This window comes from Armigeres subalbatus, unplaced genomic scaffold, assembly GCF_024139115.2.
Source record: "Armigeres subalbatus isolate Guangzhou_Male unplaced genomic scaffold, GZ_Asu_2 Contig141, whole genome shotgun sequence".
In the NCBI taxonomy this organism is placed as follows: Eukaryota; Metazoa; Arthropoda; class Insecta; order Diptera; family Culicidae; genus Armigeres; species Armigeres subalbatus.
The window spans coordinates 245-69,317 of record NW_026942188.1 but is presented as its reverse complement, the minus strand read 5'-3'; the positions used below and the strand labels follow the sequence as shown (position 1 = coordinate 69,317).

The window sequence follows — 69,073 nt, the reverse complement described above, 5'->3', positions numbered from 1 at the left end:
GCAACGAGAACACAAACTAAAACATATACAGGTCTAAGAAGCACTCAACTCCGAAAATAATGCCATTTACATACAACTGGATGTAGGAAAAGAAAATTGGAACACGCTTTCGCTTGATGGTAAAACATTAGAAAAAACGCCCATAAAAAACAGGCAGTTTAGTAACATCGAGAAGCAGGCTGAGAGACAATATGTCTCGACAACATCTAGACTATTGAAAAGTGAATAAAAATGTATTATTGCAAATGAACTTTTAATGTTGTCGTACAATTTGGAAAATTTGAGAAAATTCTTATGAGAAATACATCGCGCGGGGTTCCATTTCCATCACATGCTTTTGATATAAGATAAGATAAAAATAGCTGCATGACAACCAATGTATATTTTTTAAATTTGCGTCAACTTTTGTATGGATGACTAATGAGGGATTAAGTGTTCCCAGATTGAGGCAACTACTTAAAATTCAAAAAACCTCAAATTGTGATATAATGCTGACATTTTGTAGTATAGATCCTTTAGATAAATTATCATTACGTAGTGAGTTATTTTTTGGATTGACAAGTGTATTTATACAGAGTATGTAGGGAGAGCCATTGAAACTGTGCATTTACGAACGAATACTGAATCGTATTCGTTTTTTAATGTTGGATCATCAGATTGCATTATTTTAGTTTTTGCTTGCTACTAACTGAAGATGCATCAAAAAAAATTGAGAAATGTATCTGAAAAATCATCTTTTTATGATGGTCAAGTGTCTGATGGATAAGCGTTCGATCGATCGATTGAATTTTTTGCCAATGCGGAGCAGTTATATCTGGCAATATAATCAGCTTGTGATAGTTTAAAATTTCAAAGTGGAATGAGCTCTGGATGGAAGATGGCTGAATCAGTTTGCTGTGGTACGGTAACCAATAGGTGATGCATCTCGATTACTTTGCAATGATTTTGGGTTTGTTATATAATTAAAAGCTACAGGTCTTGAATAAAAAAAACACTACCTAACGGTATGTAGCCTACAGTGAAAAGCATTTTTTGCAAACGGTAACTATAATGATTTCGTTCGGGCTTGTGATAAAATCATTTAAAAAGCTTCAATTGCGGTGGGTACCGGTGAAGAAATTGTAATGCAGGTATGTGTCACATACATTTCATAACAATATTTTTCAAATAAATTTGATTGCATTTATTAAATTTGAGTATGTGTAACCTAGATGGAAGAGAGCTTCATTGGCGGACTCAAGAATACTTTTTGCAATTGAGTGACATACATGCATTTTGATGAATATGAGCTTCAACTGATATAATATATGGTATGCATATATTTGATGAAAATCCCATGGTGATGATTTTTTTTTTCATTTTTTGATAAGAGAAGAAGGGGAATGTGAGGGTAAGATATAGGTTGCAAAATGAGTAGTTTACCATTAGTGTGTGTTTAGTTGACAGATACCATAACCTCTCGTATAACGGATGACTTCATGGTCATCAGATCAGCCAACAGTAAGCCATGCCTCAACATTCTGTCTCAAACAGCCAACAGGTACGGATGTAAACAAGCCCACACAAAATGGATTCTTCCATATCCAAACTTGTTCACACAGTTAGCACCACGATACGTCCTGACGTCGATAATGTCGGAGAAGTGTCGTCCATCAATCAGAACGTGGTCGATTGGTGTTGGTAGTAGGTGCTGCTAATGGTCATATTCATGGCGACGGCGAAGCCAATTAGTCGTAGGCCATTTTCATTTGTCAGCCGGTGGGCACTGAACTTTCGAATTGTTCGATGCTACTACGAAGTTTAGTTATTCTAGAAGTAATGGTTGTGATCCGAAAAGTTTTGCGAGTAAGACAGTGGGCGGATTTGGTAGCGATAATATTATTGGAAGCAAGGAATAAATACAACAAGCGAGTTTCGTTGTGGTAAAACTGTGTAAAGCGCACAAGCTCAAGTCTTGGTATTAGGTGGGATGCTAAACAGCCCTGACACGACGGCCCTCCGACGAGACAGGAGGTTTGCGCAGGCTCAGTAAGCCGCCTTTAAAACCAACCATTACGAACGACCTAGAAGATAAAACGACTCGACACAATCGGCAACGACCTAGGCGACGAACACAGGATCACGATTGGAAGCTTGGAACATGGAACTGCAAGTCGCTAGGCTTCGCAGGCTGCGACAGAATAATCTAGGGGAACTGTTCCGTTTTCCATCTCACTGAACATATATTCATCTCATCGCAAAACAAAGAAATAAGGCACCGTGAAGAGACGGAGGAACTGTACTGCGCCAATAACGCACAAAAGTTCTATGAGAAGTTGAACCGTTCACGTAAGGGCCACGTGCCACAGCCCGATATGTGTAAGGTCATAAACGGGAACCTTCTTACAAACGAGCGTGAGGTGATCCAAAGGTGGCGGCAGCACTACGAAGAGCACCTGAATGACGATGTGGCAGACGAAGATGGCGGTATGGTGATGGCCCTGGGGGAACGCGCGCAGGACATAATTCTACCGGCTCCGGATCTCCAAGAAATCCAGGAGGAGATTGGCCGGCTGAAGAACAACAAAGCCCCTGGGGTTGACCAACTACCAGGAGAGCTGTTTAAACACGGTGGTGAAGCACTGGCTAGAGCGCTGCACTGGGTGATTACCAAGGTTTGGGAGGATGAGGTTCTGTCGCAGGAGTGGATAGAAGGTGTCGTGTATCCCATCTACAAAAAGGGCGATAAACTGGATTGTAGCAACTACCGCGCAATCACATTGCTGAACGCTGCCTACAAGGTACTCTCCCAAATTTTATGCCGGCGATTAACACCAATTGCAAAATAGTTCGTGGGGCAGTACCAGGCGGAATTTATGGGTGAACGCTCTACCACAGACCAGGTGTTCACCGTACGTCAGGTATTGCAGAAATGGCGCGAATACAACGTGCCCACACATCATCTATTTATCGACAGCTAATGCACGAAAACGGATTTCCGGATAAACTGATAAGATTGATCAAGGCGACGAGGCGAAACGCGCAAAGGGTAACTTTGATTGGATGAAGGAAGCCTACATCAGACTGAAAAGCGAAGCTAAAAGGTTTGGACTAGTCATCAACACGTCGAAGACGAAGTACATGATAGGAAGATGCTCAAGAGAGGACAACGTTAGCCACCCACCACGAGTTTGTATTGGTGGTGACGAAATCGAGGTGGTAGAAGAATTTGTGTACTTGGGCTCACTGGTGACCTCCGTTAACGATACCAGCAGAGGAATTCGGAGACGCATCATGGCAGGAAATCATATGTACTTTGGACTCCGCAAAACGCTCCGATCGAATAGATTTCGCCACCGTACCAAACTGACTATCTATAAAACGCTTATTAGACCGGTAGTCCTCTACGGACACGAGACCTGGACGATGCTCGTGGAGGACCAACGCGCACTGGGAGTTTTCGAAAGGAAAGTGTTGCGTACCATCTATGGTGGGGTGCAGATGGCGGACGGTACGTGGAAGAGGCGAATGAACCACGAGTTGCATCAGCTGTTGGGAGAACCATCCATCGTTCACACCGTGAAAATCGGAAGACTGCGGTGGGCCGGGCACGTAGACAGAATGTCGGACAGTAATCCGGTGAAAATGGTTCTCGACAATGATCCGACGGGAACAAGAAGGACCCTCCGCAGACTTCGTGGTTTGCGACGTGCAGCCATGGACTTAGCTTTTATGTGCAGCACAGGCCACGCCGGCCTTAGTCTGGTAATAAATGAACCGGTGCCAGCGAAAGTGGTACATGTTACAGTGAGTAAATTTAACAGGAGACGCATTTTTCCAAAAACATCAATAATAAAATTCGAATTAGCTATTTTCTGCAGCACTGTACCAACGTGTTATGACCGGTGTGCCGAAAGGTAGTAATGAGAAATATGCGAAGTTTTTGACAAATTTCAAGTTTGTTTGAACAAAATGCACATGTACCACTTTTAATGGGAACAAAACGCAACAGAAACCGAAAATCGTTGCCAGTAAAAGTGGTACATGTTCATTTATAAAATTATTTTAAATGGCAGTAAACCATTTTGAAATTTAAAATGGAGTTAAAATCTGTCGCGGGAACATCTTTGTTGTTGAATTTTCTTTTCAATAAGCTGATTTTAGTGGGTAGAACTGTACTGTAACTGTTTCCTGTCAACGAAATTGGCATTGTGATATATACCAGAAATTAAAAAGTGCATATCTCCATAGTTGTCAAAAATTTCTTTTTCATCGTTGCCTTACCAGATCTTTGCTAATAGAAGCCGTTGGTGTAGAAAACACAAAATCGATAAAAATGGTTTATGTGCCACTTTCGCTGGCACCGGTTCAAATAAATAAATAAATCAATCAAATAGTTCGAATATTCCGCCATTCCGACACATGAAGAATAGCGAAAACAATATTCAACAGAGACCCGGTTAAAGACCGGTGACTTCGTAGAGGATGCACGCGGTGGGATCGAGCCTTGGTGGGACCCTGCATGCAGCTCTACAATATTTACGTCGAGCATCAGTGTAACGACGCCGTAGGCAACCCGGTACCCATTTAGGTACAATAGTTTTTAAATTTTCAAACAATTTTATTTTGGCTTTCTCATATACATTGCTTAAGCCAAAGCCGCCAGATTCTCAAATAAGAACTAGTGGTTAGCTCGTCGCACAATAATGTTGCTTAATTGGTTCAGGGGATTGTACGACAAATCCCCGAAAGAAACAATCCCCCGAATGCTTTTTTTCTTTTTGAGTGCAGCACAAAGCGATGCTGGTGAGCAAAGGCGTATGATTGCCGATCCAGAGGTTGTGGGAGTCATTTTCGGCTCCTTGTGCACAGTGTATCCATTGCAAAAACACTCGTCTATCCGGTACAAGACGTCTCGAGAGAAAAAAAACTTCTGTCCGCAATAAGTCAAGAAGTGGAGATAATTCGTCCACTAAAGGAGCGTGGTATAATGATTTAGGGTCATTTGGCCGAATTCCGTTTGGCCGAATGCCCTTTGGCCGAAAGGGCCATTTGGCCGAACGCCATTTGGTAGAATGCCGTTTGGCCGAATAGTTTAAAAACCTTTCCTTATTAAGTGTGTGAAGTGAGTAGTGAGAAGCAAGAAGTGAGAAGTGGTAAGTGAAATAGCGAGTAGCAAGGGAAGCGGGAGAAGAATCAAGGAAGAAGAAGGGAAAAGGAAAAGAGAAGAAGGAAGAAGGAAAAGAGAAGAAGGATGAAGGAAGAAGGAAAAAGAAAAAAAGAAAAAAGTAGGAATAAAGAAGAAGGAATGAGGAAGAAAGAAGAAGGAATAAGGAAGAAGGAAGAAAGAAAGAAGAAGGAATAAGGAAGAAGAAGGAAAGAAGAAGAAAGAAGCAAGAAGGAAGAAGAAGGAAGAAAGAAAGAAAAAGTAAGAAGAAGAAAGAAAGAAGGAAGAAGGTAGAAGGAAAGAAGGAAGAAGAAAGAAAGTAGAGAGGATGAAGAAAGAAAGAATAAGGAAGAACGTAGAAGAAAAAACGATGAACAAAAAGGAAGAAGGAAGAAAGAAGGGAGAAGATAGAAGGAAAGAAGGAAGCAAGAAGAAAGAAAGAAAAAGGAAGAAGGAAAAAATAAGAAGGGGGAGAGAAGAAGGAAGAAAGAAGGAAGATGGAAGAAAGAAGTAACAATGAAGAAGAAAACAGGAAGAAGGAAGAAAGAAAGAAAAAGGAAGAAGGAAGAAGAAAGAAAAAAGAAGGAAGAAGGAAGAAATAAGAAGGAAGAAGGAAGAAGCAGGAAGGAAGAAGAAAGAAGGAAGAAGGAAGAAGGAAAAAGGAAAAAGGTAGAAGAAGGAAGGAAGAAGGAAGAAGGAAGAAGGAAGAAGGAAGTAGGAAGAAGGAAGAAGGAAGAAGAAAGAAGAAAGAATGAAGAATGAAGAATGAATAATGAAGCATGAAGAAAGAAGATGGAAGCAGAAAGAAGGAAGAAGGAAGAAAAAAGAAAGAAGAAAGAAGAAGGAAGAAAGAAGCAAGAAGGAAGAAGGAAGAAAAAAGAAGGAAGAAGCAAGAAATAAAGAAAGAAGAAAGAAGGAAGAAAGAAGGAAGAAGGTAGAAGGAAAATGGGAAGAAGGCTGAAAGAAGGAAGAAGGAAGGAAGAAAGAAAGAAGAAATAAGGAATAAAGAAGAAAGAAGGAAGGAAGAAAGAAGCATGAAGCAAGAAAAAAAAGGAAGAAGAAGGAAGAACGAAGAAAAAAGAAGGAAGAAAGAAAAAATAAGTAAGAAGAAGAAAGAACGAAGAAAGAAGGTAGAAAGAAAAAAGGAAGAAAGAAAACGAGGAACGAAGAAGCAAGAAAGAAGAGAGAGGGAGGAAAGAAGGAAGAAGGAAGAAGGAAGAAGGAAGAAGAAAGAAGGAAGGAAGAAGAAGGAAGAAGATGAAAAAAGAAGGAAGAAGAAAAAAGAAAGAACGAAGGAAGAAGGAACAAGAAAGAAGAAATAACGAAGAAGGAAGAAAAGCAGGAAGAAGAAAGAAGAAAGAAGCAGGAAGGAAGGAGGAAGAAGCACAGAGAACAGACATGGAGGCTCGAACAAAATTTCTTGCAAAACATGTGTAAACAAACACACCGAACCTCAACGCCATCGACATTGCAACTCACAATCTCATTTTGACAACACGATGGCGCTGGTATACTCTTGCGTGCATAACGACACTAGCGCACAGTGGCATTTTTTTATGACGCTAGCGCTGATTATGCACGGGATAACGGCGACATTCCAAAGTTATTCAAAATTAACAGTAAAAAGTTATCACAACATGGCGAGTGCAGCTTCAACGTCTGTTCTCTGTGGAAGAAGGAAGAAGGTTGATGGTAGAAGAAAGAAGGAAGAAGGGAGGAGAAAGAAGGGCGTAGGAAGAAAGACGAAAAAAGAAGAAAGAAGGAAGAAGGACGAAGGAAGAAGTTCTCTGTTCTCAGTTCACTTTTCTCTTTTCACTTTGCACTTCTCACTTCCTACTTCTCATTTTTCACTATTCACTACTCCCCAAGCAACACAATTTGTTTCACTACTGAACATTGAACACTGTGTTGCAACTATTCGGAAAGAAACAATCTTTGCATATGTGCCATCAAATATAACTCTCTTGCAATAAAAAAAAGCTCAAGAGGTGGAGCCTACGGAAACATCCTTCGATTGCAGTAAAATTGCAATAATGTTGCAAAATGCTACAGCGAAAAAAATAAAACAAAATATAAAACTGGATTTGATTTGAGGATCTAATGATTGATAGTCCTTCACTCTATCACAGCATGATTCAACACTTCGAAGAGACTGCATGTTGACTTGCAATAAAAACCATCCGATTATGAAGTTTTGTACTGAGTTTCCTGTTACTTGACTGTTTCTTGTTACACCATCACAGGAAAAATGTGAGTTGTCAAAACGTTGAACGATGCTAAATTAAACATGAAGACACATTCAACTTGTCTGCAACTTAATTTAAACAAACAATTAAATTTTGAAAGACGTATTGAAGTTACATGGCAAAAAATATGCAACTTAATGATTTTGATTCGTGTTTGCAACATGCAGTGCAGTATTCTTTGTTTGTTTGTTTCCAAATGTCAAACACGTACTTCATTGCAATTTTAATGAAAATTCGAACGTTTTTGACATCTAGATGCAACTTTTTCGTGCTTTGATGTTTTTCCAATGCCTTCAATGAAACTGAATGAAAACAAGGTGCTTTTAGGAAGATGTTGCGTGTGCTACTTATCGTAATCTGAAGTCAATTTTTTTAAACTTTTCGGCCAAACGGCATTCGGCCAAATGGCATTCGGCCAAATGACCCGTTCGGCCAAACGGCATTCGGCCAAATGGCGTTCGGCCAAACGGCATTCGGTCAAACGACATTCGGCTAAATGGCCTGACACCGGTATAATAAAGGATTGATGTGGAGCAATATGTTTCAAAACTGCTGCTATACTAAACCATGCTTATCTAAGAGAATGTCAATTTGTTTAATTGAAATTTCTAAAAAACGGTATTTTGCCAAAGGTCATTCTGAAAAAGATTATTATTATTATTTATTCAGACTAAGGCCGAAGTGGCCTGTGCGGTATATAAGAGTCTTCTCCATTCGGCTCGGTCCATGGCTACACGTCGCCAACCACGCAGTCTACGGAGGGTCCGCAAGTCATCCTCCACCTGATCGATCCACCTTGCCCGCTGCGCACCTCGCCTTCTTGTGCCTGTCGGATCGTTGTCGAGAACCATTTGCACCGGGTTATTGTCCGACATTCTGGCTACGTGCCCGGCCCACCGCAGTCTTCGATGGATGGTTCTCCCAACAGCTGATGCAACTCGTGGTTCATTCGCCTCCTCCACGTACCGTCCGCTATCTGCACCCCACCATAGATGGTACGCAGCACTTTCCTTTCGAAAACTCCGAGTGCGCGTTGGTCCTCCACGAGCATCGTCCAGGTCTCGTGTCCGTAGAGGACTACCGGTCTAATGAGCGTTTTGTAGACTGTCAGTTTAGTACGGTGGCGAAATAGAGTCGAAGTGCGGAGTCCAAAGTATGTACGATTTCCAGCCACTATGCGTCTCCGAATTTCTCTGCTGGTATCATTTTCGGCAGTCACCAGTGAGCCCAAGTACACAAATTCTTCTACCACCTCGATTTCGTCACCACCGATGTCAACTCGCGGTGGGTGGCTCACATTGTCTTCTCTTGAACCTCTTCCTATCATGTACTTCGTCTTCGACGTGTTGATGACTAGTCCGATCCGCTTGGCTTCCCTCTTCAGTCTGATGTAGGCTTCCTCCAGCTTCTCAAAGTTACGTGCCATAATATCTATGTCGTCGGCGAAGCTAAATAGCTGGACGGACTTATTGAAAATTGTACCACTCGTGTTAATCCTGCTCTTCGTATTACCCCTTCCAAAGCGATGTTGAATAGCAGACACGAAAGACCATCACCTTGCCGTAACCCTCTGCGGGTTTCGAAGGGACTCGAGAATGCCCCTGAAACTCGAACTACGCACATCACCCGATCCATCGTCGTTTTGATCAACCGTGTCAGTTTATCCGTGAAAAAGATATAATCCATTAAATGTCATTCCGCGAAAGTTACATATCCCCTAATGCTGGATTCGACAATTTTTTTCCGGGGAAATATTATACATTCAATGCATATTGCTTAAGAAAGAATCTTATATATTTTTTCCTTATTCTGGCGAAATTCACCTACATCAATCAAAGAGATCACATCATATAATCCTTATTCTCATTCTCCTCAATCCATTCATTTTTACATTATTATGAGCTAACGCCTATTTCTGAAGAAATTTTCTTACTTCGTGAATATGCCTTATTTTAAAGAATGGATAATATCCACATTATGACTAAAATAAATACTCCCCTAAACAATTAGAAAATTCCCATAAGAAAATAGAAAATTGCCAATAAAGGAATCAGGGTATGAGCAATAAATAATTATAAAATTTCCACAAATAAAACAAAATTTCCATAAACAATTAAAATTTTTCCACAAAACAAAAATAAATAAGCACTTTTAAAAGCAAAAATTGCAATTATAAAAGAGACTTTTCCATAAAAAAATGAATGTTTCCACGAAAAAATACAAAATTCCGATAAATAAATCAATATGAGCAAAAAACAATAACAAAATTTTCCACAAAATAAATATATTTTTTCCATAACAAAATAAAAATTTTCCACGAAATGATCAATAAAAAGCAATAAAAAAAAATAAGAAAATTTCCATAAGGAAATATAAAAAAGCAATCAAACTGTGCTTTTTTTCCATAGATGACCCCTTCTTTAAAAGCGTTTAACATTCATGAAAAATTTCATCAGCTTTATTGCTTTCTTGTATTTTTTAACGGAAATTTTCTTATTTTTTTATTTCTCTTTATTGATTATTTTGTGGAAAATATTTATTTTTTTATGGAAAAAATATATTTATTTTGTGGAAAATTTTGTAATTGTTTATTGCTAATATTGATTTATTTACGGAAATTTTGTATTTTTTTCGTGGAACATTTTCATTCTCTTTTTTTTTTTTTTTTGTTTTGTGGAAAATTCTTAATAGTTTATGGAAATTTTGTTTTATTTGTGGAAATTTTATAATTATTTATTGCTCATACCCTGATTTTTTTATTGGCAATTTCCTAATTGTTTATGGAAAATTTCTAATTTTAAATGGAAATTTTATTTAGCTGCCCCACATTATCTAAGGAAACACATACATACATTTACGATTGCATCATTCTGAGCAGATGAATTTTTTTGGAAGAAGGAATCACATTCACCACTGCCTCATTCCAGTCAAACGCATTATTTTTGTTTACAAGGATTCACATCAACCGTTACCTTTCCGTTACCGTTTCTCAAGAAGGTATATACAGGACAGGAGTTTTATTTCGAAAATGGAAGAAATATTAACCAAAAAGCTTTCAATCAGAATTGCCGTTTGAGATTTTCCTTTTCTTTTCAAATACAGCATTTTTTCGACTATTTTAGTAAAAACTATCTTGGAGAAGACTGTACTTTGATATCTTATTAATTTAACACACACACATCTTGGAGGATCAAGCACATCTAGTACTAGCAAAGGATATTGAGCTGATAATTTCCAATAAGACACTCTTGAATGTATCTCGTCGATTGCGGAGATGGTTTTGCAAGAAGTACTTTATTTTCGGGGAATTGTTCCATCAGGGGAAATATCATTCCAGGAAATTGCATTCGGAGAATTTTCGTACAATCGGTTTAGGTGCCTGTCGGGAACTGGATCTTTGGCGAGAATATCAGTCGTTATTCTATATTAAGGCTGGTAAATCGGTAACTTTCCAGCTTTTTATATGACTTATGGTCCAAGGCTCAAAGCTATCAGACTACTGTTTAAATGTGTCCACGTCAAATATTTGCCAATAAGTTTGACATCGTTTAGACGACTTTTACATAAGTACTATTGGGACGAGTTAGGGACAAAAGATCGAAAGACAAAAGGTTGAAAGGACAAAAGGTTAAAAGACAAAAAATCGAAAAACAATAGGTCGAAAGGACAAAACCGTCAAACGGGTCAAAAGGTCGAAAAAACAAAACATCGAACGTGACAGAAGGTCGAAAACAACAAAAGGTGGAAAGGGTGACAAAGACAAAAGGTCGAAATAGACACGAAACTGAAACGGAAAGAATCAATCTCACAGAACTATCTATATACGTTGAAGTCATTATACGTTGCGTTGGTCCGTCCAATCCTGGGAACAGTTTCGTTGGTATGGGATCCATGTCAAGCAACAATGATCGAAAGATTTGAATCGGTGCAACGAAAATTCATGAGATTCGCCCTACGTTTTCTGCCCTGGAATGACCCATCGTATGCAGCCAGATGTCAACTGATTGGGATCGAAACTCCGCAAAAGCGACTATTGTTGCCAAAGTTCTGGTTGGAGAAGCGGATGCCCCCAATATTTTGGCGCTAATGGACATCAATGTGCCTGCGTATACGTTCCGTTTGCCTCGACGACACCATGACTACGACCTGAATGAACCAATTCGATCAATGATGATCGTATTTAATGAGACGAATTTTGACTTCGACTGACAAAGTGATCTTCTTAGAATTTAGGTTTTTGGAGTTAAGATTGATTAAGACCTACATACACTGTCGGATGATTATTATAACATTAATAAACAACAATAAACAATATATTCACAGTATTGTTTCATAGTAATTACTTCTTCTTCAAAAATAGCCATCAACTTTGATTTTGTTTATGTTTTAGGAAAAGTCTTTTGGTACCAACAGAATACATTTCACTCCAAATTTGATGTGATAAGTGTATTACGTCTTTTTGAACTTGTCATAAGACGAATTTATACAATTCCACTTTTTTATTGTACCTTTAACAGATACGTATTTCGACAGCAGGGTCGTCTGCAGTGTTACGTACTTGACTCGACTTTTTATCATAGATTCACGGTTATTAACGAAAAAAATGTCCATCCATTCTGAACTCGCCTTTCGAAAGATATAATATCCAGGCGTCTGCTATGAAAATTTCAAAATATTTCATCTAGGGAATCGAAAGTTATAGCAGTTACAAATTTATTGATTTTTGGGTTCGATATTTCACTAATATGCAACCATATATACCGTGAATTTTCTCCTGATTACATCCAAATAAATTATCATCAAATATGCATTTTGCAACCTCAACCAACTGTAACCTAAAACCTATTCTTTGAATAATAGAAAAAAAATAACAAATGATGTTAGAGATAATATTGTTCTAATGTCAATGACAAAATAGATAATACACCCACAATACAGTATTCAAATTACAGAATTATTGCCTGTTCAATCTCCTGATCATACCAAAGTGTGAATATTGTCTATGACAGACAAGTAACTACACTCTGAATGACGATTCTGCTTTTATTAAATATGATAATTGTTGGTAACATAGAATACCGCGCTGAAACAATTTTGTCTTTCATGGATACTGGGTAGTTAGTAAGACTAGTAACCAACATTTAAGCAACAATGTGCATCATTTGTTGTCAGTTATACAACCATCATCCAGTTCGATTCAAGCAGTGGTACAAAAACGGGTTCCATTTGAAAAAAAAAATGGGAAAGGCTAGGTTTTTCTCTTCTAGTTCTAGTATTCCCTGTGTCAGTTAATTTATGTAGTAAATGCATCGTAGTTCAACAAGTCAGTTAAATTGTTGAGACGTTCCGAAGTGGGGCATATATGCTCTTTCCGTCTACCGTTCTCGGAAAAGGCGGTTTTCCTCGTGTGATCTAGCCTTTCCCATTTTTTTTCCAAATGGAACTCGTTTTCGTACCACTGCTTGAATCGAACTGGATGATGGTTGTATAACTGACAACAAATGATGCACATTGTTGTTTAAATGTTGGTTACTAGTCTTACTAACTACCCAGTATCCATGAAAGACAAAATTGTTTCAGCGCGGTATTCTATGTTACAAACTATTATCATATTTAATAAAAGCGGAATCGTCATACAGAGTGTAGTTACTTGTCTGTCATAGACAATATTCACACTTTGGTATGATCAGAAGATTGAACAGGCAATAATTCTGTCATTTGAATACTGTATTGTGGGTGTATTGTCTATTTTGTCATTGACATTAGAACAATATTATCTCTAACATCATTTGTTATTTTTTTCTATTATTCAAAGAATAGGTTTTAGGTTACAGTTGGTTGAGGTTGCAAAATGCATATTTGATGATAATTTATTTGGATGTAATCAGGAGAAAAATCACGGTATATATGGTTGCATATTAGTTAAATATCGAACCCAAAAATCAATAAATTTGTAACTGCTTTAACTTTCGATTCCCTAGATGAAATATTTTTAAATTTTCATAGCAGACGCCTAGATATTATATCTTTCGAAAGGCGAGTTCAGAATGGATGGACATTTTTTTCGTTAATAACCGTCTCAGGCACACCGTGAGATTCCTTCACCACAGGCTTGGTCGAAAAATATGATGATTACTTGTACTCATTGTACTAATAATATAAGCTTCTATTGGCTGTTATTTGTTCTACTCTGAACTCGGGACTATTTGTTGAGATTATTTGAAACATTAAAAAACTGTGTGGTGGTTATTAATGAGTAAAATGCACCAAATGTTGTTAAAGTTTACTCGTCTGAATACTTGTATGTTTTCCAATTTTGTAAACATGATCCACGTGGTCTGATTTTCTGAAACAATATGAAAATAGACATTATTCGTAAAACCTACCATGAAGCTATTCAAGCAATTTTAGAAGTTAGAATTATGTTTGCATAATCTACGTTATTAATAAAATATTGATATTTTTTCTGATTTCTGGGCAAAGTTAGTTGTTTTTGTACTGTTTAGAACTGAAAGCTTTCGGATTATTTTTCACAATTAGTAATAAATAATAAATAAAAAGCATTCTATGTACAAAACGTATAAAAATTACCTGTATAAAACGTAATGTTGGACAATAAAAACTATGTCAAAAAGAATTGAAAACACTCCCAACCCGAATTTGACGGGATCACCCCAAATCGATTGCCAATCATCTGGAACAAAAATTAGTCACAATTAATTACGCAGATATTAAAACCGCTGAATCCTACCGAAATTCCACGCATTTATTACCATTTGTAGGATACTAAGCAGCCCTCCAGCGATATCAAGCAGCCGGTTCCATATCGAAAACCCTTCGGTGCTTTTCCGCTTGAAGTTCATATAAGCCTGCGGGAAGTACTTCACCAACGTCGTCGATAGCTTAATGTAGCTCAATATGTACAAAAAGTCCAACCAGTGAAATGCGCCGAAAACAGCCTGACTGGCCGCTATCGCTATAATAACGAAGTATGTTCCAACGATTACTTTGGCTGCTGGGGAAACTGTATTTCCATGCTTGGGGTAGAAGTAGCACTGCAGAATGGTGTACCCGGTGGCAAGCGAAGCATGTACGGCGAATCCTACATCGTTTCCAATCACGGGGTTCAACCCTTGCGGATGACGATCGAAGTATTCTTGCTGGAAAGTAGAAGGGACACATTTTATATTCTATTATATGTGCTGATACATTCGTTACCTCAATGTAATTATTCCAGTACATAAAAGAGTTGAAAACGGCATAGCAAATGTGCCCAACGATGTTAATGTGTAGGAAATCGAAACTCAAACCGACTACACTTTTACGTTGATGATTAAGGAAAATCTGTGGGTAGTAACCGATCGACCAGCATGCAGTGTAGGCCCATCCGATCACCAACGAAATGTAGATCAACGGCTGGTTTAGGGCCACCTTCAACCGGGCAAACAGTCTACGATCGTCAGCCCTTCCTTCAGGTTCGACGTCGGCCTTGATTATGAATCTCCCCTGATGGCTGCCAGTTACCGAAACGTACGTCCGCTTTTCGGTGTAGCTCGCACCCTCATAGAAGTGCGACTGCTCTGCAGTTATGTTCACATGACTCGCCCCGTCCACGGCGTTAAACTTCACCGTTACATTCCTGTCCACAACCCCGCTATAACGAAATACGCTCAATTTGGTAACGTTCGAGAATCACATTTACAACGCAACAAACTCAATCCACAGAAACAAATACGCCGGTTCGCCAAAGGTGCTGGTGTAGTCCTGAGGATCAAACCAGACCCGAAGCTGATCGACTGATCTCGCAGCACAAGCACTGCAGATCAACGCAGTTAGTAGTGCGATACTGGGTAGAGCCATTTCTGCACTGGCTTCATAGAATGTGCTTCACTGCTGGAGTGATGAAAACTGAAAACAGAGTATCGAGCTAATTTTCGGACGTTTTGGACGTATTCTGCTGTACGAAAAATTACTAATGGTTTTAGTTAATTTGACTCGCGTTTAAATAAATCTGTTTGAACAAAGGTATTAATCGGGAGACTATGAATTTGATTCAAGGTGGAAATAATGCAATTAGTTTCATGCGAGAACTACAAAATTGAGGCAGTGAAGTACTTGAAAGATAAACTAGTCAATCGACATAGTGTGTCATTATTCCCTCTATTGTTTATTAGAAAGATTGAAAATTAGTATTAGTGAATAAGAAACGCGATATAACTTGCAGAAGTAGTTCAACGTTATATGAATGAAATCCATCGCATTTTTATATCGTAAAACTAAGTGTTGGCAATTTAAAATTAGCGGTGTACCAAATTTGGCGCCTAACCCTAAATGATAGGATGTTCAGTAGATTCGCAAATAGATATGTAACGTGCAGATAATGCCTCAATTGGAAAACAATACAAAGCGCTCGGCTTGGTTCGCTGGCCCACATATGTGTGGATGTCACCAAGATGGACCATAAATCTCCACCAAGAAGAAGGTATCAGATTGATAAGGACTGTTGCCGGCTGATAGTGATTATTTTGTATCATACAACTTCATCTTCCATGGCTCTCGATTCCAACTGGAACTTAGCTGTCTTTTCAACTTAGTTTTCTGCATTTTCACAGTTATCAATTGGAAACTTTTTAAAGCCTGCCTTTGCAAGAATTGCATCTTATGTGGAAATCACAATGGAGACAGGGAGAAGATGTTGGTTCTCTTCGGACAACACTCTAGGCCAAACATTTTCTCGCTAGGCTAACTGGCAGCCCTCGTGTATTACACATTATAGAGATTAATAACTCGCGTTGTTTATATTTTATCCGCTGAAAAAACGGTGCAATTATGGAATGGTATAATATTGCAGACGCATTTCTTTTCGTTTTGAGTGGAGAAACTACCCAACTTAGGAAAAGTACCACAAAACTAATGTTTCACCCTGCAAGTCACTAGGCCGAAAGTTATTTGGCCGAATAAGCCATTTAGCCAAAAATGTCATTTGGAAAGGACCATTTGGCCAAAACCACCGTTTGGCCTGAATGGTTGTCTGGCAGAAGCGGCTAAGGGGCCTTCCAGAAACCACGTGGTCATATATGGGGGGAGGGGGTTTGGAAAATGACCACGATAAGCCACATGGGGGGAGGGGGTGTTGCTCTCGAACCACGTGGTTTTTTTTACACGAAAAACTTTTGGTGAATAACAATAGCGGTGTATAAAATACAAATCATCAAAATTTAATGATTTAATCATTAAACACAAAGCGCATCTTAGGGCCGATGCCCACGTAGCGTCTTTTCAACTCAGTGTTAAAAAGAATTTAGCATTAAGCATCGAGAAAACCCGGTAACGCAGCGTCGGTCGCAACGCCGATGCATATCTGAGTTATTTGGCCATAAAAAAAATAAACGAAAAAACAGGTTGCGTTTCAGTCTCAATTTCTACAAAAAAAAATTGGTAAAGAGAAATGAAATTTTTTTTTTTTTTTAATTCCTGCGCAGATGGTTTTTGGCATCACGCCGCCGACACTTTTGCATCAGCGGACTACAGCTACAATTTTGAAAACTGTTCATGTTTTTACAATAATTCAAGAAAAATCTTCAAAAGAATTTCTTGTGGATATTCAGGAAAAATCCAGTAGAAAAATTTCCTGTAAAAACTTTGACCTTACTTCATACAATCCTGATAAAGTGCTAGCATTCAGAATGTTTTTTGAACAATTCTCTCTGGAAAATTTTGCTAGAAATTGGTCATGAAAAAAACAAAACATCTCCAGTGTAAATGCCGAAAAAAATTCCATGTGAATTCTGTCTGAAAATTCAAAACAGTCTCGTGGGAAATACATATAGGGTAACGGTACCAATAGTGGAGGTATTAGTAGATCCACAAAAGAAAATATTTTTAAAAAATTGATAATTATGGGAAATTTACTGCTTTAATATCTTAGTCAATAGATAAACTAATAAATTTGCTAACAAAAATGAGATAGATGTCATTTAACATCAACAATCACGAAATATTGCTTGCACCACTATGTGTACACTGTTCCTTTAGTGGCGGTAAAAATTAATTTTGGTTCCCATAGTGGTGCTATCCATTGGTTTCTTATGAGACTCGCTACTATTGGTACAGTTGCACCACTATAGGTGCAAGGGAGTCAATTTTGTTGAGGAAAATCATTGTTTTCAATAGTTTTTCAAGTGAAATCCTAAGATAAGTTACATTTAACAGGATATTTGAAGCACGACGCATCATCTGAAACCATCGTAAAGTGTATAAATATGATCAATCTCATTTAAACCCCACTACCTCCACTATTGGTGCTACCTCCACTAAGGGTACGGGTACCCTAATAATAATTTTCGGTGGAAAAAAATGTTCATATTTTCATATTTTTTTTTACATTCTAATGAATTTCTTCGACAAGTTCTTCCGAATCTTCACCAGAAATTCTTTTTCATTTCCAAAATAAGTTTTTCGAACATTTTAGGGAGTGCATTTCAAAATGTTCAGTCTCCAGTTAGCCTTACGAGCAAAGGCGTAGGATTGCCAATCCGGAGATGACGAGTTCGATTCTCGTTCCTGTCTAGGATGTTTTCGGGTTTCAAACATTGTCGACACCCTAGGTATAATGTATCCATCGTACTTGCTACACAAGATATATAATCGTACAATGGCTGGCATTTAAAACTTTCAATTTATAACTGAGGAAATGCTAATAGAATAAACTAAGTTGAAAAGCAGACCAACTTCCAGTTGGAATATAGAGCCATAGAAGAAGAAGAAGACTTCTAAATTTTTCAAGAAAAAATTCTCTGAATTTTCATGAGAAATTAAATAGCCAATGCCACATGAAACACTTTGCTATTACCGTTGATTTTTTGTTTTTGGATTTTTGTTTTCAAATTTTGAATTTTGAAATGAATTTTTCTACGCTCTTTGTGAATTCTATCACATTTTTTAAATTTTCCAAATTTTTTTATTCGAGGCATTATTTAGAATTTCCACGGAAGAGTCTATGGATTATCTTCAAAAAATACTTTGGATTTTCAAAGAATAAATCTTTAGAATTCTCAAGGTTCATGTTTTTTTGAATTTGCACCATAAATTCTTTCAAAATTTCATGGGAAATTCATTCTTCTTCGGAAAGTCATTTTGATTTCTTTGTAGGTTCAGCTAAACATTGCTTTAAATCTTTACCATGCAAAGAAGCACAAGAAATTATTTAAAAATTTTAAGGAATTTTCACATAAGAAAATCTTTAAAATTTTGATTTGATTTTCTAAAGAATTCCTATTGGAATTGCTTCTAAAGTACAATCTTCACAAGTACTACAAAAGTGCAATTTTTTCGTTATTTCCACTTGTAAAAACATCGAAATATCCTCGGGAAATTCATTATTGGTGTTTTAGATTCTACTGGAAAATCTTAGGAATTTCCATCGGAAATATGTTGGTATATTCCAAATAATTTCTTTTGGAAATTAAAAAAACTGCTGAAAATTTCTAAGATTTTTTTTTGAAAAACGAAAAAAATTTCCATTGGAAATTTAGAAGAATTTCCTTTGAAGATTCATTAAAGTTGCCTAGGATTTTGAAAAAAAATCTTTAGAGATTATGTAAAAAAGTAAGCTGGATTTTTTTTCTAATTTATACTGGAAATTCTTCGGAATTTGATGTTTATTGGAATTTTCATCGTAAATATGCATTTCGGATCCTTCTACGGATTCTTCTAGTTCTTCAAAATTTCTACCGAACCTTTTTTAGGAACTCTTCCACAGAAAGTCGTTGAAATACTGAAGATTTTTCCGTGAAGACTCCGAAGAATTTCTTCTACATAATCTGAAGGGTTTCCCTTGCAACTCCAGAATAATTATTCTTGAAAATTAGGAAGAACTTGGGGCCCTCCTTAGCCGTGCGGTAAGACGCGCGGCTACAAAGCAAGACCATGCTGAGGGTGGCTGGGTTCGATTCCCGGTGCCGGTCTAGGCAATTTTCGGATTGGAAATTGTCTCGACTTCCCTGGGCATAAAAGTAACATCGTGTTAGCCTCATGATATACGAATGCAAAAATGGTAACTTGGCTTAGAAACCTCGCAGTTAATAACTGTGGAAGTGCTTAATGAACACTAAGCTGCGAGGCGGCTCTGTCCCAGTGTGGGGATGTAATGCCAATAAGAAGAAGAAGTAGGAAGATCTTGGAATTTAAAATTAATCCAAGCAATAAATGTAGGCAATTATTTAGGATTAAGAAGCCTAGTTCTTATGATATTGAACAATTAGGCTAATTGATCGAAAAATTTTATAATGCACCTAATTAGAACATTTAGGTGCATTATTAAATTTTTCGATCAATAATGCACAAAATTCTAGTAGTGCGTATGAAAAAGGTTATGACATAGAGAAGTTTGCATTTAAAAAATCAACATGAAATTCCAAATAAAATGCTTTTTAAATTCATAAAAGGGTCTTAGAACTAAGAAGAGTCCTGCGATATGAAAAAAAGGGGCAGTGTTCCAGAAAAAAAACACTCCAATTCCTAAAACAATCTAGGGTAATAAATAGTGTTATAATAACGATTGAAATTGAATTCCAAAACAAATCTCAAACCTTTCAGGACGGATGGGTCATATATGCCCAGCGTTTAAGATTGTCTATTAAATCACAAAAGAGAGCTAGACCACCATTTTCTTCAGTAAAATTGTTCATCTAGATATTGGTTTTACAGAAAAAAATATGGGAGCTCAAATTTGACTGAAAACTCAGTTATCCGAAACCTTGGGAAGATTTCGATTCTAAGAGCATGCAAATGAAGTTGAAATGTTTGAATCATTCTGAACACTCAGATAAGATGGGCCATCCTGAACGTTAAGCCAGTGATTGCTCTCAAGTTCAACCCACGACTTCTCGGGTGACCAATCATGACAATTGTAATGTCCTCATCATCGGTATGTACCCAATCCGATGAAATATGCATATGATCCTAATTTCCATTAACATGAGATCTAAGAGACAAGGTACCCAAAATTATCTTGAGTCAACATCAAGCTGCACAATGACTATGACTTTTTTGTAGGGCCTTAGAAGCACTGGGTTCACGGACTTGAATGATTAAGTAGTTCAAACATTACGACTTCCAGGACGTTTTTTAAAACCTAAAAGTTTTGTATAACCTAAGTCGAGTCAAGTACGAAAGACTGAAGACGACCTCACTGTTGAGGTCGAAATACGTATCTGTCAAGGTACAATCAAGTGGTGGAATTAAATGGGAAGGTACAAACTCGTCTTATGACAAGTAAAGACATTCCATTAAAAACTCAACATACTTTTTTAACTAAAAAGTCTGTAGTAGCTTGTACAAATAACAATTGTCATATCAACCCAATGGACCTAATGGGATATTATATCATACATCATTCATAATTTGGTTAATTGGATAAATCGAATGATCCGAACTCCATAATGATAATTGATCTATAATACATTCATTCTTCTATGAGTCGCTTATGAAAGGACCATTGACTGAAGCATATTCGAGATATGGAATAGAAGTTCATTGGGAAATTATTCGAAAGACATCAGAGTGACCGAGAAAATATGTTTAGTATGGCATCATTGGATTCCACGAGTCAATATCAAAATAAAATTTCAATGAAGAATTAGAAATTTTGAGAGATGAGCCAGCTCTAGATTATTTAATAGAGAAAAAATAGAAATTTTCCATAATAGAATTGGAAATTGCCAATAAAGAAATCAGGGTATGAGTATTGAATAAATATAGAATTACTGCAAATAATGCAAAATTTCCATAAACAGTTAAAAATTTTCCACAAAACAATAATAAATTAGCACCTGTAAAAGCAAAAATTGCAATTATGTATTTAAAAAAATCGCGAGTCCGCATTTTTTTGTATCCTCCTGTTGCATCGAAGGTATGCGAGTTCTAGATAACCTAATACCTGATACACATTACAACATGATAACATCATAAAAATCTTCTTCCATTTTAAAAATAGATCGGATTAACCATATGTTTTAGTTACAAAGTTTTTTTTTTAATTTTTGTACTTGAAAAAAAAACCACGTGGTCAAAGGGGGGGAGGGGGGGGGTCTGCCAAATGACCACGATAGACCACATGGGGGGGGGTTTGAAAATCTTCAAAAATATGACCACGTGGTTTCTGGATGGCCCCTAATGTGAAAAGTGAGAAGGGAAAAATAAGGAATGGAAAGTTAGAAATTACGAGTTAGACGTAAGACGTCGTACTTCTCATTTCGCACTTCTAACTTTTTACAGCAAGAAGTGAGAAATGAGGAGTGGGAAGTTAGACGTCTCATTTCTCACTCCTCATTACTCTTTTCTCATTGCAAAAAATGAGGAGAGCGAAGTAAGAAGTAGGACCCCACTTCCCACTCATCATGTCTTACTTCTCATTTCTCACTTTTCGTAGTGAGAAGGGCGAAAATATGAGTAAGAAGTAAAGAGTTATATGTCTCATTTCTCACTCCTCACTGCAAAAAGTGAGAAGAGTGAAGCGTAAGGTTAGGCGCCTTACTTGACACTCCTCATTTATCACTTCCTACCTTTCGGTGAGTGAGGTGCCTTACTCCCCACTCATCATTTCTCACTTTCCACAGTGGCTCTTTCTGCCAGACGATCATTTAGGCCAAACGACGTTTTCGGCCAAATGGTACTTTGCAAATGACTTCTTCTGCAAAAAGACATTTTCAGACAAATTACTTTTGGGGTAGCATCAACAAAGCCGGAACACGAATTAATCTAATTAGGCAATAAAAAACTATGATAAACCCGGCCAGCTACCAGAATTCATCACTGATGTCAGTTATCTCGGCAATCGCAGGCGTTGAAGGAATGACGATGAGTATTCATAGAAGTTGTCTCTCCTGGATGGCATCTCTGATTAGCCATAGGCCGCGGCAGTGTGGTGGCATCTATTCTGGACCACACTTGCTGGACAAAGTTTTCCGCCTGCTGCCACCTGGAAAGTCGACCCTCTGGAATATCCTTCAGCCATGGCTCTGCAACCGTAGTCAGCGGTCGCTGCACAAGAAAATGGCCGGGTGTCAGTACGTTCAAGTCGCTAGGATCGTTACTGATTTGCGTGAGCGGCCTGCAGTTCAGACACGCTTCGATTTGTGTCAAGACCGTGTTGAGCGCATCGGGAGTAACCGTTCTTAGACCAATCATCTTCTTCAAATGCTGCTTGGTTCTAATCCAGACGATGGGCGAATTAGAAGCGAAGGACGATCGAAATGATGTCGTCCTGAACCGTCGGTCCCACCATCAAGGCGTTGTTGCGGGAGACTCCAGTCGACGTACCGCACGATGCGTCAATCACCACCCTAAGTTTCGTAGTCGTACTATCGGGTACTATCGGGGCGCAATGATGTGGAATGAAGTATTGCGGTAAAGCAGCATCTTCTTCATCTCCAAATACCTCCTCCATGTAACCCATGTGGAGATATTCGTGAATAAATTCACTATATAGCTTCAGCTGCGGATTTGTATAAAGACGGCAGAAGAGGAAACGTCGCATCGCGATAGATCGTGAATCTCCGAGCTGACAAATCAAGAACTCTTTCTTCGGAAGCGTGACAATGAAACGGCTACTTGCGTCACCCACTGCTGTGCGATCGAACAGCTTGTCACAGGCGTATTCCTCCACTGCACACTGTTCGTTTTACACTACTCCAGCTCCCAGAATCGTGTGAGTAGATCGTCGAGCTTCTCCGTACACGTGTTGACAATAATGTGCGGCCTGCACACGTCTGTCTCGGCAGGAAGGTTCCCGCATACAATCTGGCCGAGTGATGTATTTTGAACGATAGGCCCGTCATCTCCTAATCTGATCTTCTTCTTGTGAAGTAGGTCAAAGAACAGACTTTATCCGATGATCACATCTACGCAACCATGCTCCGTAAACATCCGATCAGCGAGGGCGAAAGTGCCTTTACGAGATCGCTTGAACTTCAGGCACTGTGACGCTCGTTCTGATATGAAGCAGAGCTGAGAGTCACTGTCAAGTAGTGCTCTAGCTTGCATGGTGTTTCTAAATTGATCCTTATGGATCACGATCGCAATGCGAGAAGAACTGATCGTGACACCTTGAGCGGGTAGTACAATACTGGGAGTGTCTGGTGTGGGTGACGATTGACATAGCATGCTTGTATTGGCAATAGGAATGGGGATTTGGAAGATTGGTTGGTGGATTGCTGAGGATTAAATTGAGTTGGCTTTCTCAGTTGATGTCATCTGATTTGTGTGTGGGTATGAAAGAGCCTTTACATTATGGTGTACAGCGAGCTTAACATCCGCTACTCGCTACTGTGTGGTCGGCGCTAACCTTTGCTGCCATCGCAGCAGCCTCACCCTGGTAGCGAGTCAATTTGTCACTTTCAACTGCACACCGGCGGACAGGTAAGACGCGCTTGATAGGTGGTTCCTTTCCTGATTATTTCGGTTTCTCACAATTTGAATGTCGGTTCTGAGCAATTTGTTGCACGCGCTTGTTCGGTTGTGGCACTTGCTGTTCACTGGTGTTCAGGTGCAACAATGAATGATGTCGCTGTCCACAAATACGACATGTACCTCGAGAGCCAAACTTGGCGGCATGACCACGGCTTTAGCGCTTCTCCGGTCAACGACGTGCGAAAGTAGGTGAACCGATCGATACCGTTCAAGTGTGGATTGTCAACAATCAGGTTTTGAAAGTGTCCCTGAAAGTGACTCACTCCATCAGCCATCCTCGAAACGTCGGCAGCTTCAACTCAGGTAGCTTGACACGCATGGCTGGCATTGAAATCTGGCTGTTGTGGAGCTGCACAGGAAACTGCTGAATACTTGAACCAGGAACTTGCAAGAATGCTTCTAACGACTGTTTCAAACTGAAGTATTGGTTGATGAGTGCCTTCATAACTTTGGAGTTTTGCTTTCTTCCGTTCATTTGGGGTAGGTAACGGGCGACCCGGAAGGATCAGCAAAACGTAGACTTCCGATATTTATGGACCTGACGAACAAGTTCGGTGAATTACGTACCTGCAGCTGATCGGTAAAGGCGAAACCCTACTCCCAAAGAACCCGTTTATTATTTCAAAGTCCGTAGAGGCATGTGCTGGACCGATCGAGAACGCGAAAACTGAAGCGCAAGGAACTAAATACTCCCTGAGTGTCCGTGACCCGGCCCAAGTGCAAAAGTTACTTAAACTAACAAAGCTCATCGACGGAACCGAGGTAGAAGTGGTATCGCACCCAAACTTGAACGTTAGCCGTTGTGTCATCTCGTGCTACGAATTGATCGGTATGGAGGATAAGGACATCCTGGTGGAGCTGATAAATGACAAAGTCATCCGTGTTCAGCGGATCACCAAAAACCAAAACTTACTTACTTACTTATGGATCCTGTACACCTCCGGTGGTGCAAAGGGCCGACTTGAAAGATCTCCATCCTGAGCGATGCCCGGCTATCGCTTTAACCTGTTGCCAGGTTAGATTTCGGTCGACTTCTTTTATTTCTTTATTGAGGCTTCGCCGCCATGAGCCTCTGGGTCTGCCTCTGCTGCGATGTCCCGCTGGGTTCCAGTCTAATGCTTGCTTACAGATTTCGTTTCCGCCCCTACGTAGAGTGTGGCCGACCCAGCCCCACTTCCGATCCCGAATTTCTGTTGCTATCGGCCTCTGGTGACAACGACGATGGAGCTCGTTGTTTGAGATCCAGTTGTGAGGCCACCAGGCCCGAATTATATACCGCAGGCATCTGTTAATGAACACCTGCAGCCGTTGAGTGTTCTCCACTGATACACACCATGTTTCGCTAGCGTATAACAGCACAGATTTCACGCTAGAGTTGAAAATTCGTATTTTGGTGCGTTCACTTATCTGCCTGTTTTTCCAGATATTTCTTAAACTCGCAATTTCAGCCCTTGCTTTCTTTATCCGTGCGCCTATGTCGATCTTGGTACCGCCGTCTGACGCCATTTGGCTACCAAGATATTGGAAGCTTTCAACATTCTCCACTGGTTGCCCGGCTACTGTGAAACTGGAAGAAGTCACCGTGTTTACATCCAACGATTTGGTTTTGTTGACGTTGATGACTAAACCTGCCGAGGAGGAGCGATCGGCAAGGTCGTTGAGCTTACTCTGCATATCAGAGCGCCGTTGCGCGAGTAGTGCAACGTCATCCGCCAATTCGAAGTCGTTTAGGTGCTCCATGGTTATAGGCTGCCATAACAGCCCGCGGTTTGGTTCACGGTCAATCGCATCTACCAGAATCTCATCGATTACGATGAGGAACAGTAACGGTGATAGAATACATCCTTGCCTCACACCAGCTACGACCCGGATAGGGTCGGACAGGACCCCATTGTGCAGCACTCTACACGAAAAGGCCTCGTACTGTGCTTCGATGAGGCCGATGATTTTCTCAGGAGCCCCCTTGCGTCTCAGGGCGCCCCACATATTCTCGTGATTGAGACGGTCGAAAGCTTTTTCGTAGTCAATGAATACCAAGTAAAGGGACTCTTGGAATTCGTTGACCTGCTCCAAAATGATGCGGAGCGTGACAATATGGTCCACACAGGATCTTCCGGCACGGAATCCGGCTTGCTGCCGCCGGAGAGTCGCATCGATCTTCTCCTGAATCCGGGCTAGGATAATTTTGCACAGAACTTTGAGAACGGTACACAACAACATAATGCCTCGCCAGTTATCGCATACAGTCAGGTCACCCTTTTTGGGCACCTTCACTAAGATACCTTGCATCCAGTCGACCGGGAAAGTTGCGGTGTCCCAGATATTACGAAATAAACGATGCAGTAGTTGAGCGGATGTCATGGGGTCAGCTTTGAGCATCTCGGCTGATATGCGATCGACCCCTGGGGCTTTATTCGATTTCATGCTTTGGATGGCTGTTTGAATCTCTAGCAGTGATGGAGCTTCGGTATTGACGCGTGTTATACGTCGGATCCTAGCCAGATCATGCCGAGGTGGTGATGGCCTGGCTGGCACTTGAAAAAGTTGTTCGAAGTGCTCGAACCAGCGTTTCAGCTGGTCAGTTGGGTCGGTCAATAACTGATCATTCGCGTCTTTCACAGGCATCGTTGCATTCATCTTCGCCCCGCTTAAGCGTCGTGAGATATCGTAGAGGAGGCGAATGTCCCCGGTTGCTGCGGCTCTCTCTCCTTCGTCGGCCAGAGAGTCTGCCCACGCTCGCTTGTCCCGTCGACATGAGCGTTTTACTTCCTTCTCAAGAGCCGCGTATCGTTGACGGGCTAAGACTTTGGCTCCTCTAGTTTTCGATCGCTCTATCGTGGCTTTGGCTTCTCTTCGCTCCTCTATCTTCCTCCAGGTCTCATTGGTGATCCATTGTTTTCTCTGGGTGCGCAGTTCGCCCAGATTGTTCTCGCTGGTGGCGATGAAGGCATTCTTGATGGCGGTCCATTGGTCTTCCACGCTGCCGCAGACGCGACATCGGCACTACGTTTATTCCGTACATCAAGAAGGCTCCGTTTCCATTTTCGGCTGATGCAGATGTGGTCGATTTGATTTTCTGTAAAGCTGCCACCTTCCGGAATTTCTGCAGCACGCGTCTCCAGTTCTTCAACGAAGGACCGTTTCACCGTGGCATCTTCCAGTGGGCGTGTGTTGAATCGTCGTCCAACTCTTTCCTCCTACCGACGAATCTGCGCAATGCGCAGGCGTATTTCGCCGATGAGGAGGTGATGATCAGACGCGACATCGGCACTACGTTTATTCCGTACATCAAGAAGGCTCCGTTTCCATTTTCGGCTGATGCAGATGTGGTCGATTTGATTTTCTGTAAAGCCGTCACGGGAGACCCACGTGACCTTGTGAACCGGTCGATGAGGGAAGAGCGATCCCCCGATCACCATGTCATTATTACCACAAAATTCTGCGAACAGCTCTCCGTTTTCGCTCATTTCTCCGAGACCATGGCGTCCCATAATGCGCTCATGGTTCGAGTTGTCGGATCATATCTTCGCATTGAAGTCGCCCAAACAGATCTTGATATCACCCTTCGGAATTCTATCTACGACGGCATTGAGTTGACTGTAGAAGTTCTCTTTGTCTTGCAGATCGGCAGCATCGGTTGGCGCATAACATTGGATTATAGTAAGGTTTCGGACCCGTGTTCTAAATCTGGCAACGATTATCCTTTCACTTATAGGTTCCCACTTCATAAGCGCAGAGTATGTCTGGGCGCTTAGTAGGAAGCCAACTCCGTGATGCCGGGGAGCGTGTTCACCTCGTAAACCAGAGTATAGCAGAACTTGTCCTGACGGCGTTCTGTGTCCTCCAAAGTTTGGCCAACGGACTTCACTCAGTCCCAGGATCTCAAGCTTCATGCGGCGTGCCTCATTGGCAAGTTGTGCCAATTTACCCTGCTGGGCTAGGGTTAAAACGTTCCATGTTCCTATTCGTGTCCGTTGTTTCGCGCTAAGAGTCGTCGCCGTAAAATCAGTCCGTATTCTTTCATTATCGGATTCTCGAACAAATTGATGTTTCGGGAACAGTAGGTTGTTGGCCCAAGGTTCCCTATCCACCGGGATGGGGCTGCCATCTTAGGTATAGCTTCCGGGGAATAGCATTTCATACTCAGCCGCTGGATGCCAGAACAGACGCTGTTGGAACCGCACCTCCTTGGTGGACAGACGCTCGATCAGTCGGGTCAAATTTGTTTAAAGTCCCACCCAACACCAGGACTAGGCTAGTGCGCTTTGAGCGGCACACGGTCGCTTTGATAGGGCCTGCTTGGGGACACATGCAGCTTTTTATGGAAGTTCAACAGAGCCCACTGTCGAACCCCACCACATACTAGGCAGACCCCACAGTACGCACCCTCTCACTCTAGCTGATGTCAGAAGGACAACAGTGCCCAGGCTGCACTACCAGCTAAGTACGCAACCCTTAGCTGGCGGTCAATTGTCATCGGAAGACCCGTGGAAGCGTGAGTATTGGAACTTGTGAGGACCAGAGCTATGTTAGGCGCCCCTTCCCGGATGTCAACTCACCATTTCGCAGCCCCAAAAAACCAAAACGGCCAGAAAGTTAATACTCCCGCCTTGATGCTTACCTTTGCCAAATCTACGTACCCGGAGCACCCGCCCGTACTTTCCAAACCCGATGCTCTGCTACGGATGTTTCAGCTACGGCCATACTCGCCTACGATGCCCCTACGAACAACGCTGCTTCAACTGCTCCGACGAGTATCACGGAGAAGAATGTAACAAGCCATGGTGCCTGAGTTGCAAAGGTGACCACCGAACGACCAACCGCCAATGTCCCGTGTATAAAAAGGAAATCGAGATGGTAAAAATCAAAGTGCGAGACAACATCACTTTTCCGGAATCCCGAAAACGCGTCAACCAGCAAGCTAGTGGAAGCTACGCACAGGCAGCAGCAGAACAGAACACCATCGAACAAAAGCTGAAGGAGCTAGAAACGGCCATGATTAAAAAAGACAAGATCGCCAGACTTCTGGAAGAAAGCAAGTGGAAGGATGAAAAGATCGTCCAAATGATGGCATTCATCAAACAAACGAAGCAGCAAGCCAGTCAAGCCAAACAGAGCCACACTAGCTAAACAACCGTCAGCCAGGAAAAACCACACCACAGCCGTGACCAGCAACGACCAGTCCCCACAACAACAGGCCCTCTCACCCGATCGAGAAAAAATTCTCCAGCCGCTCAAGAATCCAAGCGCGGGCATCCTGCGAAGTATAATTATAATAAACTGGTCATTTCCCCAGTTTTGAGTCCGCTGCCGAAAAAGACCGCCATCACCCACGACCTCACGGAAATGGATTTCTCCAGTGAGGAGTCGGAGATATCGGAGACTTGTCCTAGCCAAGGTATTCGATAGCTCCACCCCCCAACATCGCATGAACTCCAATGATGACCAAGGCACGAACACGGACAACGAGACTAATCGGTTCGGAAGTAGGGCAGGTTGAAGAAGTCATCCGGGACGTCTTACCCAAACCCGTTGATGGAGAATTCATCTCCGTAGCCGATGGAAACACTGCACCACGATACCGGAACCTTATGATAGACGGCAGGGAGAAGTGGTAGCTCTTCTTTGCCCTGGCCGCCGCCCTACACTAACGACCATAGCGAGCACAAGAACTGAAACCACAAACAGTATCACAACATCAACATTCCGGAATAGACGGCAGGGAGGAGCCTATGCCGTGGCCGTCGCCATACACCAGCAAGTATGGAGCATCCAGCACCTACGTCCGATGAAAGCGGCATACCCAACAACGAAGCAGTAGACATAACTACACAAAGCCTTTCCCCAGTGCCGGCTGTTGCCGGCAGATCTGGAAGCAATCGTGTAGTAGTTTCGGCAACGGCTGGCACTGTGGGGCAAGACGTCCCACAGGTCAGTACTCGCTTTTTCCACCCGTGTGCATATACTCTCCCGAAAACCCTTTCAGGTCAACAACACATCGCAGCAGTTACCTCAACAGGAGAAGGCCCGTCGCGTCGAAGAAATATTACACAAAGCGCATTCCCAGTGCCAGCAGTTGTCGGTATTGGTAGAACTAGTGTAATGGTTTCGACAGCTGCTGGCACTGTGGTGCAAATGGTTCCACAGGCAAGTTCCAGCATCGCTCAGGTTTCTACCGAGGTTATCGCACCATCTTTTTCTCCCACAGCCGACCCGCCGACAAGAAGAACATCCACGTCGTCGTCCGTCACTTGTTCCGTCACAGACAGCCACTCCGGCGGCGTTTTCGCCCTACAGTGGAACCTGCGTGGCATCATCAGCGAATTGAAGTTCCTCATCGCCGATCTCGAGCCATGCGTCGTGGCACTGCAGGAGACGAAAGTTACCAAACGGTCGTCCCACCAGATTTCGTCGGCAGGCACTACACGTTGCTTCTGGAATCGAACAGTGTATACTACTGGCAACACGGGGTTGACCTAGCCATCCGAGAAGGCATACCATTCGAGCGTGTACAGATCGACACCACCCTGCACCTCATCGCTGCACGCATCTACGCGCCGATCCAAGTAACGGTAGCGTCTGTCTACATCCCGCCGAATTCTACGCATATTCAGGCCGCATTAGGTCAGTTATTTGAACAGCTTTGAACACTGTTTCTGGGAGACTTCAACGCGCACCATCTCACATGGGTGTCTCACCAATCGAACGCGCACGGCCGATTTATCGCCGAAAACACATTGACGCACCACCTAGTCACATTAAACGACGGTTCACACACCCCCATCGACCCGGCCACCTGGAATACCTCGGCTATCGATGTGACCATATGCTCAGAGAATCTGGCCCGCAGGTTCATTTGGCGAATTATGTCGGACACGCACAACAGCGGTCACTACCCGATCACGGTGTCCATCCGATCACTACCCGATGACGGTGGTCGAATCAACGAACGACACGACGCAAATGGCACTACGATCACGCCGATTTGTCGCTATACGAGCGATGCCGAATGGGATACTCAGAGCTTCACAGAGTGTATTATAGCAACAGCAACGAAGGCTATTCCACGTACCAGCGGGCGAATTGGACAGAAAGCGGTACCGTGGTGGTGCCCCGAAGCAAAAGCGGCGGTCCGACAGCGGCGAAGTGCCTTCGATCTCTCCGACGCCTACAGCAAGGTGATTCAAACCAACCCGAGGCGTTAGCGAAATTCCATGAGGCACGAGCAGCGGCACGAAAAGCGATTAGTAAGGCGAAGGAGCAGTCGTGGGAAAAATTTGTGGCGAAAATATCACGGCAACCGAACTATGGCGGACGGTGAATACCCTGCGTGGCAACCAACAACAGCGTCCGGCAGTGCTCAAGCGAGCGGACGGGTTTACGGACGATCCCCAAAAAGTGGCAGGAGAACTGGCAAAAGTCTATTGCGAAAGATCGGCGACTTCCAGCTACCCTCCATCGTTCCAGATGGCGAAAGCTGCAGCTGAACGAAGGTCCATAGATGTTTTGCACAACAACGATGATGTGTATAACATCGATATCACCCTGAGCGAACTTCTTTGGGCCCTCGACAAAGGGCGAGGTACCTCAACAGGTCCAGATTCCCTCTGCTGCAACGACTTCCTATTTCCGTGAAAACGACACTCCTCGATCTGCTGAATGACATCTGGCGCAGTGGCGAGTTTCCGGCCAGCTGGCGGAATGCCATCGTCGTTCCCATCCCGAAGCCGAACTGCCACGATACCGGTCCGAATGCTTTTCGGCCTATCTCGCTCACCAGCTGTATGGCGAAACTTCTTGAGCGAATCATTAACCCGCGACTGATCATCGAGTAGACGACTCGACAAGCGCCAGCACGCTTTCCGGGCAGGACGCGGCACCGACACATATTTCGCCGAGCTTGAAAGGTCACTGCCTACCACCGACGAGCACTGTCTGATAGCGTCCCTGGACCTATGGAAGGCCTTCGACACCACCTGGCGACACGGCATCCTGCGGACCCTCAAGTCTTGGCGGATACGTGGTCGGATGCTTAACCTACTGCAGAGTTTCCTCTCGGAGCGCACCTTCCAGGTGTCTATAGGAGGACACATGTCCGGAGAATATCCGCCGGAGAACGGAGTACCACAGGGTTCCGTTCTTTCCGTGACGCTGTTCCTCGTTGCGATGATGCAGCCTATTTTTCGAGTTCTTACGGTGGGCGTCGACATCCTTGTGTACGCAGACGACACCCTCCTCGTGGTACGAGGGCCAAAAAGACAAGGCTTATACCGAAAACTGCAAACTGCGGTTAAAGCTCTGGACAAGTGGGCGAAGAGCGTTGGTTTCTCCATATCGGCGACGAGGTCGCAGACGTTTTACTGTAGCCCCAACGCGCGTCGAGAGCTAGAGAAGCAGATCACCATTGATCGAACTACCATTCCGAAAACCAATCGTTTGCTAATCCTGGGCGTCACTCTTGACCGAACATTCACCTTCAAGCCGCACTGTACAGCGGTGAAGAAAGCATGCGATTCCCGGTTACGGATCGGATGATCCGATGATAGAACAAAACTGCCGCGTGGCAATCGTTCAAAGTTACTGCAGGTCGGCTCGGCGCTAGTCACTTCGAAGCTGACGTACGGAGTGGGACTAGTGAGCCGAGACGGGTCAGACACACTGCAGACACTCGCTCCTGTATACAATAAAAAGGGTTCGTTATGCTTCCGGAGCGTTCTGGCATCCTTCCATTCGAACTACTGGCAGTTCAAATCATCGCGAGGATGGCCATCCGGATTTTACCTAAAAACAACAGCAACAGCACTCTACCGTTAATCCGACGAGCGTCGAACCGGGTACACGAACAGAGTACAGAGCGACCGTGTGTGGCAGGCACGAAAACCGTTGATTGTGTGGGATGTTAAGAGAAGTGTGCGAGCTGGCGATCCGCCAGATATAGTCCGACCAGTTGTTCAACAGCTGCTTTTGACCCGATTCCATAGGTCGACAGTAGTCTACACCGACGGCTCGAAATGTGAAGATACTGTTGGAGCCGCATTTTACTCGACCAGCCTCGCGGGAATATTCAGCCTTCCAAAGGCATGCAGCTTTTTCACTGCGGAGGCGTATGCCTTAAAGAAAGCGGATCAATTCCCAACGTCGGTGGTGGCCATAGATATGCCCATTCCGGGTGAAGACGCGTTAAGAGCGGTAAAGCAGGCGATTCGATTCCGACGGGATCACCAGTGGCACGAAACAAGGGACTCGAATCTGAGGGAAGTGAAGTACGACACAAAAAGATGGGTAGACCGAGTAGTGCAGCTGACCAACGTGCGCTTACGCGACTTAGGATCGGCCACACTCGGCTTACCCACACATTTTTACCAAAAAGACCGCTCACTTGCGAATGCTGCGGTTCTGAAGTGAACGTACGACACATCATCCTAGCCGGTAGTACGAGCAAGAGCGACAAAGAAACAATATCAGCACTACCAGCCTGACCGATGCCCTGGGAAACGATGAAGAAAGTTCGTCGGAACTGCTGGCATTCCTGCACCAAACTGGGCTATTCAGGCAACTGTAAAGAGAAAGCAACGAGAAGACATCGACACTACACAAAGTCTTTCTCCAGTGCCGGCTGTTGTCGGTGTCTCTGGAAAGAATGGTGTAGTAGTTTCGACAACGGCTGGCACTGTGGGGCACTGGCACCCCACAGGTCAGTACCTGAATTCTCCAACCGGAAGCAGATACTGTCTCGCTTAAAATTCCTGGTCACCACCAAACTTCAGCCATCCTTTCGACAGCAGCCGATACTGTGGGGCAAAGTACCTCACAGGCAAGTTTCCACTAAACATTCCTTATACGGATACTACCGCGATACACTATTCCCACAGCAAATCCTGGATGAAGAGCGTTCACATCGTCATCATCGCACCGGCTCGCTCCGACATTTCGAAGTGAACAAAAATAACAAACATAAGTGGAAAGAGAGAGAGAGAGAAAGAGAGAAGAAAAAGAAGATCAAATGTGATCGTAATGCCATTGTAAACTAAATTGTATTTCAAAACCCCGCTGTCTGACACGAATGCACCTTTATGGTGTAAAGTGTCATTAATAAACAAACAAACAAACATTCGGTTAATGAACAATGTATTCTTCCATTCCCAAGTACCCGAAGCTGAGACGTTGCTGTAGACATTCCCGTCCTGTAAAGGGGTTGTCTTATTTAATGTCAGAAATTCTGCGTATTTCTGGATGAGTGAAAATGTGTGAGATTAAACCGCCTTGAAACATCTCTGGGTCAGGAATGATCGATGCTACTACTGTTCATCAGAAACGATCATCTTCGGCGAAAGTATAATATGAGTAGCAGATAGCAAAATCCGAGGGGCCGATTTGAAAACCATAGAGGTGATGGATTACCTATTAGAGATGCTGTGGGCCAGAGAGGAAAGCTTGCGCTAGTGGGTTATAAGTTTTTCTGATACATTATAACTTGGCCTTACGAGCTTTCTTTTTAAAATTATTTAAGAGTAAAAAATTGGAGTTTTGTGATACAAATGTAACATGTATTTTAGGCTAAATGGTACAGAATATTCATTAACATTTGGTTGTTCGGTTTTCCTTTGATGTCCCACCATTGCAAACTGGGTCTTTGGTTTTCGGCTTCCTAAAACAAATCTTAAATATTACATTTTTTTACAATGATATAAATTATATCACAATCAACCTGTATAGGACGTAATGCTGAAAAATAAAAAGTGAATCAAATGGGATAGAAATCACTCCCAATGCGAATTTGACAGCATTTCCTGTAATCGAATGCCAGTCATCTGCAAGAGTAAAAATAATTCATGAAATTAAATTCGAGCGCAATATGTTTACGACATTTAACCAAAATTCCAGGCATTGATTATCATCTGCAGGACACCGAATAGCCCTCCGGCGATGTCCGAGATTCGATTCACAATAGAGAAGCCTTCTGTGCTTTGGCGCTTATAATTCATGTATGCCTGTGGAATGTACTTTACGAATGACGTCGACAGTTTGATCCAACTTAGCACATACAGGAAATCCAGCCAATGAATCACCCCAGATGCTGCCATGCACGCCGATAGCAAAATGGCACTGAGGTAAAATCCTATGACACCCTTGGCCGCAAGTGACACCGTATTTCCGTTCCGCTCGTAGATGTAGCACTGCAGAATGGTGATACCGGTTGCGCACGACGCATGAACGGAAAATCCTACATCGTTTCCAATCACCGGATCGAGACCAAGTGGATGACGATTGGCGTATTCTTGCTGAAATGTTGCGAATGAACAATACTCTATACATAATGATCTTGATCTGACCGCATTTACCTCAATGTAGCTGTTCCAGATCATGAGCGAGTTGAATATGGCATAGCAAACATGACCAACAATGTTGATGTGTAAAAAATCCATACTCAATCCGACCACACTTTTCCGTTGATAGTTGAGTAATATTTGAGGGTAATACCCACTGGACCAGCATAAAGTGTAGACCCAACCGATTGCTAGAGAAACATATACCAAGGGTTCACTCAAAGCCACCTTCAACCAAGCATATATTCTCCGATCGTCTACGACGCCCTCAGGTTTGATAACAGCTTTCACTATGAAGTTCCCCTGATGGTGTCCAACAGCTGACACAATAAAAGGGGTATTATTGTAATTAACATCTCCGTTGATTGAAAACAGCGAAGGTGTTATGTTCACATGGTCCACATCATTCACAGCTGTAATCCTTATCGAAGCATTTGTATTTGCAGTTCCTCTGAAAAATGAAACTAGCAATAATTGTGCAAAAACTCATAACTCAACAGCACTAACTCTATCCATACACATAAATCTATTGCTTTGTCCAAGGTGATCACATAGTCTCGTGGAACAAACTTCACCTGTAATGTACTATTCGCGGAAGTACCACTTGCAACGGAAACTGCGATAACCACCAGTAGGATTAATGCACTGTTTTGAACCATTTTCGCACCATAACTGCCAGCAGTTATGGTTCATGCATGGCGCCGATGCTAACAATTCACGATGGGCACGATTTTCGCTATTTCATCCTAATTGATGCGAGGCTCGAACTAATTTGGTATTATTTGGGTGGCATCCCGGAATTCAAGCTCTCAGTTCCTATCGAATGAGAAGAATCTACAACTCTACAATCTACATCTTCATGAACAACAAGTGTCGCAAATGGTTCCCATCCGAACACAATGTGTACTTATGCGTGCGACAGATGTATGCGTAACAAATTAGGATCCATTTCGCAACCGTTAATTAACACACCAATCAGTCTGGAGCAAAGATGTGTGTTGTCGTATGAATAAGTCATCTCTATTTGACACGCGTCATGGCTGCCACCCGTTGACCACGACATTTGGGAAATGCCCAAAAAATGTTTGTAGCTTAGGGAACCGGATAAGAAATCTATTGTGCCATCGTTTTCAAGAGGACCGGGTCATTCTTTTTTAATTCACATGCTTCACCTTCGACGCATTGTTCCAATATCGTTTTAAAACGTAGAGTCTCCCTGCAGCATCGCATTCGAACCGGGCGGTGCATCAAACGGAACATGTTCATGGTTCATAGTCGATTTTCAAAAGTGTAGCTAGCGACGATGGACATTTTAAATGCTGCTCCGCTGTTAGTCTGAATTGGATTTGGATTGGAATTGGATTTGGATTGGATTTGGATTGGATTTGGATTGGATTTGGATTGGATTTGGATTTGGATTGGATTTGGATTGGATTTGGATTGGATTTGGATTGGATTTGATTGGATTTGGATTGATTTGGATTGGTTTGGATTGATTTGATTGATTTGGATTGGATTTGGATTGGATTTGGATTGGGTTGGATTGTGGATTTGGATTGATTTGGATTGGATTTGATTGATTTGGATTGGTTTGGATTGATTTGGATTGGTTTGGATTGGTTTGGATTGATTGGATTGATTTGGATTGGTTTGGATTGGATTTGGATTGAGTTGGATTGGTTGATTGATTTGGATTGATTTGATTGGTTTGGATTGGTTGGATTGGTTTGGATTGGATTTGGATTGATTTGATTGGATTGGATTGATTTGGATTGGTTTGATTGGTTTGGATTGGATTTGGATTGGTTTGGATTGGTTTGGATTGGTTTGATTGGTTTGGTTGATTTGGTTGGATTGGATTGGTTTGGATTGATTTGGATTGGATTTGGTTTGGATTGGTTTGATTGGATTTGGATTGGTTTGGTTGGATTTGATTGGTTTGGATTGGTTTGATTGGTTTGGATTGGATTTGGATTGGTTTGGATTGGATTTGGATTGGTTTGGATTGGTTTGGATTGGATTTGATTGATTTGGATTGGTTTGGATTGGTTTGGATTGACTGGATTGGATCTGGATCGATTTGACTGATTGGTTTGATTGGTTTGGATTGGTTTGGATTGGTTTGGATTGGTTTGGATTGGATTGATTTGGATTGGTTTGGATTGGATTTGGTTGGTTGGATTGATTGGATTGGATTGTGATTGGATTTGGTTGGATTGGTTGATTTGATTGATTGGTTTGGATTGGATTTGGTTGGATTTGGATTGGTTTGGATTGTGATTTGGATTGGTTTGGATTGGTTTGGATTGGTTTGGATTGGTTTGGTTGATTTGGTTGGATTTGGATTGGATTGGTTTGATTGATTTGGTTGGTTTGGATTGGTTTGGATTGGATTTGGATTGGATTTGGTTGGATTGGTTTGGATTTGGATTGGATTTGGATTGGATTGGGATTGGTTTGGATTGGATTTGGATTGGTTGGATTGGTTGGATTGGTTGGATTGGTTTGGATTGGTTTGGATTGGTTTGGATTGGTTTGGATTGGATTGGTTGGATTGATTTGGATTGGTTTGATTGGTTTGGATTGGTTTGGATTGGATTTGGTTGGTTGGTTTGGATTGGTTTGGATTGGTTTGGATTGGTTTGGATTGGTTTGGATTGGTTTGGATTGGTTTGGATTGGTTTGGATTGGATTGGATTGGTTGATTGGTTTGGATTGGTTTGGATTGGTTTGATTGGTTGGATTGACTTTTGGATTGGTTTGGATTGGTTTGGATTGGTTGGATTGGTTTGGATTGGTTTGGATTGATTTGGATTGGATTTGATTGGTTGGTTGGATTGGTTTGGATTGGATTTGGATTGGATTGGATTGGTTTGGATTGGTTTGGATTGGTTTGGATTGGTTTGGATTGGATTTGGATTGGTTTGGATTGGTTTGGATTGGTTTGGATTGGTTTGGGATTGGATTTGATTGGTTTGGATTGGTTTGGTTGGATTTGGATTGGTTTGGATTGGTTTGGATTGGTTTGGATTGGTTTGGATTGGTTTGGATTGGATTTGGATTGGTTTGGATTGGATTTGGTTGGATTTGGATTGGATTTGGATTGGTTTGATTGGTTTGGATTGGTTTGGATTGGTTTGGATTGGATTTGGATTGGTTTGGATTGGTTGGATTGGTTTGGATTGGTTTGGATTGGTTTGGATTGGTTTGGATTGGTTGGATTGGTTTGGATTGGATTTGGATTGGATTTGGATTGGTTTTGATTCGATTTGGATTAGATTTGGATTGATTTGGATTGGTTTGGATTGGTTTGGATTGGATTAGAATTGGTTTTGATTGATTTTAATTAGATTTGATTAGATTTGGATTGGTTTGGATTGATTTTAATTAGATTTGGATTGGTTTGGATTGGTTTGGATTGGTTTGGATTGGTTTGGTTTGGATTGGTTTGGATTGGTTTGGATTGGTTTGGATTGGTTTGGATTGGTTTGGATTTGGATAGGATTTGTATTGTTTGGATTGGTTTTGGATTGATTTGGATTGATTTGATTTGGATTTGGATTGGTTTGGATTGATTTGGATTGGTTTGGATTGGTTTGGATTGGATTTGATTGGATTTGGATTGGTTTGGATTGGTTTGGATTGGTTTGGATTGATTTGGTTTGGATATGGATTGGATTGGATTTGGATTGGATTGGATTTGGATTGGATTTGGATTGGATATGGATTTGGATTGGATTTGGATTGGATTGGATTTGGATTAGATTTGGATTGGATTTGGATTGGTTTTGGATTGGATTTGGATTGGATTTGGATTGGATTTGGAATAGATTTGGATTGGATTTGGGTCGGATTTGGATTGGATTGGATTTGAATTGGATTTGTATTGGATTTGGATTGGAATTTTTATTGGATTGGAGATTTGGATTGTGTTAAGATTTCATTTGGTTTGGATTAGGATTGGATCAGGAGTGGCTTTGAATTGGATTTGGTTTGGATTGTATTTTGTTTGGATTGAATTTCAATTGAATTTAGTTTGCATTTGGTTTGGATTAGGATGAGATTTGGATTGCATTTGGATTAGATTTCATTTGGATTTTATTCTGATTGGATAATTTAAAATTTGCAGTTTATTGGAAATTTGCAAAAAAATATTAAGTTTTTTTCAAAAAAGTTGATATTTTCTTTGAAATCAGTCGTAGGATAATTTAAACAAATTTTTCGGGTCTTATTAAAAATGAATATGAAAGGCATATTTAAGATCTGTCGATTAGGGGGTTTAACGTAGACTTTTGTTTACTAAGCCAAAAGCTATTATCGTTTAAATTGTCCAACTTAGCGTTTTGCGATCGATTTAGAGATTTATGACACCCGGTAAATTAAAAAAAACGTGAATTCTACGTAAAAAGACAGGAAAATAGGTGATACAAATTTTAGTCAATAAAAGAGACATGTTTTCACTTTAACAAATTATTGTATTTGTATGCTTGTTTCACTTTCTTCGTGGTTAGCTGCGATAGCACATGCTTGGGTTTTCTTTTGCACTTAACATAATAAATCGCCTATACTTTTAAATCATACATTCGTGTTTGAATGTTCCGAACTACCAAAATGCCCCAAGAGAGTGAGAAACGGTGACTGATAAGTTCCACCTTTTGCTGGGCTGAGGTTTTCTGTTTCTTAGATTAGGTTCCTGAGAGTCTTATCCCTGTTTACTGTCTGGCATTAACGATCTGAATGAACTCCGGCTTCAACGAAGCACCACCAACCAGGAAGCCATCGATATCGGGCTTGGCAGCCAGTTCGCGGCAATTGGCAGCAGTGACCGAACCTCCATACTGGATGCGAATAGCCGCGGAAACATCGGCAGATACATTCTCGGTGAACCATTTCCTCAGAGCAGCGTGTACTTCCTGTGCCTGATCCGGAGTGGCAGTCTTACCGGTGCCGATGGCCCAAACCGGTTCGTAAGCGATCACAACGTTGCTCCAGTCCTTAACCTTGTCGGCGATGGCCTTGGTCTGGCGGAAGCACACGGCTTCAGTCTGTCCAGCTTCACGCTCCTGCAGTGTTTCGCCGATACACGCGATGACCTTCAATCCCTCGGCCAAGGCATGAACGACCTTGTCGGCAATGAGTTCGTCCGATTCACCGAAAATGGCACGTCGCTCCGAATGGCCCAGAATGACCCAGCCAATGTTCAGATCCTTCAGCATGGCGGGCGAGATTTCACCGGTGAAGGCACCTTTCGCGACCTTGTAGCTGTTCTGTGGAATAGGCATGTTGGTTAATTTTTTTTTAATGAAATTCTTTTGATAAAAGCTGAAAGGTTATCTTTATTTTTAATATTTTTGTTCAAAATATGATGTGCGTACCTATTTATGAGCGAATTTTGCTTTGGAATTCGACAGTGAATGCAATCTTAGAATTCAGGAAGACTTGGTCTCTTTTCTATGTTTCATACTAAATAAATATTGTTTTAGAGTCAACCATTCAACCCATTAGGAGGTCCAAACACACAAAATGTCATGTGAAATAAGTATTATTCTTAATCCAAAAAATGAGTTATAATTATTATTTGTCTAAATGATCTATTCTAAAAATTATACTAGAATGAATAGCTTGGTAAGGATACCTTTGAAAATACAAGAATTTTTTTTTGTGAAGGTTGGAATTGTTTTTGATTTTGAATTTCCCTTTTTTTTTAAAGAAAATCAATCTATTTGTACATCACAACCACTAAACGAAACAGTTTGATAACATTGAGAAAAACCGATGCTGAATTCAAGGTCAAAACCAATCGCGCCCACGAAAAAAAAAACCTTCAAAATAACTCCATCTTATTATTTTTTCTACCACTTGAATACGTCATTTACGCGTGCAATACCATTAGGTAAAATCCGAAGTGAAAACAAATCGGTCTATCAATCTTATCGCTCTGAACTTTGATATCTACTGCACCGTCCGAAAATAAAACAACACCAATGAGAAGTTTCTCACCTGGGCGGCGACTCCAACGCTGTCCGGCAGCTCGGAGCGAGCCAAGGTCAGATAGGGGGCTGGGCACCCGACGACGACCTCGGTGTCAGCGCTCAGCGGCCCAGCGGTCAAGGTCTTGCACAGCTCAACGATGCTGGCCTTATCGCCGTTCATCTTCCAGTTTCCACCAACACAGAATTTGCGACCCATTTTGTTGCTGGATTCAATTGACTAGACGGTGAAAGCTGCAATTGAAAGCGACATTGTGTAATCACCATTTTATTAAGTGCAGTAATTCAGTCACTGAAACACTCGCACTTTTTAATCTCAGTTCAAAACGGTATGACCACAAAACTAGTGATTAATGATGTTCCGCAAGTACCGAACAACATCAAGACTAGTAGTAGGAATTTTCACTTTTACTTACGATTGGAGAATAGTTTTTGCTTCTTACCGGTCCGACGGTTTGCACTTTTATAAGGAAACAACCTCCAGATGACCTTTGTGCTAAACACGATTTAGTCTCTTTTATACATACCTCTCGTACACGCTTAGGATTAATAACACATGGATGTGTGTTGCTTTACAACAATCTGACCACGGCATCGTATGCACATAAGAAGTGTTCTACTCAAACAGCTACAACAATTACCTACTCTTATGACTTAAAGTACGGATCATGAAAAGCATTGGATTCCTTTTAAAAACTGTGCGAGCCAGTTTTGTGCTAGGGCAATATGACTTTAGGTTACTTCAGAAGAGCATTATTTTTGGCGAAGCAAACTCATTTGTGTATTAATACGCTTCAACGTGTAGGTCGCAATCAATACCAACCAACGACCGGCGCGAGGTGCAAAGAGATGGCCACATTCTCCGATGGGAGAGACCGACGCCTCTTATCTGTGACAGCCCAGCAGACGGAATGCGCATGAGTGATACGAATCCATAAACGCGTGGACGGCAGGTTGGTTTAAATTGACCGTTTTGAAGAGCACTGTATCTTCCTGTATGGATGGTTCTGCTAGGTGCGGTCGATAAATCGATTAACTATAACGTGCTCATGTTATTGTTTAAAATGCAACGATACCTACCCAATAACAGGTTCCTTCCTATCATTTTTGTGGAGACGCAGAAGTTCCCAAAATAGCCAAAAATCATTTTTAATGTTCCATACTTATTCCTAACTGACTGTAAGGACGTTGCCGGTACCGTTATTGATCTTTGTATTTAATAAGCTACTGAGACTTGCACAGTGAGAATTATTGACTTATCTTAGTCAGCCGTTCAGTTGAATATTTCTGCAATTTCACTGAGCCAGGTAATCACGGAGTAGCAACCATACACAGAAAAAAAGAATATTGTTTCGCTAAATATATTGTACTTCACAATTAAAAGTGCTTAATTTTGATTAAATTAAAAGTTAAATTGTCTAACGCGAAAGTAGTTTATCATTCTAAGAGGATTTTTTGTCAGATTATGATTATACATTTGAAAGTTCGTACTTTCACTATTAAACTGTAGAACTGTCAAATCATGCAACAAAAGTTTAACTCGTATTAAAAGTATCGACAAAATTTTAACCCAATAAAGTGACAAACAATTCAAATTATTATAAAATCTGTTCTAATAAATAATAAATGTATTATACTTTAATTCTGATACTACAAGTTAGCATTCGAAATTACACCACACTTGTAGCAGCGCGGCTTCATGCTGCAGTTACTCGAAATTGAAGCAGTTGGTGCACTGCGTGACGTCGCAGTGCATTGGCCGATATCGCTCCCAGTCAACGACGGTGTAATTCATGACGCCAACCACCTTCAGGTCCTTCCAGGTAGTGGAGCCGTGCTCCAGATGGATCAGGTAAAGCTGGTCGCGATATCTCTTCGCCTTGTCGTGACGAGCGATCTTGTGCACGGCTACTGGCTTCAGTCCGCGACTTTCAAGCTCTACTTAGAGCTCTTCCTCCCTTATGTCGTGGAGTGTAGTACTCATACTTGTGGACCTCGAGGAACTTCATGACGAATTGAAATGGTGGTCTTTGTTGACCGGCTTCACTTTTACGCACTCGCTGCAGAGCCGAAATGTGAATTTCAGCCTTTTAGCGATGAACTGGCCAATTTTCGAGCCCAAATCCGGCGGATTGCTGCTTTTTTCTATTTTTCGGTGGATTGCCGGTATCGTCGATTGGCAACGACGAATATACATTGCTCTGAAAAAGCTGCTTGGAAGGGTTAACCGCGTCTCCAAGAGCAGTGTACTTAGGCACTTTTCCTGCGACCGAATCGGCCACCGACTCTCCCATGACGGGTCCGGGAGAAAATAAAAACGCCAACGCGATGAAGCGGAAACGTAAACAGCGAACGAACGAGAAAAAACACTTGGAAAAAATGCGCGAGCAAAAAACACGTCCGTACGCGCTGCTGTCTCGAACTGGGAGCCTATCTTCGTAGTAAACGTAGTAAAATGTCCTTTATTTTAATTTTTCAACTTATTGTACAGAGTTAGTTTAACATTTCGAGAGTTATAACCTAAAAGTTCTTCAGCTCTGTTTTTTTCAATTTTGTTTTTCATTTTGATTATTTTGTTTTTGTTTTTAATAACGTTGTACATTTTTTACCTTTACTCCGAATTCTACCAATAACGGAGTTATAGCGCTAGCTGCAGTAACTTTGACTAAATGATAACAAAATTCCAATCATTTAGTTTAAGTTACAGTAACTAGCGCTATAACTCCGTTATTTGCAGAATTCTAACAACAAACCATTAGGCAAAGTTGTAAAAAAACATTCGCAGTAGAAGTCCACCATCCAACACATTTTTAAATTCAGTTCCTGGAATGAGTTTTTGTCAAACTAAATGATCGAACGCAAATTACTAAATGATCGATAACATCCTTGCTTTCATCTTCGCCCCCTCTATTCGCAGTCGGCACGGCTGCAGCGTCATCCATAACGTTTTTTCCCTATTTTTCCTCGGGAAAAAAAAATCAAAATAGATTTTTTCTAAAACTGCTGCAATGCATTCAAAAGAACGCAAATAAATGTGAATTGATGGAAATAACTGAATCTATCTCCCCAAAGTGTAGTTTTGACCTATCTTATGTGCTTTTCTTGTTTTATGATACACGAGAAAGGCACCATCACCGCTAGGTGGATCATTCTGGGTTTTTTTAGTTTGTTTGAAATGCAAACTGTTTAAAATTTAAATTACTATTGTTGCTATTACTCCTTTTCATGATATAAACATTGTTTATTATTTATTGTACCTCATCTATATACCACAGGTGGTTATATCACCGGTGCGGTGGTTATATTCTAATAAAATGGCGTAACGGGTTTTTTGCTCAATTCGAGTTCTAACAGTTACCTTAAAGTGGTAGGTAGGGACACGGCAGGTATTTTCGTCTGTTCGTCATTGTCTCGAAAACCAATAAAAGAGACGCTTTTTTGTAAAACTCATACGTACCAAATCGTAAGCTCACACAGTATAAAAATGTTACAGCATAATATGCATAATATTATATGATGTAACAAAAAGGCTCCGTTCGATTCGACCATCACTTTTTAAAATTACAGGTTGTCGTTACTAGGGATCCTATAATGAGAGATATGCGAAAGCGGCCATTGTAAGCCAATCGAGCATTGAGAAATGTCAAAACGTGAGCCAAATGAACGTTGTTATTGTTGCAGATTGAGACGAGGTTGAGAGGTATTGAGATAGATTTTAAGAAAAGTTTAATCGAATAAACAATTTGTTTTACTTTCGCGAGTAGAAGTAACCTAGTTTATGTATCGTGTTTCGCCTATTTGTATTGAACTTTTATTTTAGTGATAATGCTTATTTAAACACTGTTAGTGGACAGACAAACATATTCCAATTTGTTATCAAATGCAAAGTCATATACAAGTTTCAACATTTTGCGCTGCGGGAAGTGCTGGAAGCGTTTGCTTACAAAAGTAACAGCGTTGCTAAATCGTCTGGAAAAGTATTTGCATATCTCTCATTATAGGATCCCTAGTCGTTACTATAGAGTTTGTATTCAATATTGCGTACAAGAAAAAGTTGGATGTAACACAAAAATATGAGTTCGAATATTTCCAAAGCGTGTAATTTTCAGAATTTTTAACTGTGCAGAAGAAACGTTCTGCTATAGTGGAGTTCTAGCAAATGTACGTTGCTTTCGTTGGTTTTAGCCCCTACGACGATGGACGGAAAAACATGCAGTGTCCCTATATGATAGAAGATGGAAACGACCTCTAGAGCAGGGGTTGCAGAAATCGCTCTCAATAGATAACGATCAGCGATAAAAGAGAGGCAAAAACCTCTTCGAATCTTGTATACATGTTGGAAAAAAAATGATTCAGATAGGCGGCCCCCACCGAGGGGGTTTGATAAAACGCTTTGTTCTCGTTCATTCGATGTTGGGGACCATATTTTTTTCACACACCTGTGTAAAACAAAAGAAATTTATCATGGGTTGTAGTCCCCCACCCCATCAGTTCATTATCGTAACACCGAAAAACGTCTCTCACGGTAAGCTACCTATCGAGAGTGTATACAAACATGGGGCCCTCCTTAGCCGTGCGGTAAGACGCGCGGCTACAAAGCAAGACTATGCTGAGGGTGGCTGGGTTCGATTCCCGGTGCCGGTCTACGCAATTTTCGGATTTTAAATTGTCTCGACTTCACTGGGCATAAAAGTATCATCGTGTTAGCCTCATGATATACGAATGCCGAAATGGTAACTTGGCTTAGAAACCTAGCATTTAATAACTGTGGAAGTGCTTAATGAACACTAAGTTGCGAGGCGGCTCTGTCCCAGTGTGGGGATGTAATGCCAATAAGAAGAAGAAGAAGAAGACAAACATGATAAGTGAGAGATTTTGTCATTCTACTTTGGATTCAAACCCTGCTCCAGAGTGTGAGGCAAAAGTGGTAGCCATGTGATTACTAAGCCCGTTTTTTCTTCTGATCAGCTTTTTTTCGATTGAAAAGTTGATCTAAAGAAGAACTAATTCATTTTCAATAGTGCGCCTTCCTAATCACAAACAGCAGCAAAACCAAATGAGGATCTTGAGAGAAAGTTTTACTTGACCGCTACTGATGATGATCCATGCGAATACATTTTTGCAGCGTCTTCCTCTGACACGCGCTCGTGATTCTTCTGCTGTTGGAATTCCTCTGCCGTCGCTGAGCGACTAATTTGCACTTTGTTGAATGTTGGCCCAGAGGAGACCCGAATAATTTCCATAAATGCGCATTTCGAAACACTAACAGCAACCACTAGATAGTTTGGATTTGCAAGAATATTGTGGCTTGAAAGCTGTTTCGGCCGGCACGCGTCGGTGGTAATAAAATTTCTTTCAGCAACTCCGCCGATGCCGACGCTGAGGCTGCTCTCCGCCCACGGCGACATTTCGAACGAATCCAGAAGATCATTTATCCCTAAGGCATGCGTGTGCGGGAAAGCAGCTTTCTTGTATCAGGGTTTGAATCCAATGGAGACTGAGAAAATCTCTCACTTATCATGTCTGTATGCACTCTCGATAGGTAGCATACCGTGAGAAAAGTTTTTCGGTAGCTGTAACGATAATGAACTGATTCGGGGGGCTACAACCCATGATAAATATCTTTTAATGAGCCCCAATTGCGGAGGCACCGGTTCTGATGATGCATTTCAACTTGTTTTACACAGCTGTGTGAAAAAATATGGTCCCCAACATGAAATGAGCGAGAACAAAGCGTTTTATCAATTCCCCTCGGTGGGGGCCGCCTATCTGAATCAGTTTTTTCCAACTTGTATACAAGTGCGATAGTTTTGTTTTCATGGCTTGTGTAAACTTATTTTATGTTTTAAATGAAGTCATCATTGATAAAAAATGAGTACGATGCGCGATCGTCTATGGTTAAACTTGGACTGCCTTTATTAAGCGTTCATACATTTTAATTCGGTAGGAAAGAATAATGCATCACCGCGTGTTGTATTTCATGCAAGGTAGTCAAAGTCTACACTTGCATTATATGTAAAATGAAGCCTGCCTATGAAGGATGGCACGTTGTTGCTTATGTCAGCTTTTGTTAATTCCCGTGAGAGAATTATTGGAAATCAAATAACTTTAGTTTGCATAAAATAAGTAATGGAAAATTCCACTACACCTATCCCCTTAAGGAGAATGACGTAATGAAATGAGTTATTATTGAACGCGTGTTTGCATTGTTCTTCCCTTTACAATTTTTCTTAGTTTATAACATAAAGTCGTTTTTTTTATATGTACTCCCTTCCCTCTTTGAAAGGAACAGTTAAAATATTTATGTGTTTTATATAGGTTTAAATTTTGTTAGGCGTGTTCTGTGTACTTGTAGTTTTTGCTTATTATTGTTATTCAATATACCAACGTTGCAATCTGATAAATCAATAACTGTAAATGGTTCAGAATTTACTGCGTCTAATTTTTGCCTATTTTCAAGTTTTAGATAGACTGTATCACCGATATTTAGAATTGTGGGTTCAATGTTCGAATTGAGATTAATTGTTCTTTTCGCCTTTTCGTTCATTATTGCTTCTCTTACTTTTGAATGTGCAACCTGTAGTTTAAACTTCAATTCTTTCTCATAAGCTTGATAGTTATAAAGAGGCTCTGGTTTATTGCAATGCATTATATCGAAGAGATCTGATGATTTGCCGAATACTAGTTCGAATGGGGTATATGCATGGTCTGGACATGGCGTCGTATTAAAACAGAAACTAAAATATGGTAACCATTCATCCCAATCATTTTTTGTTTCATTGGTAAAAATCCTCAAATATTCGTTTAATGTTTTGTGGCTTCTTTCCAATGAACCAATTGTTTGGGGGTGATAAGCACTGGCACAAGTATGAGTTATTTGTAGAAGCTTACAAACTTCATCAAAAACTCCCTTATATTCAGTACCTTGATCAGTTTTTATAGAAGATATTGGTCCAAACAACAAAATACATTTTTCTGTAACGGCTTTTGCAATGAATGTGGTAGATTTGTCTGCTATAGGAATTAGTATAATAAATTTAGAAAGTGTTACTGCATAGCGGTTTCCATTATTTGTGTAGGTAAACGGACAAAATGATATCAATCGATAATATATCGAAAGCTTTAGCTGGAGTAGTTGTTTGAACAAATTCGGTTTGTACTTTGGGATAGTGTTTGTTTATTTTGCATGGTATACATGCTTTTACGTAGTTACGTTTCTTCATATTAGGCCACTCATAAAGTGTTCTAAGTTTCCTGTACAATCGATTTGTACCTAAATGCCCTCCAATCGGGTTTTCATGATACAGATTAAAAATTCCCAATATATCATTCTCATGTGTTACTATTTTTGGTCTCTGATATATAATCAGTAGAATCCTTAAGGATTACATTACCAATATTTTTGAATGTGTTTATGTCAATATACTGAAATATGGTATCATTGGTTGCAATTGCTATCATTGGTTTTTCATTCGGATAATTTTATGGCTGGCCAGCCTGGCATTGCTTATTTCTGGAATTTGGCGTTCCAGTATTCTAAAGATTTGCCTTAACGCATCTTGTTTATACTTTTCATTTGTCCATATGAGATCTAACGCTAGAGTTAGTCTTGGATTATAATTTTTCTTTGATAGTAACATCGTTAATGTAGGTGACTGCGAATGCTTTACGAATGATAGCTTAGGTAATTTGTATGCATCCGAACTATTAAGTGCTTCAAATACATGAAGTTGATCAGTCTTCTGTACTTGGGACTCATTAATTCGAATGTTGGGGCTATTTCTTGTCATTGACCGTGTAATAGCGTACATCTGTTTCAATTCGTTCATATCTAGAGGGATTCGAGAAAACGCGTCTGCTACGACGTTTGATTTTCCCTTAATATACTCAATAGAAAAATCATATTCTTCCAGATCCCTTCTCATTCTGGTAAGGGTATGCGATAAGACACTTTTTCCTGACGAAACGAAACGAAACGAAATTTGAAATGTCTATGTTGATTCGAAACGAAACGAAACGAAAAATAGATTCACTTTCAAGACTTCGAAACGATACGAAATCAACGTCCATTTAATTCGAAATTTTTCGAAACGAAACGAAATTTTAATTTTTTTTCCGCGGAATTTTTCTTGAATTTATTTTATATTATGTACACAAAAAATGATTTTCTCTTAAGAGTTACATGAAAACATAATCGGATATTGTCCATCTAGCTTCGATTGTAGAAGTTAAATGATTTGTTAGTCATGGTACTCACGGTTCTCAATTCACGAAAAAATGTAATTAATTTGAAGTGAGTTGCAATTCCAACAAATACATAGATTTAAAGTGAATTGGACCAAAAAACAGTAATTAAATATTAATTCCATACTCAAAGACATAGTTTTGTAAATTGCTCTCATGATGTTTCTGTACAATTCTTCATTGGCGATTGGAGCAAAATATAAATACTTTCTGTCTGAGTACCCCACTCATGTATTTGATTTCATTTTCTTAAAGTCTAATAACTACTTTGCGACCAATAAAATTATAGTAACAGATGAAGCAGTCTGTGATAAACCGCCGTGTTCCCGTTTACCATTGGCGAAAAGGTGATACCCCAGAGTTTGTTGTTCATCATGGAGTGGATGCTCCCGAATCTGATCAATTTTATATCAGTTCAGCTTTATATCAGTAAGAATGTTTTTTTTAGCTTGCCAGGCATGAAGAAATAATTTTCTCATACAAAAACTTGTAACAAAAGGATATAATTTCCTTCCAAATTCAAGCTTTTTAAGAAGGTTCGAACACCCATAGTCTTATATACAATTAATTCGACGAACCAAGCTATTGCATGTTTGTCCTTGTATATGTGTTTGTGCATATGAGGCATGCAAAAATTGTTGTCAAATTTTCATTCTCAATCGACTTCAATTGAGTGCAAGAAACAGCTGCTGTTTGAAATTTTCAAGAATCACGCCACGACATTGCCTCTTTGACAAAGTTGTACTGATTGAATTCATATCTGATAATATTTACACTCTGAGCCTGACGTCTTAAAAAAATGGAATAGTTAAAGATATTTTTCCTTTTCTGTTGGACATTTCTAACAAAATACCGAAGACGTATTTGAACCGGTGCCAGCGAAAGTGGTACATGTCACATTGAACAAATTTTACAGGACACATTTTTCCAAAAACTTCGAAAATAAAATTCAAAGTTGCAAGTTTCTGCAACTCAACTGTACCAACGTTATGACTGATGTACCTCTAAAGGTAGTAATAAGAAATATGCGAACTTTCTTGACAAATACCATTTTGAAAATCAAAATAGGGTTAACATCTGTTACGCATACTCATAACCAGCATAAGACCAGCAAAGTGTCATGAGTTCTATCCAAACGTTTCTTTACATTACAGAATAAAAAAGTGTTACTTCCCGTTTACATGCCACTAGAATGGATATATCATCCTACTGGTTAGACGCTGAGACAGAGAGGTGTCACCAACATTCCTGAATATAACAAAAATCATGCCTGAATATAACATCAATCATACTATTCTTTCAGTTTATCTTATATTTGGTCGACGGTGGATACAATCCGCTCAGAAACTGAGAAAATTTTATATAAATAACAATAAAAACAGCTTTACCTTATAAATTTTGGCTTTAAACGCAGTATGAGAACAGAATAAGTAAGAGAACTCGTATACTATACTGCCATAATCTGAAAAAGTGACGTATACGCCATTTTCCAAAAATGGTGTTAGCGAGTACCTACTACTCATCGAGCTTTTTAACAAAAAAATGGAAAACATGCATGTTGTAAAATGGATGTTACGTCACATTTCCAGATTACGGCAGTATAGAAAGCGTTCAACAATAAAAAAATATGCTCTAACTGTAAACATTAACTAGTTCAATGCTATCCATTTGAGTTAAAAATAGCTTTATCCTTGTTTAATTTATAGTAGTAGTAGAAGTAGTTTTCTACCTGTGGAACTCTCATCAATAGTTCGGGTCTCAAAGAGGCTGAAGACCCTCCGTTTCATTCAATTAAAATCCAGCTGGATAGGAGATAATGAATGTGCATTTTAAGAAGCTTTCGAAAATCAGGTTTTTCGTTTTTCAAACGTATGCATATAAGGACTTGCATAAGGGATAAGCTCCAAACCACCGATACATGATTACATTTAAAAACTAAATTTTCTGAATATTTTTTGTGATAGTGTAGTTTATTTCTTCTTTTTTGCCTTTCTCGTATACTAAGTATACGGTAAAGGCTATATGATCGCTCCAAAAACAAACTTTTTATAGAAGGCCCGGAGACCCATAGTGTTATATACCGATCGACTCAGCTCGACGAATTGAGGTGATGTCTGTGTGTATGTGTGTGTGTGTGTGTGTGTGTGTGTGTGTGTGTGTGTGTGTGTGTGTTTGTGTGTGTTTGTGTATGTGTGTGTCTGTGCGCATCCATTTTTCAGGTACTTATCCTTAACCGATTTACTCGCAACAAGTTGCATTCGACGCAGGATACTCTACCATTGTTTCCTATTGAAAATTGGTCAGATCGGACTATGGGCTCGGAAGTTATGGCCAAAATACCACTTTTTTTTATAAAAAAAGAAGTAAAAAAATGTCACTCATTTTTCAGGCACTTATCCTTAACCGATTTACTCGCAACATTTTGCACTCGACGCAGGATACTCTACCATTGTTTCCTATTGAAAATTGGTCAAATCGGACTATGGGATCGGAACTTATGGCCAAAATACCACTTTTTTATAGAAAAAATGAGTAAAAAAATGTCACTCATTTTTCAGGCACTTATCCTTAACCGATTTACTCGCAACTTGTTTCACTCGACGCAGAATACTCTCCCATTGTTTCCTATTGAAAATTGGCCAGATCGGACTATGGGCTCAAAAGTAATGGCCAAAATACTATTTTTATAATGCACGAGAAAGGCATCATCACCGCTAGGTGGATTAATCAGGGTTTTTAAGGGTTATAACACTCGACCACTTATAAGTTTCTGTATCGTTACGTTTACTTCTACCTGCCAATGTGTCACACCAGCAGATTTATGTGAACACAAATTGAATCACTTTTTCGTTATTCGTTACAAGATCTTTGCAAACAGAAGCCGGTGGTGTTAAATCACAAAAATGGTTTATGTACCACTTTCGCTGGCACCGGCTCATTTTGTCGATTTATAATGGAATTATGTAGTAGGCGTTAATAGAAAAAAAAAATTAACATTAATTTTTGAAAACAGCTTTATGATTTTGTTTTGCGGCGCAGCCAAAAATTTTGATAATACACGACCGTACGAGACAGTATGGTTTAAGACTAAATTTGTTTCGGAATTCCGCGGAATTCCGTTAAATTTCGTTTCAAGCTAGTTTTTTCAGGCGAAATTTTTGTAATTTTACGAAACGAAACGAAATCAAGAAATCTGATTTCGCCATGCTCAAATTCCGCGAAATTCCGCGGAATTTCGTTTCGAACCACCTGAAACGAAATTTTTCGAAATACCGCATATGCTTACATTCTGGTTAGTTTTGATGTTGAGTTTCTAACAGAAAATAGATAAACGAGCGGCCGATGGTCAGTTCTAATCAAAAATTTCCGTCCATATAAATACGGTCGAAAATGTAAAACGGCCCAATGAATTGCTTTTAATTCTTGTTCAATTGTCGATTTGTGAGATTCTCCTTTAGTGAATGCCTTACTGGCAAACGCTATTGGCTTTTCTACACCATCGTGCAATTGTGCAAGTACAGCACCACAAGCCACTTTTGAAGCATCTGTTGTTAAAATAAATTGTTTTTTAAAATCGGGAAACTGAAGAATGCTTGGTGATAACAAACATTGCTTCAAATTACTAAATGCATTTTGACAATCGTTACTCCAATCAAATTTTACATTTTTTCTGAGTAGCTTGTTGAGTGGATTACAAATGTTGGCAAAATTTGGTATAAATCGACGATAATAGTTGCAAAAAGCAACAAATCGGCGTGTTTCATCAGGGTTTTTCGGAACCGGATATTTCTCGATGATAGAAAATTTGGATTAATCTGGTTGTATTCCCTTGCTAGAAATATGATGGCCTAAATAGGTTACATCGCTCTTGAAGAAATGACATTTTGATGGATTCAGCTTAAGATTATACATTCTTAAGCGTTGGAAAACTTCGCGGAGATTCGAAAAATGATGATTTATCGAACAGCCGATAACGATAATATCATCTATGTATATTTATTTATTATTTATTTACATTTGGTCGGCCGCCAGCACTACTGGGGCTATATGGGCCGTATCATCTATGTATAAAAATGCGCATTGGGGAGGAAGTCCACATAGAGCAATGGACATCATTCTCTGAAAACTATTGGGGCTGATATTCAACCCAAACGGTAGCAGAAAGCAGCTTTCGTTCGTCAATGGAATCTGATGGAATCCCGACATAAGGTCGAGCGTGGAAAAATATTTGGCTCGTCCCAATTGGTCAAGAATTTCATCGATTCTGGGTAATGGAAATTTGTCTGGAGATATCACGGTGTGCCTGTGACGGTTATTAACGAAAAAAAATGTCCATCCATTCTGAACTCGCCTTTCGAAAGATATAATATCCAGGCGTCTGCTATGAAAATTTCAAAATATTTCATCTAGGGAATCGAAAGTTATAGCAGTCACAAATTTAATGATTTTTGCGTTCGATATTTCACTAATATGCAACCATATATACCGTGAATTTCCTCCTGATTACATCCAAATAAATTATCATCAAATATGCAATTTGCAACCTCAACCAACTATAACCTAAAACTTTATCTTTGAATAATAGAAAAAAATAATAATAAAGGATGTTAGAGATAATATTGTTCTAATGTCAATGACAAAATAGACAATACAACCACAATACAGTATTCAAATTACAGAATTATTGCACTTCAATCTCCTAATCATACCAAAGTGTGAATATTGTCTATGACAGACAAGTAACTACACTCTGTATGATGATTCTGCTTTTATTAAATGCGATAATAGTTGGTAACATAGAATATCGCGCTGAAACAATTTTGTCTTTCATGGGTACTGTGTAGTTAGTAAGACTAGTAACCAACATTTAAACAACAATGTGCATGATTTGTTGTCAGTTATACAACCATCATCCAGTTCGATTCAAGCAGTGGTACAAAAACGAGTTCCATTTGGAAAAAAATGGGAAAGGCTAGATCACACGAGGAAAACCGCCTTTTCCGAGAACGGTAGACGGAAAGAGCATATATGCCCCACTTCGGAACGTCTCAACAATTTAACAAGTACGAGACACTGAAGACGACCTTACAGTTGAGGTCGAAAAACGTATATGTAAAAGTAATACGATTTGGTGGAATTAAATGGAATTGTAGTAAACTCGTCTCATGACAGTAAAATATTTCTTAAATAGTTTCAGTCTCCTAAAATCTCTCATTTTCTTACCTGGCTTTATGGAAATGCGATGGTTTTTCTCTTCCAGTTCTGAGTCGGATACTAGTATTCCCTGTGTCAGTTAATTTATGTAGTAAATGCATTAATTTATGAAGTAAATGCATCTTAGTTCAACAAGTCAGTTAAATTGTTGAGACGTTCCGAAGTGGGGCATATATGCTCTTTCCGTCTACCGTTCTCGGAAAAGACGGTTTTCCTCGTGTGATCTAGCCTTTCCCATTTTTTTCCAAATGGAACTCGTTTTTGTACCACTGCTTGAATCGAACTGGATGATGGTTGTATAACTGACAACAAATCATGCACATTGTTGTTTAAATGTTGGTTACTAGTCTTACTAACTACACAGTACCCATGAAAGACAAAATTGTTTCAGCGCGGTATGTTACCAACTATTATCATATTTAATAAAACCAGAATCATCATACAGAGTGTAGTTACTTGTCTGTCATAGACAATATTCACACTTTGATATGATTAGGAGATTGAAGTGCAATAATTCTGTAATTTGAATACTGTATTATGGTTGTATTGTCTATTTTGTCATTGACATTAGAACAATATTATCTCTAACATCCTTTATTATTATTTTTTTTCTATTATTCAAAGATAAGGTTTTAGGTTATAGTTGGTTGAGGTTGCAAATTGCATATTTGATGATAATTTATTTGGATGTAATCAGGAGGAAATTCACGGTATATATGGTTGCATATTAGTGAAATATCGAACGCAAAAATCATTAAATTTGTAACTGCTCTAACTTTCGATTCCCTAGATGAAATATTTTGAAATTTTCATAGCAGACGCCTGGATATTATATCTTTCGAAAGGCGAGCTCAGAATGGATGGACATTTTTTTCGTTAATAACCGTCACAGGCACACCGTGGATATGTTTTTGTTAAGTTGCCTAAAATCTATAACCAAACGCCATTTTCTATCTCCATCCGATTTTTTAGGAACTAATAATATAGGATTGTTGTAAGGTGAAGTTGAATGTTGAATTACTCCATCATCTAACATTTTATTAACCTGACTATCTATTTCCTCTTTTTGCGATTCTGGAATGCGATAATTTTTTATATAAACTGGGCGTTTGTCATGAAGAGAAATGTGTTGTTCATAAAAGTTGTTTGCAGACAACACATCACCTTTAATCGTGAAAATATCATTAAACTCTTCGCATAATAGTTCAAGTCTACTCTTTATTTTCGGGTCCATATTTGAATCAAGCTTTATTTCGTTTAACAACTCTATGTTTCGTTTCTCATCTGCATCTGATTTTTTCATATGGTGAATAACATAATTATCAAGGGGTATTATTGTAGGAATAAATTTACAAGGAATCAGTTTTGTATCATCCGTTGCATTGATAATTTTTATGAACGGGCTTTTGTCATTTATAATACCATTTGCACAAAATACACCAGGTTGTATTTCTTCTGCAATCGTTACACTTTCCGATATATTTTGTACATTAATTCGCCTGATCACCTCGCATCTGGGTGGAATTACGTACTTTCCTCCCAGTTGATTGGTAATTGGCACCATTATAGACTTTTCCTTATCTTTTATTGTCAATATATGTATAACAATCATAGTCAATTGTACATTAGAGTGATTCAAATTTTGACTTTTTTGCTCCCCTATGCTTAAACGATGGCATTTGCTATTTTAATAAACGTCCTAAATTTTTAGCTAATTTGGATGTAATTTGACTGAGCACAAGCAGTTTGAAGCCTATATGAAAATTACTATGAAAACAGTAACTTTTGTGAAAAACCGTTCCCCATCATTGCCCATTAAGCTGTAAAACTGTATAAAAACGTTAGCAACATGGGAAAATTAACAGTGGTAAATATCGTCGTTGTTGCTAAACGATTTGATACTGGCAACAAAAGTTATTGGGGAAATACTGAATTGTGGGAAATTCAATTTAACACGTAAAAGAATAACATCAATATCAATAATGAGCATTTCTGTTTTCTTTATAATTTTGCTCACAAAAGTCAGATTGCTTCGCAACAACAACTGACTTTCAACTTAGGATCTATTCTATGATAGCGATGTGTTAAATATATTCAAATAGATTCTGGGCTACTTCACGAAACGATCCTTTACATAAAAGGCATTTCTCATAGTAATTTTCATATAACCTTCAAATGGCACGTGCACAATCAAATTACGTCCAAATCAGCTAAAAATTTGGGAGGACTATTAAAATAGCAAAAACAATCGTTTAAGCACAGGGGAGCGAAAAAGTCAAAATTTGAATCACTCTATTGTACATCTATATTTACAAAAAAAATCTCTTCCCAAAATTCCATCAGTGGGTATAGGAAAACTATCATCCACAATATGGAAATTTTGAGGTAGTGTTGAATCTTGTATCAAAACATTTGTAATTGTATCGCCTATGGTTGATATAGTACCGCTTCCAATTCCTATTATGTTACATTTATTATCAGGAAAATAAATTTGAGATGGATTGATTTTGTTCGCTTTGATAACTGAAATGTCAGAGAGAGAATCTACCATCAAGGAGCAATGTGTGCCGGACGCTTCAATTATCAAGCATACGAAGTTAGAGGCAGATACGTTCATTGCGTATGCTGCCCGAACGGTTGGCCTAAAGCAGTGGTCCCCAGCCTGCTTGCTATCGAGGGCCACACAGCAATTTTGAACTGTTGAAGCGGGCCGCGGTATATTTGCAATATATGTTTATCATTTCGAAATGAATTTTGAAGTATAATACAAAGTAATCAAAAAATCTGTTTAAAAAACGCACTTGTAAGGGCATTTCATACTACAGCGTAGCTGAGTTTTAGTTCATATTGTTACACACGTCAGCGATAGTAGACTTAGCGTAAAATTTTACTTTCCTAACAAAATCTCCTCGGCTTTGTTGGCAAAACTATTTTACCAAATAAACATCTGTCGACCGATTCTAAGTGTTTTTTTTATCCTCGATGATTATTGTTCAATGAAAGTCGTTGCAAATAACGACAGCATGTTTGAAACGTGTTTTTGAAGCCAGGTGCCATGTACTTATTTTTCTGACTTTTCGATCTGAGATATACAAACAGGATTATACCTGCATTGCCCGACGTGTCGACTCGTTTATTTGATCTTTTTTCAAAGAAAATGCTCATCAGGAAAAAGACTCAATAACGGGCCGAAACTTCGGACTCTGCAAACATAAACCCGTTTGAATATCTCAAACTAACAAATTCAGAAAAAAAGAACAATTATCCCAGTCGAACTACAACCACTTACCAGAATTATTGAATAGAACATTGAGTAAATCTTTACTCTGAACTGTTTACCGTGTTTTTTATTATTTTCAAGTAATTAAATTTTTTGGAAACCTTTTCTTCATCATCCCAACTAATCGCAGCATGACAAAATCTTGATTTCGTTGAACATTTTTCTTATTGTGAAGTACGTTAACATGACGCATTTTCAGGAATTATAAATCAAGAAATTTTCAATCGAATTTTGCCACAACTTACCTTATTTATAAGAATGAAAGAAGTCATATAAGGTGCAATGTATGTCAACATTATTTTTACCTAAGAACGTTATATATTCAGCTTGGTTAAAGCGCCAAAAATACCATCAAAGTATGTTGCCATTAGACTACATAGCATGTATGAAGTGAGAAATTTATTTAATCTTGATGATAAAAAGATACTTGGTTTATATGTTTCTTGAATATCAAAATAATGTGAACTAGCCATACACACTCAGTTTTTATTTCTGCAGCTCGTCAAAATCCGCACAGCCGTGTGCCCATCAAAATAAAAAAAACTGATATCTCGTCAAAAGGTGAGGTGAGGTTTGTTAGCTGGGTTTCGGCAAATTATTCGCTGATTTTAAGCAACTTTGACCGATATCTCGGTGAAAAACATGTTTGCTGGGGCTCGGCTGTGTGAATCCCGGTAAAAGTTGAACAAATTGCTGAGATCCCGGTAAAAAAATTAAGTATGTATGCCCAGCCAGAATCCAACGAAAAACTGGACACGATGAAAGCTTTTCCTGGATGTGATATTTGTCAATGGGCCACATGTAGTGTATATTCTGAAACCCTTCGCGGGCCGCAGGAAAAGGCTTCGAGGGCCGCATGCGGCCCGCGGGCCGCACTTTGGGGATCACTGTTCTACAGCATTATCAGTTGATAGTATTGTCTTCGCACTTTACTCCACACACTTTTCTCTAGATTACACAGTGTTGATTTGGCCCATCGATATGGCCATTATCATTGTCTTACGTTTAATTCGTTTCTGCATAATTTTATATGCAGTGTAAATCACTTGTACACTCACTAGGCACAATATAATCCATAGCTTTACTTCGTGTTGGTCGTGCAATTCTGTATGTATTTCCAGGGTATTTATGATAATGTTGTCATCGTCACCCGTATTTTTTGCACTAGTTGACTTTCTGTTTCCCATTTTTTAACACTTTCACTGAGTTCAAGTGACTTTTACTAAGTTCTTTTAAAAAGGCAGATCCGAACGGCACGGGTCGCCATGTAAACTTAATTTACACATTTAAATGAAGTCATCATTGATAAAAAAATAAGTACGATGCGCGATCGTCTATGGTTAAACTTGGACTGACTTTATTAAGCGTTCATACATTTTAATTCGGTAGGAAAGAATAATGCATCACCGCGCGTGTTGTATTTCATGCAAGGTAGTCAAAGTCTACACTTGCATTATATGTAAAATGAAGCCTGCCTATGAAGGATGGCACGTTGTAGCTTATGTCAGCTTTTGTTAATTCCCGTGAGAGAGTTATTGGAAATCAAATAACTTTAGAATTACAGGATCGTGGCCTGTGATAGGTTTTTAAAAAAGTCTTTAACCTTTATTCACTTTACAATTAACACTTTTTATTCAAACATTCGTAAACACTAATTAATTATAATCAAGTACACGGTTCGATGTCCAGCGGGTAACAGAGAGAGCGTCGATTGGCGCTGATCGGTTTTATAATGTTAAACTGCTTACCAGGCGAATTCCTCAGTGGCCTGATTGATTACGCTGACCTCAGTATCCGGTATTGGTAATTGTGTGGATGTAACTTTAGTTTGCATAAAATAAGTAATGGAAAATTCCACTACACTTGTTATGATTCGAAAAGGATTTTGACTCTCTTCTATCGTTGTTCGTTATCCATTGAGAGCGATTTCTGCAAACCCTGTAATCAATAAAGTAAAACAATAAAGCCCCGCATGTTGGTAAGTGTAATGGTTGCACACAAAATTGCACTTATACCGATTAGCAAAGGACTAATGGGCCATTTTTATTGATTACATACAAGAAATCTGGGTTGGCATTGCGCACCTCGACTCGAAACGAACAAACCATGCAAACAGTCATACGAAAGAGCTGTCGAAAGGAGATGCGCAATGAGGCTCCTGCTCTCCCGCGCGCATGAGCCATTTCGTTCGACATGTCGCAGGAAGCGGAGAGCGGTCCCAGCACTAGAAAGGAAGGAATTTTTATTCCCATTGCCGCGACGGGTCGTATTGTCGCAGTCGTTAGCATCAGCAGCACTCAAGTGAAACTTTCTCGTAACATTCAGACTATCGGTTGCTTGTTTCGCTATGATGGCGTCGGTGACGGTCATGACAGCAGCGCGGTGGAGTACATTTTTCTGCATGCGAATAAATTTTTGCAGCCCATTCGCTTTGACGCGCGCTCGTGATTTCGCTACCGACGGAAATTTTCCTCCGTCAGCAAACGATTATGATTTGCACTTTGAAGAAAATTCTTGGTTTAACTTTTTCTTCTGTAAAATTGTGGTTCTGAAAAAAAACATTTATTTTCCATAATGCGCCTTTCCAGTTACCAACAGCAACAAAACCAAATCAGAATCTTGAGATCAAATTTCACATTAGTACTGTTCCTGATGTCATCCATGCAAATAAATTTTTGCAGCATCTCCTTCCGACATTTCTGCTGTCCCCAACCAATGATGTTCCGGCTCACCTTTTCATCTATAAAATTGAGGATCTGAAAAGAACCGATTTATTTTCAATAATTTTTATTATCAAACTAAGGCCGGAGTGGCCTGTGCTGCACATAAAAGTCTTCTCCATTCAGCTCGGTTCATGGCTGCACTTCGCCAACCACGCAGTCTACGGAGGGTCCGCAAATTATCCTCCACCTGATCGATCAACCTTGCCCGCTGTGCACCTCGCTTTCTTGTTCCCGTCGGATCGTTGTCGAGAACCATTTTCACCGGATTACTGTCCGACATTCTGGCTACGTGCCTGGCCCACCGCAGTCTTCCGATTTTCGCGGTGTGAACGATGGATGGTTCTCCCAACAGCTGATGCAACTCGTGGTTCATTCGCCTCCTCCACGTACCGTCCGCCATCTGCACTCCACCATAGATGGTACGTAACACTTTCCTTTCAAAAACTCCCAGCGCGCGTTGGTCCTCCACGAGCATCGTCCAGGTCTCGTGTCCGTAGAGAACTACCGGTCTTATAAGCGTTTTGTTGATAGTCAGTTTGGTACGGCGGCGAACTCTATTCGATCGGAGCGTCTTACGGAGTCCAAAGTACGTACGATTTCCAGCCACTATGCGCCTCCGAATTTCTCTGCTGGTATCGTTATCGGCGGTCACCAGTGAGCCCAAGTACACGAATTCTTCAACCACCTCGATTTCGTCACCACCGATCGAAATTCGTGGTGGGTGGCTTACATTGACCTCTCTTGAGCCTCTTCCTATCATGTACTTCGTCTTCGACGTGTTGATGACTAGTCCAATCCGTTTAGCTTCGCTTCTCAGTCTGATGTAGGCTTCCTCCATCCTCTCAAAGTTACGTGCCATGATATCAATGTCGTCGGCGAAACCAAATAACTGGACGGACTTCATGAAAATCGTACCACTCGTGTCAATCCCTGCCCTTCGTATTATTCCCTCCAAAGCGATGTTGAATAGCAGACACGAAAGACCATCACCTTGCCGTAACCCTCTACGCGTTTCGAAGGGACTCGAGAATGCCCCTGAAACTCGAACTACGCACATCACCCGATCCATCGTCGCCTTGATCAACCGTATCAGTTCCGGAAATCTGTTTTCGTGCATTAGCTTTTATTTTCAATAATGCGCCTTCCCAAATTCCAATATTGCAACAAAACGAGATCCAGAAGCATGCGAGAAAATTTTACTGGAGTGCCGCTGACGCCCACGCTAGCCACTCGATAGTTTTCCGCTGAATCGCTACAGATGTAGAAACCACCGTCATCGAAGCTGGAACCACTACTGACGCCATCGTTCTGTCCGCTCTCCGTGACCACTCACCGTGGATCATCGAACCGATATGACGTGCGAGCGCGAAACATGAGCCGTTTTATACCCGGAGCAAATGAAACGGTGCGTCAAAAAACCCGTAACTTACATCATTCTGATGTCCGAGTTGAAAATGCATAAACAGCATTGATTGGTTCTGATATTTTAACTGGGTAGGATAAGAATTGGAATTTTCAGTAGTTTATCGTGAATAATCCAAAGTTTCAATGACAAATGGCTGGAGAGTTTCCGAGTCGATTGATATATAAATCTCCAAAATCCATTGAAGGTTACACGATTTCGTAAAGGTCCCCAATTTCCAATTCAGGTGTATTTTCATAACATGTCATATTCCTCATTTTCGGGAATAGTTTAGGCTCGTGTGGTTTGTATCACTTTTCCTAACACGCCACAACGCGGGACAAGAAAATGACGACTCTTGCCTCTTCCTTACTCGATTCGAAGTGGATGGTGGATGATCGAGGCTTGAAATTATCCTCAGCTAACAGCATGAGCATAATGACCGCACAATTCGCAAAATTTAAAATCAATAACGGTGCCGGCCACGTCCTTACGGTCATATAGGAAGGGAAGGATTGTTATTCGGATTTAGTTGCTACTAGAGACCGAGTATACCTCTGCATCTCCACGATTGTCTTGGGATAGGATATCGTTTTAGTTACAAAAGATAATTTATCTGCGTTCATTTTGGTTAGCGATGCAATCTACGGGATGGGAAATACCACTAATAGGCTTTCTCGTGACGAGTAAAAAGTTAAAACATGCACGCCCGGTGGCATATGAAAACTGAGAATAATCGCATTTTGGACGACCGAACGGAAGCGCAGCACTCTGTACTCACTTGCTCGATGGCTACTGCAAACTATTGAAGATCGCGCTTGTTTCTACCGGAGCAAAGCGCAATACATGATAGATATTTTATTATTCGCGACGACTAAAACACGCACTGCACTTACTTGCTCGATGGCTACTCTGTCATTCGGTTCCGAGGTCGCGAATCTGGATAAAGTTCGATTTCACGACCTCAAATGGCATGGTGACTTCTGTTTCCCACGGCCGTTTTAAAGACTATAGTCAACTCTCTCCCAAGTTCGGTTGGAGTGGGCTAAGACGAACGGAGGTCAATGAATCATGAAAAGATACATTTAAAGGGTGATAACTGCTAAATGGACATCGCAATTTTGCATATGCTCTGGCTTGACAGGTTTTTATTCGCATGCAACTGAATAGAAAATAAACTGACCCGGGAGCTCATTTACGCTGGCGTATGCTTGTTGCAGCTTCATGAAGCATATGCTCTAGTGCAGTCATCCAATTTCAGTGAAAATTTAATGTGAAAAATAAATATGAAATAACGAAAATTTATATAGTTATATTGAAATCTTCATGTACAAAAATTAGTTTGCATTTCCTTTCCTTTCGAACTAAAAACGATCTAGAGTGCGATGCTACAATATTGACAGTTCGACTGAGAGGAAAAAAACAAGCCGAGTGAGATCGGGCAGATTTGTCTAGTCTCTATATATATACACAGTAAAAAATAAAAAGTAATATCACATCATATTTGATGCACATCATCGCCGTCGTAATTATAATGTTATATATTACATTTGATTGACGTAGCCAAAAGTTGACGTACTTGATAATTCGCTTTCAAAATCAAGCAGTGTAATTCATTTGCGACGTAATATTTGCGATGTAACTGAAAAAACGACGTAAAAACAGGTCAGAATGAATTCCGCTTTCGGCAGCGGGGTTAGGGGTATTCGGATACTTTTCTTTCATGTTTGATAATACATTTTCAGATGCAACAATTTCGAATTTTATTTATTTAAAACGCATTTTATTGTATACACAAAAACTTGAACTAAAAATGTATTTAAAATTTCTTTTTTTTTTATATATTTAATTAATCAATTTTAACTATTAATTTTTAATTTTAAAGTTAAATTTTTATTTTTCATGGGTATATATATTTTATTCAATTTATTCAATTCACTATATATTTTATTATTGTTTATGTATTTTTATAATTATGTATGTATTATGTTTTATCGGCGGTGACGTGGCGGCGTCACGCTGCTGGTTATCGTCAATTAAGGAAGTCCTTCGGAAATTGCTTGGGAAGGTACTCAAAAATTTCTTTAGAAGATTTTCCAAGCATACTTCGGGAAGTTCCTCTGGAAATTCCTCCGGAAGCTTGTCTGAAAATTCCTCCGGATATTCCTTTGCAAATACCTCCATGAATTCCATTGGAAATTTCCCAGGAATTCCTCTGAAAATTCTTCTAGCAACTCCTCCGGAGGATCGTCATTCCTTCACAATTTCCTTCAGGAATTCCCTAGGAAATTCCTCCAGAAATCCCTCGGAAGATACTCCAGAATTCCTCCAGAAGCTCTAACGTGAGTTCTTCCAGAAGGTCCTCCAGGAATTCCTCTGGATTTTACTACGGGAATTCTTCCGGAGATTCCTCCAGGATCTCCTCCAAGAATTTCTTTGGATGTTCCCCCAGAAGATCGTTTAAAATCCTCCAGACATTCCTTTGAAATACCTCTACGAATTTTCTTAGAAATTGCCCCAGAAATTTTTCTGGAAGTTCCTCCGGAAGATACTCGAGCAATTCCATTACAATTTCCTCGATTTCCATGAATTGCTTTGGAAGTTCCTCATAGAATTCCACCGGAAGTTCTTCCAGAAATACCCCGGAAGTTTTGCCAGGAGTTCTTTCGGAAATTGCTCCACGAATTCTTCCGGACTTCCTCTAAGATTTCTTTTGGAATTTGTTCCAGTAATTCGCATAGGAGTTCCTCAGAGACTTCCTCCGGAGTTTCTTCCAGCAATTCAAGCGGAAACTTCCTCCAGCAATTCATGCGGAAACTTCCTCCAGGAATTCCTCCGGAAGTTCCTCCAGGAATTCCTCCGAAGTTCCTCCGAGAACTCCTCCGAAGTTCCTCCGGGAATTCCTCCGGAAGTTCCTCCGGGAGTTCCTCCGAAAGTTCCTCCGGGAGTTCCTCCGAAGCTCCTCCAGGAATTCCTGTGGAAGTTACTTCGGGAATTCCTGTGGAAGTTCCTCCGATAATTTCTCCGTAAGTTCCTCTAGGAATTCCTCCGGAAGTTCCTCCGGGAATTCCTCCAGAAGCTCTAACGTGAGTTCTTCCAGAAGGTCCTCCAGGAATTCCTCTGGATTTTACTGCGGGAATTCTTCCGGAGATTCCTCCAGGATCTCCTCCAAGAATTTCTTTGGATGTTCCTCCAGCAATTCCCCCAGAAGATCGTTTAAAATCCTCCAGACATTCCTTTGAAATACCTCTACGAATTTTCTTAGAAATTGCCCCAGACATTTTTCTGGAAGTTCCTCCGGAAGATACTCGAGCAATTCCATTACAATTTCCTCGATTTCCATGACTTGCTTTAGAAGTTCCTCATAGAATTCCACCGGAAGTTCTTCCAGAAATACCCCGGAAGTTTTGCCAGGAGTTCTTTCGGAAATTGCTCCACGAATTCTTCCGGACTTCCTCTAAGATTTCTTTTGGAATTTGTTCCAGTAATTCGCATAGGAGTTCCTCAGAGACTTCCTCCGGAGTTTCTTCCAGCAATTCAAGCGGAAACTTCCTCCAGCAATTCATGCGGAAACTTCCTCCAGGAATTCCTCCGGAAGTTCCTCCAGGAATTCCTCCGGAAGTTCCTCCGAGAACTCCTCCGGAAGTTCCTCCGGGAATTCCTCCGGAAGTTCCTCCGGGAGTTCCTCCGAAAGTTCCTCCGGGAGTTCCTCCGGAAGCTCCTCCAGGAATTCCTGTGGAAGTTCCTTCGGGAATTCCTGTGGAAGTTCCTCCGGGAATTCCTCCGGAAGTTCCTCCGGGAATTCCTCCGGAAGTTCCTCCGGGAATTCCTCCAGAAGCTCTAACGTGAGTTCTTCCAGAAGGTCCTCCAGGAATTCCTCTGGAATTTACTGCGGGAATTCTTCCGGAGATTCCTCCAGGATCTCCTCCAAGAATTTCTTCGGATGTTCCTCCAGCAATTCCCCCAAAACATTGTCTACAAATTCCTCCAGACATTCCTTTGAAATACCTGTACGAATTTTCTTGTAAATTGCCCCAGAAAATTTTCTGGAAGTTCCTCCGGAAGATCCTCGAGCAATTCCATCACAATTTCCTCGATTTCCATGAATTCCTTTAAAAGTTCCTCATAGAATTCCACCGGAAGTTCTTCCAGAAATACCCCGGAAGTTTCGCCAGAGTTCTTTCGGAAATTGCTCCACGAATTCTTCCGGACTTCCTCTAAGATTTCTTTTGGAATTTGTTCCAGTAATTCGCATGGGAGTTCCTCAGGGACTTCCTCCGGAGTTTCTTCCAGCAATTCAAGCGGAAACTTCCTCCAGCAATTCATGCGGAAACTTCCTCCAGGAATTCCTCCGGAAGTTCCTCCAGGAATTCCTCCGGAAGTTCCTCCGAGAACTCCTCCGGAAGTTCATCCGGGAATTCCTCCGGAAGTTCCTCCGGAAGTTCCTCCGGGAGTTCTTCCGGGAGTTCCTCCGAAAGTTCTTCCGGCAGTTCCTCCGGTAGCTCCTCCAGGAATTCCTGTGGATTTTACTGCGGGAATTCTTCCGGAGATTCCTCCAGGATCTCCTCCAAGAATTTCTTTGGATGTTCCTCCAGCAATTCCCCCAGAAGATCGTTTAAAATCCTCCAGACATTCCTTTGAAATACCTCTCCGAATTTTCTTAGAAATTGCCCCAGAAATTTGTCTGAAAGTTCCTCCGGAAGATACTCGAGCGATTCCATTACAATTTCCTCGATTTCCATGAATTGCTTTGGAAGTTCCTCATAGAATTCCACCGGAAGTTCTTCCAGAAATACCCCGGAAGTTTTGCCAGGAGTTCTTTCGGAAATTGCTCCACGAATTCTTCCGGACTTCCTCTAAGATTTCTTTTGGAATTTGTTCCAGTAATTCGCATAGGAGTTCCTCAGGGACTTCCTCCGGAGTTTCTTCCAGCAATTCAAGCGGAAACTTCCTCCAGCAATTCATGCGGAAACTTCCTCCAGGAATTCCTCCGGAAGTTCCTCCGAGAACTCCTCCGGAAGTTCCACCGGGAATTCCTCCGGAAGTTCCTCCGAAGTTCCTCCGGAATTCCTCCGGAAGTTCCTCCGAATTCCTCCGGAAGTTCCTCCGGGAATTCCTCCGAAGTTCCTCCGGAATTCCTCCGGAAGTTCCTCCGAATTCCTCCGAAGTTCCTCCGGGAATTCCTCCGGAAGTTCCTCCGAATTCCTCCGGAAGTTCCTCCGGAATTCCTCCGAAGTTCCTCCGGGAATTCCTCCGAAGTTCCTCCGGGAATTCCTCCGGAAGTTCCTCCGGAATTCCTCCGAAGTTCCTCCGAATTCCTCCGGAAGTTCCTCCGGGAATTCCTCCGGAAGTACCTCGGAAAATTCCTCCTGAAGGTCCCCCGGAAGTTCTTCCCGAAATTCCTCCGAAGTTCCTCCCAGATTGCTCCGGAGTTCCAAAGTCGTCCAGGAATTCCTCCGGAAGTTCCTCCAGGAATTCCTCCGAAGTTCTTCCGGGAATTCCTCCGAAGTTCCTCCGGGAATTCCTCCGGAAGTTCCTCCGGAATTCCTCCGGAAGTTCCTCCGAATTTCCTCCGAAGTTCCTCCGGGAATTCCTCCGGAAGAAGTTCCTCCGGGAATTCCTCCGGAAGTTCCTCCGGGAATTCCTCCGGAAGTTCCTCCGGGAATTCCTCCGGAAGTTCCTCCGGGAATTCCTCCGGAAGAACTTTCGGAGGGAACCCCGGAGGAGCTTCCGGAGAAATTCCCGGAGAAACTTCCTGAGGAATTCCTGGAAGAATTTCCAGACGAATTCGTGGATGAATTTCCGGGCGAATTTCTGGAGAAACTTATGGAAGAATTCCTGGCGGAAATTCCGGAGAAATTCTTCTGAAATTTTTCTGAAATAATTCATGGAGAATCTTCCGGAGGAATTTCTCAAGGAATCATTGGTCATCTGGGTGAGCAACCGCCATTTAATAAACAAAATATTAGGTGAATTTCTTAAGGATCTTCCGGAAGAATTTCTGGAGGAACTTCCGAAGGAATTTCTGAAGGAACTTCCGAAGAATTTCTGATGGAACTCCTGGAAGAATTTCTGAAGGAACTTCCGGAGGAATTTCTGAAGGAACTTTCGGAGGAATTTCTGAAAAAACATCCGGAGGAATTTCTGAAAAAACATCCGGAGGAATTCCTGAAGGAACTTCCGGAGGAATTTCTGGAGGAACTTTCTGAATTTTCCTAAAGGAATTCCTAAGGGAGCTTACGGAGGAATTCTAGGAGGAACTTTAGGAGCAAATTCCGAAGGAATTCCTGGAGAAATTCATGGAACAACTTGCACAGGAAAGCCCCCCACACAATGCAGCGGAACTGCAGTGGAAACGACAAGATTTGTCAGTTAGCTCATATATTTTCTGTCAAATTTACCGTTTCCATCGCCGTTCCGCTGGCGTTGCGTTTGAGGATGAAGTATTGGAGGAACTTCCAGAGGATTTCCTGAAGGAACTTTTGGAGGAATTACCGGAAGAATCCCTAGAGAGAATTCCAAAGCAACTTCTGGAGAAACTTCCGAACTTAAACTTATAATTTCAAATTTTAACTTTGGGTTTTCAATTTGAAACTTTAAATTTTGATTAGAAACTACAGTGAAAATTACAAGATTTCAAATATAGAATTCAAAATTTCAAAACAAAATTTGGGATTAGAATTAAAATAAAACTTACAATAAAAATGAAATAAAATAAAAATCAAAATAAATATATTAATAAAACAATAATAAAAATATTAATAAAGCTTAAACTTAAATTAAAACTTGAACTTGAACTTAACCTTAACCTTAACTTCAACCTTAACCATAACCTTAACCTCAACCTTATCCTTAACCTTTACCTTAAAAATTAAAATTAAAATTAAAATTAAAATTGAAAATCAAATAAGTTGAAAAGCAGGCCAAGTTCCAGTTGAAATGTAGGGCCATGAAAGAAGCAAAAGAAAATTTTAAATTCAAATCTTTAAAAATTAAATTATCATATTTTAATTTCCCAAATGGCAAATAAG

The 69,073-nt window shown here is 40.5% G+C and overlaps 3 protein-coding genes across 5 annotated transcripts; all 3 read right to left on the bottom strand.

The window, feature by feature from the left end:
• Nucleotides 1–13,510: 13,510 nt before the first annotated feature.
• On the bottom strand, nt 13,511–15,300 carry LOC134202770 (cystinosin homolog). Of its 2 annotated transcripts, none has more exons than XM_062677762.1 (5): nt 15,107–15,300; nt 14,611–15,046; nt 14,144–14,552; nt 13,984–14,086; nt 13,511–13,738 (listed from the first exon to the last, which is right to left on the bottom strand). In XM_062677762.1, exons 1-5 carry the CDS (start codon nt 15,250–15,252, stop codon nt 13,669–13,671), a joined length of 1,164 nt encoding a protein of 387 aa, XP_062533746.1. In that variant the 5' UTR covers nt 15,253–15,300; the 3' UTR covers nt 13,511–13,668. The 2 variants fall into 2 exon arrangements, with proteins under 2 accessions (XP_062533746.1, XP_062533747.1); XM_062677763.1 differs by having other exon boundaries at nt 14,166–14,552.
• A 19,163-nt stretch (nt 15,301–34,463) lies between these two features.
• Nucleotides 34,464–36,011, bottom strand: LOC134202773 (cystinosin homolog). The gene is made up of 4 exons (XM_062677767.1): nt 35,697–36,011; nt 35,205–35,640; nt 34,736–35,144; nt 34,464–34,673 (listed from the first exon to the last, which is right to left on the bottom strand). Exons 1-4 carry the CDS (start codon nt 35,846–35,848, stop codon nt 34,555–34,557), a joined length of 1,116 nt encoding a protein of 371 aa, XP_062533751.1. The 5' UTR covers nt 35,849–36,011; the 3' UTR covers nt 34,464–34,554.
• A 3,632-nt stretch (nt 36,012–39,643) lies between these two features.
• LOC134202772 (triosephosphate isomerase-like) lies at nt 39,644–41,753 on the bottom strand. Of its 2 annotated transcripts, none has more exons than XM_062677765.1 (3): nt 41,596–41,753; nt 41,190–41,413; nt 39,644–40,456 (listed from the first exon to the last, which is right to left on the bottom strand). In XM_062677765.1, the coding sequence occupies exons 2-3, from the start codon at nt 41,376–41,378 to the stop codon at nt 39,902–39,904; spliced, it is 744 nt and encodes a 247-aa protein (XP_062533749.1). In that variant the 5' UTR covers nt 41,379–41,413; nt 41,596–41,753; the 3' UTR covers nt 39,644–39,901. The 2 variants fall into 2 exon arrangements, with proteins under 2 accessions (XP_062533749.1, XP_062533750.1); XM_062677766.1 differs by having other exon boundaries at nt 41,623–41,746.
• Between the last annotated feature and the right edge of the window lie 27,320 nt (nt 41,754–69,073).

Bases quoted from the DNA above. Each gene is read 5' to 3' on its own strand.
- LOC134202770 (XM_062677762.1), bottom strand. From the start codon at position 15,252: ATGGCTCTACCCAGTATCGCACTACTAACTGCGTTGATCTGCAGTGCT. The intron at 15,047-15,106 runs GTTTGTTGCGTT...ATTTCGTTATAG, and splicing joins TATTTGTTTCTGTGGATTGA to CGGGGTTGTGGACAGGAATG. The intron at 13,739-13,983 runs GTAATTTTTATA...ATATTGTTTCAG, and splicing joins CAACATTACGTTTTATACAG to AAAATCAGACCACGTGGATC.
- LOC134202773 (XM_062677767.1), bottom strand. From the start codon at position 35,848: ATGGTTCAAAACAGTGCATTAATCCTACTGGTGGTTATCGCAGTTTCC. The intron at 35,641-35,696 runs GTTAGTGCTGTT...TTCATTTTTCAG, and splicing joins GATTTATGTGTATGGATAGA to AGGAACTGCAAATACAAATG. The intron at 34,674-34,735 runs GTTAAATGTCGT...TTACTCTTGCAG, and splicing joins AATCAATGCCTGGAATTTTG to ATGACTGGCATTCGATTACA.
- LOC134202772 (XM_062677765.1), bottom strand. From the start codon at position 41,378: ATGGGTCGCAAATTCTGTGTTGGTGGAAACTGGAAGATGAACGGCGAT. The intron at 40,457-41,189 runs GTGAGAAACTTC...CCTATTCCACAG, and splicing joins GCGTTGGAGTCGCCGCCCAG to AACAGCTACAAGGTCGCGAA.